Here is a 60,948-nt window from a genome sequence, read left to right on the forward strand (position 1 = left end):
TAATGGACAATACATTAAAATCCATGGTCGACTAAGGATTCAAATCATAATTTCCCCGAGTTCTAATTCCACATTCAAGCCACTATACAATTCTGGCTCATGTTTTGAGCATATGTGTCTGTATATCGCCTTCATCTTGCCTATTGATTCAGTGGTTCCCAACCTTTGGGCCTCCAGGTGTTTTGGACTTCAAATCCCCAGAAATCCCAGCCCATTTACCAGCTGTTAGGAACTGTGGGAGCTGAAGTCCAAAACATCTGGAGGCCCAAAGGTTGGGAACAACTGAATAGTGATCCCATGAATTTCATAGAGTTTTCTTAGGCAAGAATACTCAACCAGTAAGAAAAAAAAGGTAAAGGTTTCCCCTGACGTTAAGTCCAAAGTCCGAAGAGCCGGCGTTGTCCAAAGACACCTCCAAGTTCATGTGGTCAACATGACTGCATGGAGCGCTGTTCCCGTCCCGCCGGAGGAGTACCTATTGATCTACTCACATTTGCATGTTTTCGAACTGCTAGGTTGGCAGGAGCTGGAGCTAACAGCGGGCACTCAAGCTGCTCCCAGGATTTGAACCTGGGACCTTTTGGTCTGCAAGTAAGCCTAAATAAGTACCTATATTTAAATCAGATTTTGGGAATCTCCCTTTAAACTTACCAGAAAGCCCTAGAAAGCCTGATGTAGGGGCACTGTCTGAAATTTTAAATGGTGGCTCGGTGCCAATGCTATTCCCGTCACATGTATGATTGGTGAGGACAAGGGGGAAAACCATTTCTGTAGCTGTCCCCTGACCATAGTATTCCCTCCCCCAGAAGGCTAGGATGACCTTTTCTTCTCTGTCTTCTGACTACCAAAGACATTATGTAAAGTCTGTGGCTGTTAACTTGCCATTGCAGAAAATAACTTAATTTGGGATGCACTTTATTTTTATCATTGTTATGTTGCAATAGCCTTTTAATTGTTTTAAATCAACATTTAGTATGATTGTTTAATTGTTTTTTTAATTTTTGTATCTGCTTTTTATTATTATTAATTGCTTAGCTTTAATTTATGTTCTTATTCTCATGGGTTTCATACTTGCTAAATAAATAAAAAGACAGACAGACGAGTGTTATGCTTGGTGGCCACTGATGCAGTGGCCTTCTAAGTCATCTGAAAAGATGGCTGCGGGTGCCAGAGGAAGGTCCAGAAAAACTGTCCATCTATTCTGGAATTAATCACAGGATCTTCCTAAATGGAGTTACATATCTTAGGAAAGCCTGCTCTCTAAATTTGTGGTGGCTCATTTCCCAAGTTCACGAATAAGACACTGCTTTTCTCTGATGTATGGACTTCTATTTGAGTCCATGACAACACCCACAAGTTCTAGGCTATAAACTAGGCTCCATGGCTGGCTCATTCCAAGGAACTAATGCTAGATGGCTCTCTGTATGCCCTGAGTCCATTATAGAAAAGTTGAAAAGGTGAAAATCCACATAGCCACTGGTGTGCTTGCAAGCAATTTAAGTGTTTATTCCAGACTTCAGGGGACACAGTATATATATATTTCCCTATACAGTCATCCCTTCACATTTGCAAGTTAAGAATTAATGGATTTTATATTTATGGATTATTATATTTGCCACTGCTTCTGCGGCCACCCTCTGCAGGAATTCCTAGAACTTTCAGTGCTATTCTATGGTCAACTTCCATTATGCGGAAGGACCTAGAAATTTTATTTATTTATTATTTATTTCCATCATTTCTATCCTGCCCTTCTCACCCGAAGGGACTCAGGACGGCTTACAAAACTGGCAGAATTCGATGCCAATACACAACTATACAAAAGAATAAAACATAAGCAGTTAAATACAAATTTAAAACAATACAAAATATTTGAGCCATTCATCCACAAAACCTTGTACATAAACCTTAGTCCAGACCAAGTCGAAGCCAACAAAACTTATTCTTTAATGCCGGTGTGCTCCACAGTATATGTGTTCTCTCCAGTAAAAAAAAAATAATAGTGGGATTATATTAATGGTTTTTCTATTCAAAGGGGTCATACATTCCTAGCCCTCACAAAAGTTGAGGGAGAACTGTACAGTCAGTTTATCTCTGTGAAGAGATAACATTGGATTTCGCATTGGGGCTGAGACTATTTTTAGAAAGAAGAGCAAGAGACTATTCTTTTCATTCCAGGCTTCATCACTTGCTGCTAAATTACCAAATTTCAGCAGGGAAATGAATATGGCTAGAAAATGCTTCTTTCAAATGTTTTTTCTTAGTGTGCAATTGAACATTGGCAACCAAACAGATATAAATGCTTGCTTTAGATTGTTTAGTGGTTCGCCACCAGGTGCCATCTATGTAAGTTTTTTTTTCCGTGTCAGGAGCGACTTGAGAAACTGCAAGTCACTCCATGTGTGAGAGAATTGGCCATCTGCAAGGACGTTGCCCAGGGGACGCCTGGATGTTTTGATGTTTTTACCATCCTTCGGGAGGCTTCTCTCATGACCCCACATGGAGTTGGAGCTGATAGAGGGAGCTTATCTGCACTTTCTCCAGGTTGGATTCAAACTGGCAACCTTCAGGTCAGCAACCCAGCCTTCAAGTCAGCAGTCTTGCCAGCACAAGAGTTTAACCCACTGCGCCATCAGGGGCTCCTATCTATGTAAGTGACACTTATCAAACTGTCAGAGACATTTGCCACCAGAGTTTACTGGTATGGTTTTGGAGGGTCTTGGAGAGAGAGTCACAAAAATGGTGTGACCTATCCTTGGTTTAATTAATGTGATTGTAAACACTGAAATAGTAGGCAGTTAAAAGTTACAGCCAGCAACCCTGAACCCATAATGTATGTCAGTGTGCTATCAGGTCATCTGTTAATTCATTAATTGCATAGGGTATACTTAGACAAGTGACAGTCAGAGGCGGTTTACCAATGCCTTCCTATGAAATATTACATACAGCACTTGACCTGCAAGTAAATAACACTGAACTCAGTGGGACTTCCTACATATGTGGGATCGCAGTGTAACTGAAGTAAATGTTTATTAAATACATTTACCTGCATTTTATTGAGAGATAGCTAATGAAGACCCACTAAATTAACTGAATGCATAGAAACGTCGACTTGCCTTTCAGCAATTGATTCAATAGGTCTATTAGTTGCGACTATGAGAAAGATGGAGGTCTAGGCAATGTTACAGAAATGTTAAGGAAGGTGACATTAAGCCAACTGGATGAAAGAAAAACTATAACAGCCAGCACTCCCCAAACTGTGAACATACATGTATGGAAATGTCTTCACCTGTATGCACTTGCAGGTCAGTTTTTAAGGTTTTAAGCCTTCACACAGAATACACATAATCTAAGCAAAATTTGTTTTCTCAACTTCTTAATTGTATTCATATAAAGATGTCTGAATGAACAGGTCTGATTGACCAAAGGTTTGTATACAACTTAATATATTGCTTTAATCAGCAGGAGAGACACTATGAAACTGCCCAGCTGTCAGAGGCATAGCTTTGCTTGAAGCCTAAAGAGAAAGGTGAGCCACAGCTTTTGAAGCCAACTAACAGCCAACATATGGAACCCTACAAACTAGTTAAGGACTTGTAACAAGTCTGCAATAAAGATGTTCGACCAAGAAAATGACACTAGCTGTGGCAGAAAAGAACAGCCTGTCAGACTCCTGTGAGTGCTGTAGTGACATATAGACAATAAAAATGGGATGGCATAGGCCCTTCTCTGTGGGAGGGTTTTCTCCAGCTGTCTCCTGGGAGGCTCCGTGTGCTTCCTTTTGTAGGAAACCTTTCTGCTAAACGTGGCAGGAAGCCCCTTTGAGGTCTTATTAAAATTCTTCCTTCATGCTGTAATATATGTTGTACAAGGCAGATGACAGCACCCCAACAGTTAATTCTTTATAGTGTGGAAATGGAAGCAACCGAGGCAAAGCAACTCTGCAGCTGACATCTCCTGGTAAAACTGCACAGTTGGCATCTTGGAACAAGAAATTAATCAGGAGGGAGAATCAGCTCATAATCCCATGGCCAGCAGTCCTGGAGAGCTCATATGTATTATTTACGGTACACAGCTGTGAACTAGATTTACTGAGAATGGCTGTAAGTCCTGCACCTGGTTATGTGAGCTTAAGACAAGATGACTTTGATAGAACTTAACTGTGCTCACTTGAGTGAAGGTCTGTAGTTCTAAGGAAGACTGGGGAGAATATTTTTATGATTCAAATCCAAGCAATGCCAGCATTCACCACAGAAAGTTGTGATTTTGTCTCTTCTAATCCTGCACCACTTCAAATGTAGATTTTTGTTTAAAATCAGATCTTGCAAGATATTATGAAATCCAGTTCACTTCTTGGATTTTTCATCATTTCTCAAGATATTTGGTGAGCAAGATGGTAGTCTTCTTTCTCTGTTCAATATCCAGAAAAAAATGGTTCAGAGACGGCAAAGTCATGATGGGGGTTTATGAGTGAGCAAAAGTTTTACATCTGGGATGTGTAAAAATAAATATATTAACTGGTCAGATTGTGTTTGCATTAGTAAGCAGTGGCATCACAATGATAATGTGAGGTATATTTGTCAAAGACAAAGATGCACCCAGAGGAAAAGTGTTCTTACCATACATCAAAGGAACAACGGACTGCATAGGGAAGCTGATGAAGAAATACAACATACAAACAATCTACAGACCCATGAAGAAAATCCAACAAATGCTACGTTCAGCAAAGGACAAGAGGGATCCTCTCCTCTCTACCATATACCATGCAGCTGTGGACAAGTATACATAAGGACCACCAAACGCATTGCTCAAACCCGAATCAAGGAACATGAAAGGTACTGCAGACTAATTCAACCAAAGAAGTCAGCCATGGCAGAGCACTTGATGAACCAACCTGGACACAGCATATTATTTGAGAACACAGAAATGCTGGACCACTGCAACAACTCCCATGTCAGACTACACAGAGAAGACATTTAAATCCACAAGCATGTGGACAATTTCAACAGAAAGGAGGAAACCATGAAAATGAACAAAATCTGGCTACAAATATTTTTTAAAACTCTAAAATCAGAACAGTAAATAACGAGCAAGACTCAAAAAGCAGGGGAATTCCAGACAAGAATCAATCAGGGCCAGCTAACACCTCCCAACAAAGGATTCCCCCAGGCAGCTACTAGCCAGGCTTTGAAACTGCGGGCCATTAAAATGCTAAACAAGGTGGAGAATTGCAACATTCACATGTACCTCAAGAAGACAAGAGTTCTTTCCCTCACCCTGGACATTCCACAGATATATAAACCTCACTTACTTAGTTTCCAACAGACCCCTCAATCTCTGAGGATGCCTGCCATAGATGTGGGTGAAGGGTCAGGAGAGAATACTTCTGGAACATGGCTATACAGCCTGGAAAACTCACAACAACTCTGAGGTATTGTTTTTATCGTGTGCCTTTGAATCATTTCTGACTTTTGGTAACCCCAATGTACACATTCAGAGAATTTTCTTGAGATCAGAGGCAGTGTACTCCCACTTGATCAGGGAAACCCTTTGGCTCACCTTGAGCATTACAATCTCTTAGCCTAGAATTCATTGTATAAACTGGGACTAGAAAGACTACTAGGAAGTTTCTGGAATGGTCAACCAACATATGATGCTTTGTCACCATCAGATTCCTCAAACAAGTGTGGATCTTACAGGATCTCAAGCTGCAACCGGTCTAACTTGGTTTGTTTCAGTAATTTTTTTCTGCAAACATTGTCTCCCCCCCCCCTTCCTCTCATCACACATGCCCTGCTTGCTGATAGGTGTCACTTTCCAAAGACAGAAAAGAGAGATGACTTGGTTATTAAGGATCATTAAAACCCTTATGTCACCTCCTTGACCACCTGTCAAGTTTGTCAGGCAAAACCATAGGATAGGGCTGCCCATACTAATCAAAACAGCCCAAGTCATAGCAAGATTTCTCCTATCAAAATAATCTGGAATAACCTAGATAGTTTTCCTTATAGCTCTTCAGCTATTAACAGAGATACAGAGGCATGTGAAGTCTTGCTCTGAATAACAAATAGTGTCTTAGGAGTCGCTAGAGTGCACAGTTTGCCACTTCCTTGGATTTGTTTAAGGCTTTAAAAGTTTCTCTCTAAATGGTAAATACCCAATTCCCAGATTTCTGGAAATGTGAATTGCCATTTTGATGACAATATTTTTCAAAGTGAGGAAGGTGCCGGAAGGAAAACTGGGTTCAAACCTTGTTCATTCCCTTGGTAAGGGTTGAGTTCGTAGTTTCCCTCTATCTTTTACACCAGGACAGCTTCCCATGGTTGCCTGGTCTTCTAAAATCCTCAATATTACCAGGTGCCATCGAACTACAAGGCAACCAAAGTAGTTCATCTAAGCCAGGCAAAATGTCCCACATAGTCATGCCTCACTGCTTGTCCCACAAGTCAGAGTTTATAGAAGCTAAATTCAGCCAAATTATGTTGGTACATAAGACAGAAAACCTTGTAAGTACCCTTGTGCATAAAAATATAGTAATAAAAAAGGAAGCAGCAATATTCCGACCTTATATGATACTCAGAATCTAATGGGGAAGGCCAACCCTGTGTCTAAGATAAGTTCATTAACACTTGCTTTCTGTACCATCTAAAATAAATTTGCATTTCCCCCTTCTACTATCCCAATCCTTTCAGCTGTCTCTTCCCTTCAACATTATAATTAAGATGGCATTTTGTGATGCCACTGCTTCCTAATACAAACACAATCTGACCAGTTAAGATATTTATTTCTACACACCCCAAATGTCAACACTTTGTTGGGTCGTTATCCAAGGCAATTAGTTCTAGAATGACAGCAATAAGACACACATTTCCACATACTTTATTGGCACATATTAATCTTCTTCTCCCTCCCTCCTACAAAAAAAAAAGATGAGAATAAATTCCAGTGGCCAGTTTTGTAACGACCTTTAGAAGGCACTTTCACTATGCTTGGAAACAAGAATTTTAAATGTTGTTATACGCATTTTAATGTCAACAATTTTAGCAATCTTAGAAATTATTAACATTTTATCTTAATTAATGCCTTACATGCCGAGGGGGTAATTTTGTGCAGGGGGCATTTCTACTAATTTAAATTGATTTTTTTAAAAATTTAAAAGTAACATTACTAATGATTAATGTATCAAATTGATTTTATAATGTTAACTAAAATGATTAAGTTTTGCACATTAATTTTTGAATTAACATATTAGCTTTAACAATAATGCTTCCAGGCTCTGAGACTGCCTTCAACATGGTGGTCGTGTATTCATTGACAGTCATATCCACCATGACTTTGTCTAATATACTTGGAAAGCCACACAGCTTGGCAGCATGTACTGTACTTGGATGGGAGATCACTCACAAATATCAAATGCTTCAGAGGAAGGAACTGGCAAAACCACCTTTGAGTATTCTTAACCTAAGTACACTCTATGAAACTCATGGGGCTACTATTAGGAGACAGACAACTTGAAGGCACATATCGTGAATGTATGAAGCAAACGCCATAGTTTCCATATTGGCCTCATAAACAAATAGGTTTTTAACTGGAGTTTATGGCAGGAATCCTGTTAGTTAACCCCAACCAGAATATAGCAATCTAATCTATTGTTGAATGGTGACTCAATACATTGGTAAATCCCACTGATTCATTGTCTCGAGTTTAGTTAGGACTAACACTACAATTTAAACCTAGATAGTCAAAGATTCAATTGTGCTCTATCTTGGAATAGTTTAATTAACCGGACTGGTATCCAGTCCAATCTCTGAAGGGACTTGTAGTTCAGGATCTTTTCCAGTTTCTTGCACAAGTTTTACCCCGCCTCCAGTTGCTACTGTTTTTTCTATTACAGTCCAATTCCATGCTTTTTGTTGCTGTATATATGCATATAAGCACAGGTTGCTTTTAAAGTCAGCATCTACAGATAACCATATCTTATTCCATGCAACTGAGATTTTACCAGTTGTACATATACATATGGAATCCTAGGGAAACACAGAGACCATAACTAGAAATTCAGCAACTGTTGCAGTGACACAGAACATTACAAGGATCACTGAGATAGCAGTAAGGAAAAGAAGGATTCTAATCTTGATTGTGGTTCAGCTATTGAAGAACAGGGTTCAGTGCAGTCCATACCTTTTATCTCTGTATACATTCTCTCTCAAAAATTAAATCAGTCCTGTGTTCCCATAAACAGTAGTTCCATCACATTTGTGGGTCTTAGGGGTGCAGGGTTCCCACAAAAGTGGGAAAACCACCGATAAAAATTAAAAATTCAAATGCCTTTTTGAAAATCTGAGAGAAAATGTCTGTAGGCAATTCTAGGTCCTCCTGTGAGATTCTATGATTAATTTCCACCAGATGGTGATGATAGAATCACACTGGAGGACCTAGAAATGTCCAGAGAAGTGTTCTCTAGACATTTCTAAGTCATCTATGGTGAGATTCCACTTTAGGTTTATATAAAATCACACTGGAGGATCTAAAATGACTAGAGAGAATGTATTTTTTCAGTTGCGTGTAGGGGAGCAGAGAAGGAAGCAAATTCATCCACTAATAATCAAATCCACAAATACTTCATCAACAAAGGTTTTGTGTGTTTGTGTGTCAGGAGCAACTTGAGAAACTACAAGTAGCTTCTGGCGTGAGAGAATTGGCCGGCTGAATGGATGTTGCCCAGGGGACGCCTGGGTGTTTGATGTTTTACCATCCTTGTGGGAGACTTTCTCATGTCCCTGCACAGAGTTGGAACTGACAGAGGGAGCTCATCCACGCTCACCCCGGATTTGAACTGGCAACCCAACCTTCAAGTCAGCAGTCTTGCCTGCACAAGGGTTTAACCCATTGCACCACCAGGGGCTCCTATCCATAAAGGTGAAGCAATAAGTATATATCAACACACCCTGTGTATATCCATGGTTATATAAGTCCCTAGAGTTGGTCCTCCAGGGATGAAGGTCTCTTTGCTTCTCCAACATTTTCTTATAATAGAATGTTGATCCCCAAGACATCGTGCTCCCCCTAAATGTTGGCAGTGAGAACAAAGACAAAGCCCTGTAGTTTGCCTCTTCTTCTTATCTTTTGTCTCAAAAAGAGTTTCTTCTCACTTTATGATTGCAATTAATGTTTTCATTCAACTGCAAAAGCTGCCGCTCAATATAAATATTAGCAGAGTGAGCGAAACGGCCACCCTTGCCTTTCCCAGCAGGGCCACCTCGCTCCCCCTCCCCGCTCTATTTTCCCATTATCCCTTTAATGCAGAGCAAGACTGCTGATTACAAAAGAGGCAGTTTGACTCCAGCAATAGGTCTTCTTCACTAATCCTCACTGTCATAGAAATTCCAGCTGCTACATGAATAAGAAGCTCAATCCATATTTGCCAGCTCTAATATGAAATCTGTCAGAGCCCAAATTAATGAGTTCCAAATTCCTTACATCACGATAACAGGTTAAGACTGGTCAATTAATTACATAAATCCTTCCCGATTCATTGTGCATTTTCAGGCGAGATTGTGTCTTACATTACTCCATGACACAAGCCCTTTTGGCTCCGGTTGTTCCGTAGAAAAGGCCCCCATTTAAGCTCAGCCCGGCTGCCACAGCCTAGTGTTAAATGTCATGCATTGGATTTGCAATCTTCTGTAATTGCTTTTGTTAAAAAATTAAATTAAAAGCTTTAGAATCGCAGGGGGCTTGAGGAGGGAGAGGTTAGGTGGACTGGACCCTAGAAAGCTATTGCTCTTTTTACTAATCTGAGAGCAAAGCTAACTTTCTCTTTGCAAACAGAAGTAGCTGGGTTTGAAGGCTGGCTCAAGGTATCTAAACATGATTTGTATAGTTTTTCCCACCTATATCATTAAGTCAATGGCCAGTTTTGAAAAAAAATTGTAATCTGAAGAGTTTTTTAAACCCTAAATCATAGCACTAGATCTAGAAATTACTACATTTTCCAGTTGAGTAATAAGGTGACACTATGTCTTGTGAAAGTACTATGAGATTCTTCCCCTACCACTGTACAATTCCATTTTTGCTTTTAAAAACATTTATATACACCCCCTTGTGGTAAGAAGTTAAAATGTTACATTTTCTGAAACATTGGCTACAAAACGTAGCACTACAGCACCTTGTGAGAAAAATATATTGGAAAAACGTTGCCTTTGCAAAGATTAACATGGAAATTGAGCATAAACATATTTTGTGGAAGAATACTATCACCAAATGTGGGTTGTCATCCAGAATAATCACATATGGGTTTCAGGATTAACAGGAGTTTTCTTGTTTTACCTTCTGATTTTCACCTGCTCTCATTTCAATTCCCATATTGCCTCTTATTTAAAAATAGAAATAAAGATGGCCTAACAAGCAATTTAGGAACTAGTTAGTGGAAATGAGTGAAAAGGAAATTGATAGGACACTTTTGATGCCTGTACAAAGCTCTGGACCAGACTGTTAATTGCTGAGGAAAATACCACTGAGCATTTAAAAACAAACAAACAGAAATTTTACTTTAGAATAATCCCTTTCCACTAAAAATATACACTGTGTTGGAGGAAAGTGGTTGCCCAGATTTGGCACTATGAATATGTCTTGGCTGTATAAATATATACTTTCTCACCAGATCCAAAACACCTTTGTACAATACAATTTCTTTGTCAACCATAGCAGGCCTTTATATCATGGCTGGGATCACATAGAAACCTCCAGCTATTTTATCTTATCAGGGGTCTCAACAGATCACATGCAACAGCTATTGTGCAACTGGCCCTGGTGCCATTGCTTTAGAGCATGCAAAGGACGTAATTGAAGGGAGATGTTGACAAGCTGGAATGTGTCCAGAGAAGGGCAACTAAAATGATCAAGGGTCTGGAGAACAAGACCTATGAGGAGTCTTGACCTATGAGGAGTCAAGACCTATGAGGAGCTGGGTATGTTTAGCCTGCTGAAGAGAAGGCTGAGAGGAGACATGATAGCCATGTATAAAATATGTGAGGGGAAGTCATAGGGAGGAGGGAGCAAGCTTGTTTTCTGCTGCCCTGGCTTTAAACTACAGGAAAGAAGATTCCACCTGAACATCAGGAAGAACTTCCTGACTGTGAGAGCTGTTCAGCAGTGGAACTCTCTCCCCCGGACTGTGGTGGAGGCTCCTTCTTTGGAGGCTTTTAAGCAGAGGCTGGATGGCCATCTGTCGGGGGTACTTTGAATGAAATTTCCTGCTTCTTGGCAGTGGGTTGGATGGGATGGCCCATGAGGTCTCTTCCAACTCTATTATTCTATGATTCTATGAATCTATGCTCTCCTGCACTACTTTAATTATTAATACGATTTAGCCTAATGCATTTATTGGGTTGTTTGTTGTGTTTACACTTTGCCTTTCCTCCAGTGAACTCAAGACAATGTACGTGGTTCTTATCCTTACCATTGTTTCCTAACTGCAGTCTGTAGAGTAACTCAGGCTAAGATTGGCCCAAAATTATCAGTGAGTTTCACAGGTTACTGTAGGTTCGATCATGAAATTGGTAAGTCCTTTTACAAGATACTCACTCTGGCTGGATCTACGTTGCCCTATATTCCAGGATCTGATTCCAGATTATCTGCTTTGAACTGGATCATATGAGTCTACCTCCAGATAATCTAGGATCAGATCCCGAGATATAGGGCAGTGTAATAATAATAATAATAATAATAATAATAATAATAATAATAATAATAATAATAATAATAATAATAATTAAAAAAAAAACTTTATTCCCAACGGGGACTCTGAAGAAGTGTAGAAGGGGGCTCTGTGATTCTCAACCTTTGGTACTCCAGGTATTTTAGATCTCAGCTCTCAAAAGCTCAGGCCGGCTTGGCCAATGGTTAAGAATTGTGGGAGCTGAAGTCCTACATTTCTGGAAGATACCATTTCAGCACAATGGCTCTGAATCCACTATCAGCACTGCATTGGCATGCAGTAGTAAGGAACCCCTGGTGGCATGGCGGGTTAAACTGCTGAGCTGCTGAACTTGCTGACGAAAGGTTGGCAGTTCGAATCCGGGGAGCAGGGTGAGCCCCCACTGTTAGCCCCAGCTTCTGCCAACCTAGCAGTTGGAAAATATGCAAATGTGAGGAGATCAATAGGTACAGTTCCAACGGGGAGGTAACAGCACACCATGCAGTCATGCCGGCCACATGACATTGGAGGTGTCTACGGACAATGCCGGCTCTTCAGCTTAGAAATGGATATGAGCACCAGTCTCCAGAGTTGGATACGACTAGACTTAATGTCAGGGGAAAGCCTTTACCTTTACTATTGGCACACATTTCTTTCAATAGGGAATTAATTTTTTGTGTTTATAAAATTGTGGTGTTTCATAACTGGGAGTTGCAAAGAGGGATGTGTGGACTACAAGCTTTCACAATTGCATTGTATAACATAACATTACATATGGAGATTTCTTGGAGTTGTAGTCCTACTTAAGGACAACAGGCATATTTTTATATAAAGGATATAAGCAAAATGTGAGCTTTCATACTGAAACTATGGTACAGCTCCCACTGTAAAGCATGTTGATCCTTACATTTTTGACAATGTACAAAGCAATGTAACAGCACAACTTCTCATTCTTCTGCAATGTCTGTGTTCCACAAGCAGGCTGAAGACCTCTCTCTCTTGCTCTCTGTCACACACACACACACACACACAGAGCTCCTGTGTCAATTCAATAGGCAGGTCAGTCCTACCTCATGGCCTCATTTGGGCCAATGCTAGAGCTCAAAAGTAATGAGTTACTTTGCTAAGTGGTTATTTCTAAGCAATAGAAATCAGATAGAGAAGGATCATGTAGATAGCTCTTTGTGCAGCTTCTTTGCAAGATGTGAAGCAAAGAGTGAGAAGCAGAAAAGAGGAGCCAGGTACAGGGGGTGAGAGGAGGAAATACTCTGAAAACATGAGCTATGCAAGAGATTCACCTTAGTTGAAGGTGGGGAGGGGACTCGGTCTACGTTTTGTGTCCTGTTCCATTCTCATCAAATGAAAGAGACAGTTGCTGCTACTTCTAGAAAGAAAGGGGGGACTCAATGTGAGAGCATGTTGGAATGCCTCCTTCTGCAAACAGTAGTACTTGAACTCTGCTCACAGTGTAGCCAATGGTGAAGAATGGCAATGGCAGTGGTGATGACAATTATACTGTATTTACTCAATTTTAGTGCTCACCTTTTTAGACTAAATTACCATCCCAAAATTAGGGTGCACATTAGATTCATGTACGTTTTTGAGTTTCAGGGTCTGACCTCACAACCTCTGAGGATGCCTGCTATAGATATGAGCAAACTGTTAGGAGAGAATGCTTCTGGAACATGGCCATATAGCCCGGGAAACTCACAGCAACCCAGTGATTCCAACCATAAAAGCCTTCGTCAATGCAAAATTAGAGCACATTTTGCTATAATTTTTCAATAAAACTCTCAGAGAGTCTCAACCAATTCAACGTAGTTTGTGGCAGCCACAAAAACAAAGTTCTTGAAGTATAACAACTACTTTCAAGTAAGTACCACACAATTAAACAGGAAATAACACTTTCAAACCAGGAACAGAAACAAATCCTAATTTTGTTACATAGCCTAATTTGAGGTGTCATGGAAGAATAGTTCCAGTTAAAGGAGAGTCTACTGCGCAGACTGTTGGGATAGTCATTTATTAATGTAAAACCAGATGGCGTAGTGGTCTAAGTGACTTGAAGGTTGGGTTGCTGACCTGAAAGCTGCCAGGTTTGAATCCCACCCGGGGAGAGTGCAGATGAGCTCCCTCTATCAGCTCCAGCTCCATGCAGGGACATGAGAGAAGCCTCCCACAAGGATGGTAAAAATATCAAAACATCCGGGCGTCCCCTGGGCAACGTCCTTGCAGACGGCCAATTCTCTCACTGCAGAAGTGACTCAAGTTGCTCCTGACACGGAAAAAAAAATGTAAAAGCAAGCAAAAGTCAATAACTTTCTGCATATAAGGTGGATGAAAAAATGATAAAAGTGTAAAAAGGGATTCTTTAAAAAAAACCAATTTAAGTGTATATGTTTGCACATAAATAGTCACATCATTTCTTTTTAAAATGTGTGTTTCTGCATAGTAAAGGGGTGGACAGGATGGCCCTTGGGGGTCTCTATAAATTCATATATGGTCTTACAGTTTTGCTTCTCTACAGATTGTATAAATATAAATTCATAAATGGAAGCCAACATGGTGCCAATGAAGAATTGGCCCTCTTTACACTGACAATTTAATGCAATTCAAAGCTAGCTTCAAACTGAGGCAGCCAGATGACAAATTTCTATGAAAGCATGCAAAAAAAATTTCTTCCCTATCCGGACCTCAAACTCATTCCAGAATTTTTTGTGTGATCATGTGCATAATGAAATCACTTTCTTCAGTATTGGTTTGAAACTGCATTAAATGGTTAGTGCAGATGGGGCCTATGTCCCTCAGTTTGGGTTGGTTCTTGTCTCCCCCCTCCCCCACAAAGAAGGAAGAAAAGCTGAAAGTCTGGGAAAGGAGGGAAGGAGCTGGGAGATGTTTTGAAGCTTGGTGCATCTGCACTAGAGGATTAATACCCCTCGCTCTCCTTAGCTCCATTGACCCTTATTTGATTCCGAAAAAGTCAGCCAACATGCAGGGCTCCTCCACAGACAGCCGGCAGCCGGACCTTCTTTACATAACAAAACCCCAGCCATTGAGCCATTGCCTGGGAATGCCCTTTTCTTTCTCTGTTTAATTTCTGTCCTTCACTTACAAAGAGGGCAAAGGAAAGCCTGGGTGGATGAGGGAAGGAAGAACAGAAAAAAATACAGTAGACTCTCACGCCCCTTCCACACAACTGAATAAAATCCCACATTATCTGCTTTGAACTGGAATATATTGCAGTGTGGACTCAGGGCCCTTCCAGACAGGCCCTTTATCCCAGGATCTCATCCCAGGTTTTCTGTTTATCTCAGATTTTCTGGCAGTGCGGACTCATATGATTCAGTTTAAAGCAGAAAACCTAGGATCAGATCCTGGGATAAAGGGCCTGTCTGGAAGGGCCCTCAGATAACCCAGTTCAAAGAAGATATTATTGTGGGATTTTCTTCCTTGACGTTCTGGGTTATATGGCTGTGTGGAAGGGCCCTTTGTGTGAGTCCATGGGTTCTTTCTAGATCATACAAAATTAAAAATAATTCAGAAGTTTTTGAAAGGCGGGTTACTATAAATATGTAACCCAGAATATCAAGGCAGAAAATCCCACAATATCTGCTTTGAACTGGGTTATCTGAATCTACACTCCCATATATCTTACCGTAGTTCAAAGCAGATATTGTGGTATTTTCTGCCTTGATATTCTGGGATAAATGGCTGTGTGGAAAGGCCCTCAATTAACCGACACTCATGGGGAATGGTAGATGGTAGATACCGGATAAATGTAGTTTCTGGTTGCTTGAGAGTTACTGTTAACTAATACTTACAGAAGCAACCGGGACTCTCAAGCAACCAGCAGAAAATTAAAGAAATAATAGTTTAAATTAAAATAAAACCTATTTTAGCAGGACAGTGCTGCTTTGATAACACAGTAAAATTGTGGCCCCTTCCACACAGCTGAATAAAATTCACTGCCATATAACCCAGTTCAAAGCAGATAATGTGAGATTTTATTCAGCTGTGTGGAAGGGGCCTGTATTTTAATATGAATATCAAGTCAATACTGTTTGTTATGATGAGGTATATTATTAGTTCGGCCTACTTTGAAATAGTAACTCTCAAGCAGCCCAATACTCGGCCTCTAAGATAAAGGTAAAGGTTTCCCCTGGCATTAAGCCTAGTTGTGTCCGACTCTGGAGGTTGGTGCACATCCCCATTTCTAAGCCTAAGAGCCGGTGTTGTCCTTAGACACCTCCAAGGTCATGTGGCCAGCATGACTGCATGGAGCGCTGTTACCTTCCCACCGGAGCAGTACCTATTGATCTACTCACATATTTTTGAACTGCTAGGTTGGCAGAAGCTGGGGCTAACAACGGTCAGCAAGTTCAGCAGCTCAGCGGTTTAACTAATGTTTAGCTAGTGAGGAATATTATTAGTGAGGCCTATTTTGAAATAGCAACTCTGAGGCAGCCCAATACGTACAGTAGAGTCTCACTTATCCAACATAAACGGGCCAGCAGAATGTTGGATAAGTGAAAATGTTGGATAATAAGGAGGGATTAAAGAAAAGCCTATTAAACATCAAATTACATTATGATTTTACAAATGAAGCACCAAAACATCATGTTTTACAACAAAGCAACAGAAAAAGCAGGTCAATACACGCTAACCTTATGTAGTAATTACTGTATTTATGAACTTAGCACCAAAACATTGCAATGTACTGAAAACAGGTAAAGGTAAAGGTTTTCCCCTGACGTTAAGTCCAGTCGTAACTGACTGTGGGGGTTGGTGCTCATCTCCATTTCTAAGCCGAAGAGCCGGCGTTGTCTGTAGACACCTCCAAGGTCATGTGGCCGGCATGACTGCATGGAGCGTACCAATTGATCTACTCACATTTGCATGTTTTCGAACTGCTAGGTTGGCAGGAGCTGGGGCTAACAGCGAGCGCTCATTCCGCTCCCGGGATTTGAACCTGGCACCTTTTGGCCCGCAAGTTCAGCAGCTCAGCGCTTTAACACACTGCGCCACCACCAGAGACCATTGAAAACATTGACTACTAAAACATTGGCTACTAACAAATTGACTACAAATAAAGATAGAATTGCATAAAATGAACTTACAGTAACAACATTGTCGAAAATTAAATCCATAAAAAGTTCAGCTCTTGCTGCCTAGAGAAACAGCTGTGGATCCGGGCGGGAGGCAAACTGCGTTGGATAATCCAGAACGTTGGATAAGTGAGACTCTACTGAACATTTCTCTGGCCTCTACTAATCCCCAAATGTATGCTCAAGACAAATGGGATAATCTGCACCATTCATACATAATGTGTGTGACAGAGTGGGGAATTAGGCATTTTATTTATTTAAATTTATTATTTGTTTGTTTGTGCAGGAGAGAGTGAGAATTATACCTTTAGTTTATATCTAAGTTGGTTGGGAATAGTACGCCCCTTAGGGGTCGCTTTAGCTCCGTCTCCCCCCTTTTTGTAATCCTTTTAGTTTGGCCCGTTGCCATGGGCGACAGCATGAAGGTCGCCAGCCTTTTCTCCCTCCCTTTTTTTTCCCCGCCCTCCTCCTCCTCCTCCTACCCCCGCCCGCAAGGATGGACCATACCACTTGGGAGAGGGGGGCAGGAGTCAGGGCTCGACTACTGCTTTACACGCGCCTTGCAGCTTTGCAGGGAGGACCAAAACAAAAGCCCCCCAAAGGCCCTATAAAACAAAAAGGGGGCGGTGCTGGTGGATTGGGGTGGAAGGAAAGAGTGGATCAAAGCCCTGAGGTAAGGAACCAGCAACCTGCTCCTCCAGGTGGGGAGAGGGAAGGGCGGGAGAGGGGAGGCTGCCTGATGGGGTGAAGCCAGGTGGCTGTTAGCAGAAAGAGAGGTGTTTCTCAGTGTGGCTTTCTTCCCACGCTTTTAATTTGAAATCAAAAGGAAGACTGTGCACAAAGAGAGAGGACTAGAACTCTCCAAGACTTGGAGGGGAGATCTTTTGCTAAGTGAACTCTTTGCTTCCCCCCCTCCCCTCAATTCATAATGGTATCGTCTTGCAGAGAAGGAAAAGTTTGACAGAGTTTTTGAAGGAAGCAGTTGGCAGGATGCTGACTCAATGCCAATGAAACGGTGCATCTACACTGCAGAATTAATGCAGTTTGGCACCACTTTTAAGTGGCATGGCTCAATGCTATGAAACCCTGGGAGTTGTAGTTTGGTGAGGCCCCAGCACTCTTTGGCACAGAGAGCTAAACAGTTTGTAAAACTACAACTCCCGTGATTTCATAGCATTCAACTGCTGTCCATCTGGATCCTGGACGTTGTAGTTTGGTGTGGGACCAGTGCTCCTTGGCACAGAAGGCTAAGGACCTTGTAAAACTACAACTCCCGTGATTTCATAGCATTCAACTGCTGTCCATTTGGATCCTGGACGTTGTAGTTTGGTGTGGGACCAGTACTCCCTGGCGCAGAGGGCTAAAGACCTTGTAAAACTACAACTCCGGTGATTTCATAGCATTCAGATAGCAGTTCAACTGCTGTCCATCTGGATCCTGGACGTTGTAGTTTGGTGTGGGACTAGTGCTCTTTGCCACAGAGGGCTAAAGACCTTGTAAAACTACAACTCCCGCGATTTCATAGCATTCAACTGTTGTCTAACTGGATCCTGGGCGTTGTAGTTTGATGAGGGACCAGTACTCTTTGGCAGACAGAGCTAAAGACCTTGTAAAACTACAACTCCCAGTATTCCACAGTATTCAAATGGTGCCAAACTGGATTAATTTTACAGTCTAGATGCACCCAAAGTCAAGGGAAGCACAGGGTGGTTATTTTGGGAGGGGGAAAAAAGCTTGGCTTTTGAAGAATTAGAGGCATTTGAGGAATTAAAATTATAAAGCTTTTTGCTGCAATTTCCCCCCTTTTGCTGCTCGTGCTTGAAGATTGCAGTGGAGCTAGACTGTGCAATTCCAAGCAATTGTCTTTTTGACAAGAAATCCTGCTCTTCTCTCAAAAGGAAAAGGTCTGAAACATAATGCACTGTTGTCAAAGGTTGCATCTTCAAATCAAAACGGGAAACAGGCAGATTTTTGTGGGGGATCTACATAGCATAAGGAAGATGCAGTTAACACCCCTCTTCATCTCCTTGTCAGGCTGGAATTTTTAGGCCTTTGCATTAAAAAAAAGCAAAATAAAAATCAGGAAACTAATTATTAAGCTTGTTTGGATGTGCCATTGCTTTAAAAAGTTTACGTTTTAAAAGTGGTAACAACAGATTATGAAAGAAATTGTTGTTTGTTGCTTCTTGTTAGTGTTATTAAAAGCAAAGGACATTATATTATTTGTTCAGTGTCTGCTATATTTATACATAATTTTAGATAAAGTAACTGGGGATGGCAAATTAATTTGAATAATTAAAAATAAATATAACAGGGGAATTTTATTTGCTTTCAAAAGCTGTTCTAAATAGGCGATTGTTGCAGACAAGTTTATAGTGTGTGTGGTAGTTCTATGAATTATTCCTAAATACATAACATGGCTTGTATTTTTTATCCCATTACTATAAAATATTAACAATAAACATGATGTTTACGGGCGGTTAATAATTGGAAAATGCATGAAAACTGAATGAGGAAATATAAGCTCAAGGAACGTTCTCTTTTGTTATCATTGTTCAATATTCATTCCTTATGTTTTGTCTAAAGATGAACACTGAATGTATTTTTAAAAACAAAGAATGGGGTAAATGACAAAGAAATCAGAAATGAGGAATATGATGTGAAAGACTTGTGGTGTTTTACAAAACCAAAAAACCAGTCCTATCTGAAATATCTTATTGAATGTGTCCTGAACTAAATAGTCCCCAAATAATATTGGGGGGAAAATCCTATCAAAACACTACAAACATAAAATCATACAATCAGCAGCTGACATTTCAAGAATAGTAAAGACAACTTTACATACAGAATATTTTATTTTGAAATGTGATGAAGTACAAACATTTTCTAGACATATTAAATACAGTAAAACACTCAGAATAGCCAACATTTAGGCATTCAGAAATATTTTGATAGATATAAAACACATTCAAAAGAAAACATAGGTTAAAACCCTATAGGTACTTAGAAGTGAACCCTTGTAAACAAAAAGGACCTTACTTCTGAGTAGACATGCATAGAATTGCACCAACAGCGTGAAAGGCAGCTGTCCAATGTACAAAAAGAAGTGCCGTAACAATAAAAATGTAATTTGTGCAAAATGTGACACATTTCACATTGGAACAATTCGTAATTGGATTAGGCTGCCCTAAGATAAAACTTTGATTGGAAAAGTTGCTATAGTTTGTTGTCATCAAACTGAAATAGTGAAATTACTCCAGAACTGATGCCAAAGAAGTGGCATAATAGTGATTCAGGCTTTGTATAGCGAGAATTAATAATCTACAAAGTTTAAAGTGCACAGATTTCTTCAAATTAACAGTAATTAGCTTGGATACATATAAAATAAACAATATCGAACTCCAGTTTTTCTCAGTTGCTGTTTTAGACAGTTTTCTTCTAATTTCTTTTCCTCATTGTATGGTAACAATTAAAACATTGAATATACTAAACACTGTAATGATATCCTACATTCATATCTTGCTACTAGCTCCCATTCAGTGATCAGAGTAGGTATTTTTGAGTAATTCAACTCAGACATGAGTTGCAAAATATTTTATATACAAATATAAGATTGACATCATCATCCAAAACATTATTGGCTCAAAGTATCTCTTTCTCTAGTCCCCCTCCTCTGTACTCACTCCAGTTTAAAAACATATATTTTCTTGATTTGAAAAGAAAGCTTGTTCTAGTAAATGCATTTTTGAATGTAGTGCCAATTAAATTATCCTGGGACTGTCAAACATGCAGAAATAAATTTTCAGAGTTACTCAGCTGAATATTTTATTTTGAATACATTTTATTCTAAACATAGCTGCAAGAAATACTACTAAAATAACAGCTGGATGTCTGAAACGTTATGTCTGATTATGACTGGCTAAAATCTTCCCATCCTTATTATTCCCTATTGCTACATCACTGTTAAAAACAAACAGAAAAAATATACAATTTACATACACTGTAAATGGCAACCCTCATCACAACACAGTTTTTTTATCACAACAAAAGGCCAAATGTGTACAATGGCTTATGGCCATTGGTAAACATGCTAAAGCTGGTGAAATTGTGCCAGATATCATAACACTAAACTGCACTGGAAAGAGACTTGCAGTGGCTGCAACACTGTGCTCAAAGTGGGACAAAAGCTTGCTGCATTTTTCTTTAAACACACACATACAAATCTCATTTGGTCACTTAGTAATTTCTGGCTGCAGTCCTATATACACTTACTTCTAAATAAGCATATTAGGATTTATTCCTGAGGAGACATAAACAGGGTGCAAAGTGAACTGGTTACAACTTAAAAGCTGTTTGGTTTCAGCAGTATAATTATGTAACTAACACCATACTGGAAAGACAGCTGCCAAATGAAAATATGAACTTCAAGATGTTAGATTTTCAAATGTATTTTAAAATATTGAATTATAAGGATCCCCCCACCCCCAGCCTTACAGTGAGGTCCATAAAATCCTATCCCGAAATCTCATTTATATATGGTGTCTTGCTACAGGCAGTATTTGTATCGCTCGATATTACAATGCGCCCGTTGTAAAATGAATGAATGAACAAACTGTTTTGAAAGCTGAGAAAATACATGCCTTGGCAACTGGGCAGATGGTACGTCTGTCTCACAGGCAACCTTCAACCATAATAGAAGTTACATTGGTCATTACAGTGATGGCAATGTACAAATGATATTTCAGGGTTCTTCTGGAACTGTGCTTCCTTTACATCCGTGTGAATTGCTATCATCACTGCTGTGTCCAAGCCCGGAGGATGAACTGCAGAGAAAGGGGCGGAGGGAAGAGAGAGAGGAAATTGGTTTTCACAACACACTCAAAGCCTGAGTAACAGAGGAGAACTTTAATTATCCCCAGTCACAAAAGAGAGACAGGAAATTTGGACTTCTAATTAGCCATTTGGAGTGCAGTTGGATATTTTTTTAGCGAGATAATTTAAACGCGAATAATTCAAGTCTGACTAAATGAAATTCACATAATCAGAATGCAGATAATTGAATTTCTACTGCATTCATTAATTCAGTGTGGAGGTGTATGTGAAGACTTCTATGATGAGCTGTCACAGCTCAATAAAATCTCAGTCAATTAATTTTTTCATTATCTTTGTATTGCATCAACAACAACAAAAGTGAAGCGTGTTTATTATCATGTGTGGGTTTTTAGCAAAGTGTAAGGAAATAACCTTTCAGAATCTGAATCCGCAGAATTCTCTTCTTTTTTTATCTCTTCATGTTCTACAGGAAACTTTCGTTTCAAGCAGGCAAACTGGTGGATCGCTTCAGCAACAGAATATTTTGTATGTCCCGATACACAAGCCTCAATGTCTTCTGGAGTCAGCTGGGTTTGTACAAAGAGGTGAAGTCGACTGTCTGAAAGCAAGAGTGGATTCTGGAGGATCCTTTAAAAAAATTACAAAAATTTAGTTGCCTTCCAGTACCTTGTCTTACTCTTAAGATATTTTTACCTTATACTCAATGTGGTTTTGAATGCATTATAAATATTAAAGTGATTGAGCATGTGTTATCTTTATTAAATTATTTGGAATTTTAGGTGAGTAAAAACATGAAGCTAATAGTTATGAACATCTGGTATAAAAATAATTCCAAGGACATTTTTTCCATTTAACCATCTGCTGCTACCATGTGGATCAATTACTTTTTTGGCTAGGGTGAAAGGGGGGGAGAGGGAGAATAACATACTGTTAGGGAAACTGATTCATAATCAGTATCTCTATACATGTTTTTAAAATTTTGGCATCAAAGTAAGAAGCATTGTAGAATCTGTACCATGTAAAATATATATTTTGTAATGTGTATAAGTGTTCCTACAGATTTTTATAAACTGAATATATTACATATTTCAATTTTATGCATACTGACAAAATAATCTAAGAACTGGGTGAGATTGCATTTTCTTAGAATTTTAATTACAGTGTGTAATTTTGAAATAAAAACATTCAGTTAAGCATATAATTCTTAGTGCAATTAGATGTACACTTAGCATAAATTATATCAAACAATAGGATTTTCTTCTGCAAAAACAGCATAATACTGCTTAGTATTTTAACAATACTATTCAGTCTAGTCATATTGTTTATTTTTTCTAGTCTTTTTTTTCTCAAGCACTTTTTTTAAACTGTGAAAGTTTATTGTCCTAACAACAGCAAAATTAGGCCCTAAAATTCATCCTCATATACCCATTACTTAGATCCCTGACTGTTATAATTTCTATTTTATGACCTGAGTTAACTTTGAAAAAGCAAGTGTTGGTTAATTAATCTTTAAACGTCTTTTAATCACAATTCTGTAAACCTAACAGGGGTTTGGCAAAACAAAGAACTTCAGGAGTACAGCTTCTACTTGGCGAGATGTTATTGATAATTTTCTGCAAGATAAGTCATTAATTTAAGACAAACAGCTAAAGTTGTTTCCTGGTTTTACCTTCTGTTGTTCCCAAGGGGTAACTTAAACATGACTCCATTCAATATCTCAGAGTAAGTACATTTGGTTTTGGATACCATTCCATTTATTTTAACTTCTTAAAACAGTATAATATACTATTAGTCATCAAACCCCTATCGGATCAATGCATATGTTCTGACACGTCTCATATAGATCCTTTCTCCAACTGGGCACTTTCCAAATTTGATGGACTACAATTCCTATCATCCCAGCCAATATGGACAGGCTGGCTATAATGGTAGTTGTAACCAATATACTTGGAGAATAGTACCCATAGCGGGAGAAGACAGAAATTGGGTTAGTTTGATAGGAAATGGCATTTAAACCAGGCTCAATTGTTTCTGCCTGAAAATAAATGGAATGGAATCCAAAACCATTGAGTACTATCTGTGAATGATCTGAACTCACATTTTGAGTCTGAACTCAGGAAGATTCAGAAAATGTGTATCAAGTGTGGATGAAAATCAATGAAACTGAAATGAAGTGTAGAAAAGCCAACAGATTCTTTTCCCTCTCAAAATCCTATTTAGCCAATTCCATATCTTGTCTACATAATTCTGAGCTACTCTCTAAAACCAAGAGGGATGAGAAATATGTCTACATGTTTTTAAAAAATCCCCACACCTCAAATTCTGATTCTACTGCAAAAAAGATTTTCTGGGGACATTATATCTCTATGAACTCCAGTTGGCAGGTTTGAATCCTTCCACCATTAAATATGACATATATGTCAATGTATATTTCAAACTGCAGTGGAACAAACATTACTGGAATCTAGTTTGGTATTCTCTTTATCAAGAAACAACTGTTCAGGTCTTCCAACTTTCAAAACAACAACCTAAGACAGTCCAGTATGATAATTTCCTATAGAAGATAAATTGCTCATTCTTGAGTCTTTTTAAATGTAATTATATATGTAATTTGAAGGGTTACCTTTCATGACAATACTTGTAAAATAAAACTGTATGTAGGATACTGTTCATAAGCAAAAGCGTAGCTAAGCTAAAGGCAAACATGTTCAATAGGAGGCATCTACTCACTTGCTTAACTCTTCCATCAAGAGCAAACTACAGTAGAGTCTCACTTATCCAAGACTCGCTTATCCAGGGTTCTGGATTATCCAATGCATTTTTGTAGTCAATGTTTTCAATATATCATGATATTTTGGTGCTAAATTCGTAAATACAGTAATTACAACATAACATTGCTGCGTATTGAACTACTTTTTGTCAAATTTGTTGTATAACATGATGTTTTGGTGCTTAATTTGTTTAAAGCATAACCTAATTTGATGTTTAATAGGCTTTTCCTTAATCTCTCCTTATTATCCAAGATATTCGCTTATCCAAGGTTCTGCCGGCCCGTTTAGCTTGGATAAGTGAAACTTTACTGTATTTAAATCTGTATTTACTGTATTTAAATCTGACTAGAGGTTAGTCAGGTTAGTCAGTTAGTTCAGTTAATCTGAACTCAGAACCTGTTGTGGAAAACAGCAGTACGATCCATATCTTCAGACATAATTTAGACTGATTCCAAGTACATAAAAAACCCAAACAACATACAAATATTAAGTAAAACAGTCAAGAATATCAACAGTACCTATTTCTTTTAAGCTACAGTTTAACTGATAATTTTGTTGTGACAATAGTAAGAACACTTAAATTTGTATTGTATTAATAACCGTATTTTAATTCAGAATTTTTAAATTAAAATACCTCTCAAATATTGAATACAGTCCCATTCTCAGATTATGTTTTTAAGAAAGGATACTGTGCTTCTCATAGTTTCATTTTGCCATCCAAATAAAACCTAAGTAACAGTTCACAAGATTACACTAGAGTTACTGCATTGTTGCTGTTTGAATTGTATTTTATTTTCTTTATAAAATAATGGGTAATCTTTAAAATTGATTTTTGATGGTTTGAGGCATTGCACCACAAAAGTAATGAGCACTAATGTCAATGATATTGGACAGAAATTCATTTTAGCTTTATTTCATGTCCAGTGCAATTTTGCTAAGCCTTGAACTGCTGAAACAGTGTTATTAACTCACTGGTAACCTAACATATGGGAACAGCAAACAAAAGTGATAAGAGTACAGGTTGATCAGTACCTCAAGGCTACCATGCCCCCCTCCCCCTCCACACTATAATTCAGTTTCCAATCTTATTTTACATTGGCTTCATTATTTTACTGTTATTCTCTTTTCTGCTTAATAGTGCCATCTGGAGGCTAAACACACACAAAGAGACAGAACAGAAATAATAATTAGAAAGATGTTCCTCAAACAACAGGTTTGATAACCTGGAAACGCAAACATGCCCAACAAGAGCAGACGTGAACAAAAGTATGGATACGGTTCACACATGTGTCCTATAAAGTCTTTTCCCAAGAGATGAAATCTTAAACTGCCTCTCACATTAACATACTATTAATTCAAAAATACCATTGAAATACAGTTCTTTTAACACATATGTTCTCAATTAAAAGAAGCCTAGTTTGCGTTTCTGGAGTAAAGATACTGTGTTGATAAGCCATTATTTCCTCAGTCTTATTATGAGTTATAGAACTTCATGATTGTCTTTGCCTTGTTTAGTATCCTGGTTTGTAAGTAGAGTTTGAAGTAGTTTGAACATCATGAGAAACTGATTTATCAAAGCAGGACAGAAACACCAATGGGTCCACAGCCACTGTTCTTGGTCTGACAAAACATGATTTGCCAGCTTAAAGTCATTATATCTGAACTACAACTCTGTGTCCAGCTATGAAAAACATTCATTAACTAGTGGCAGGTTGCCAGGAAGACAATACAGTCCTTCAATGTCTGCAATAGCTAGCTATGTTGGTCTACTACAACCTAATTCTATAGGGAGAGCAAATTTACTGAAATCCATCCATTTGAATGTGCTTGGATGTGTCTACATGCAGATAAGCAAGTTAGTGAAGTACTTCATTTCACCTTCACTTACAATTGAGTACAGCTTGATAAAGTTCTTCTTTTTGGACCACAACTCTCAGAATCACTCAGAGAACATGATCACTGACTGTTGTTCAAACAGGAGATTCTGTGGGCTGTAATAAAAATTATTTTTTGCTTCCTGCTGTAAGATTGTGTGTGACTTGAATAGCTATTTCTTCATGCCTACTATAATGTACATTAATATACTTTTAGAGTTGCAATGCAGCCCTTGGCAACAACTGGTATGTTTGCTGTAAATGCTCTAAAATGTTTAGATACACTTAAATTGTTCAAGAAATGTCAGACACTCCACTGTAGAAAAACAACAAACAATTCATCCTTAACTAAGGATGGATGGAGGGAAGCACGTCACACAGCACCTGGAAACAAAAGAGCAGGTGGACGTTTTAACAGAACTGAAAAGATCTGCCAATTGGAACAAGTTCTGAGAGGTAAGAAAGTATAAAGGGCCCAAAACTCAGAGGCAATGTCACTGCAGAAAAGACACAGAGTAGGGAAACATGGTTGAGGAACGAGACACGCACAGAGGACCTATTGGCTTCCCTTAAAAGGACAGAGCAATCATGAAATGGATGGACCAGTGAAAACGGTGATACAGCAACAGGGCCTCCTAGAAGTACTCTGTCCTTCTCAGTGTCTTATGTAAATTCAAAGACAGCCATGTTAGTCTGGATGCAAAGGGATACTGTAGCACTTCAAGACTAACTTAGAAAGAAGTTAGTAACATAAGCTTTCTCAGCCTTGCATCTGATGAAGTAGACTTAGTCAATGAAAGCTTAAGCTGATAACTTGGTTATCTTGGTCTCAAAACTTTGCTCTGTTTGTATGCATGTGCTTGTTGAATTTGGGAACCATGGTTGACGGAGACGGTCAGATGAGTCTAATCCAACACCCAGAAATATCACTGTAGGTATAGGGAAGCTCAATAAATGACACTGACCCATGCAAACACACAAGAAACATGAAAATGGGCTCTGCATATATGTGAGAGAGACACTTTGGACAATCAGAATATCTTGTATACACACTGATGCACTACACAGATAATTTGGGCAATGGTGGGTAAGTCCTATTAGAATCACCTTTCCCAGTTTGGGGTCTTGGAGATGTTTTGGGTTGGGAGTTACAGAGCAAAACATCTTATGGGACTCAGGGTGGGGAAGGTAGTCTGAAATACATTTGGAATCACCCAACTTTTGGAAAGTTAATTAAAATCACATCCAGAGAGAGACTACGAGGAAGGGTGGGAGAAATAAGTAACTAAACAAATAAATTAAAAGTTTGAGAATAACTCATCTGAAGGAAACTATTGGTTTGTTAAAGGCACTTTTAAGGTTGTAAGGAAAATATTTGAGAGCTTGATTCATTCTCTACTAAGATACACACTTATTTAGATTACATTGCCTTTAATTAGGAAGTATGAGCATAGTATGATTAGGCCTGTACATTCCATTTAAACACCTGCCTTTCTGTAGAGATAAAAGGAAAAGCAAGTCAGCACATGCTCAAGGGAATTATATTGCTTCATATAGTTGTGGACAGAGATCTCAAGGCCTGTGCTAAGCCTACAGTTTTGGCATGCAGAAGGCTTTTCCAGATCCTAATCTCTGCTGGAGTGCAAGAGTATAAAGGCATATTTTAATTGATCAAAAGAACCAATTGAACATCAAGGCAGTCTGGCAAAATGGTTTGCTTTTAGACCATTCAAAGAGGCTCAGGCAGCTCAGAGGCTAAAGCAACATTTTTAATAAAAAGCAAAACCATGTGGTTTGTCTTGTTTGGACAAAGGCCAAAATCTGGTTCATTTCAACATGATTTTATTAGGTATATTACACACTGTTCTGTTGGAGGAGAGCATATGGCTAAGTAGCTCAACTTAATCCTAACTAAAGATTTCCTGTATCTTCTGTAACGTAATATAGTGACAGATGCATGCTTGCATGTGTGCAGAAGGTTAACACTCTGATTTTGTTTTCAACAAATTTACTCAGTCCATTTCCATCATATAATAGTCAGTGGGGGAGGGGGCAGAGCAGAAATCAAACATAAAGCAATAAGCAAACACAGCCTGTGTTTTGGTGCCCTCTATTGAATGTACACAGTGTGGATTCAATAGGAATCCTTGATAAATACAGGGCTACTGTCACAAAGATCAGTGACTTCCATTTTCTAAAAATAATAGCCAGATAGTTGTGACTCAGTCCCATAGACTTCAGTAGTTTCACTCTAAGCATGCCTAAGTTGAATCAATCCCTATTGTTAAAAATAATAGAATAATGTACTGAGCTTTTTAACAGAAATGTAGAATACAAACAGGAAAACTAGTAGAAATTAATTTAGCATGCTGCAAATATTTTCATAGCTAAGAAAAATGTTACAGTGAAGAATAATTATTAGAAGGTCCTATCTGGGGTAGAATTTGTGGCAGCACAACTTGCTTTCAGATCTTAAACTTTCTGCCAAAAAAGTCATCCCAGGAATTAAATAGTAATATTCAAAGAAGGGTTTGCTAGAAATTATTGCATTGAGAGCAAATGGCAGGATCGAGCTGGACCCTTTGACCCGCTCCATCTTTTCTGTATTGTGTTTAAGTCACAGTGAATGAATGACACTTTGAGATATAGCCAGATTCCTGGCTTCTCATTCCCACTCTTCCTTTGGACCAAGAAGAGAAAATTCTTCAGAAGGTTGCAATTATCTGAGTCCTCATCTACACTGAATGGAACTGCGGTGTAGGAGACACATTATCAGGAGGTGTCCAAACGATACACAATAATGTAGAATACTCCAGAATAAACCTGGAAATCCAGGTTTACCCTGGGTAAAAACAACACCTCCAAAGATTCTGACTTTTCAGTAAGGGCCAGTAGATGTGGAGACTGCCCATCTTTGTGGATATCTGTGGATGTGTAGATTCCCATCTCTAATCCCAAGAACAGTCCACACAACCATTCGACCTTTGTGGGCATAATCAGTTCACAAATAAAAGATAGCAGTGCCACCCTCCCCTCCCTCACCCCTTTTTTATTAAACGTGTAAAAATAGGCTTCTTACTGAGCCTGGAGGTGTCTCCTTGCTTGTGTCACCTGAAAATGGGAGCTTCTGAGAGGCGAGGGGGAATTCCTCCCCCCTCAATATGTCTGTTGCAGAACAAGAAGAAGCCTCCCAAGCTCTTTTTACACTTTTAAAGGGAAAAAAGGGGGTGAGGGAGGACAGAGGTCATGTTCTCCCCCCCATGCCGATTACAAGTTGAGGTTTTGGCCCTTGTGTGTGAACAAATATGCAGGAAACTAGAGGGTTAAACTTCAGTTCCCTGCACATTTTCTGCAATGTAGAAGAACTTTGGGTCTTACCAATATTACCTTACCAATACACATCATAAGAGGTTAACATTAGAAAATGTGTGTGAGACCTGTGTGTGCAACCACTATTGCTGCCGCCACCTTCTCTCTTTCACAGAGTAATGTCTGAACATGCATGAATGGTTAAAATACATACCTAAACTTGAAATTTTCCCCACAACCTTCAAGCAACAGTGCCATGGTGGAAGAGGATGATGCTGCAAATGAGAAACTTCTCTGTCCTTCCTCCATCTTAATTTGGGAGCCCCCAGTGGTGCAATGTGCTGGATGGACTGCTGACCAAAAGGTCAACTGTTTGAATCCGGAGAGCAGGGTGAGCTCCCATCTGTCAACTCTAACTCCCCATGCAGGGACATGAAAGAAACCTCCCACAGGGTGGTAAAACATCAAACATCTGGGCGTCCCCTGGGCAATGTCCTTGCAAACTGCCAATTCTTTTACACCAGTAGCGACTTGCAGTTTCGCAAGTTGCTCCTGAAATGAGAAAAAAACCCTTAATCTGGATGTCTACTTCATTTCAAGAGATGCCATTTCTCTTTTTCTTGATTTGTTCTAATGTACAAAAATGTTCTTGAAACAGGGACTAGGAGACTGGTTCCCTCCACAAGTTTTGGATAATAACTCCCAGGAGCCTTCACTTACAAGACCTAAGGAATAGTAATTGCAGAGTTGGAAGAGTTTCCAGCCTCCTGACAGTCCACCAATTCTTAGCTAAAGAATTTTCATTTTCATTAGCTCTATAATAAGGAGGTGTATTTTATCTGTACAATGCCTGGAGTATTTTTTTAACTGAAGTCATGATGACAATGCAATATTTGGTGACACATGTTTTACCATACAGCCTGGCAAGTTGTTTTCTTCCCCTCCCCAATAAAATTTGAAAATTAAGGATTTTTTTATAGTGTCAGAAGCGACTTGAGAACATACTGCAAGTCATTTCTGGTGTGAGAGAATTGGCTGTCTACAGAAACATTGCCCAGGGGAAGCCTGGAAGTGTTACTATCCTACTGGGAGGCTTCTCTCATGTCCCTGCAAGCTAGAGCTAACAGATGGGAGCTCACCTGTCTCTCGGATTCGAACCAGCAACCTTCAGGTCAGCAACACAACCTTCAGGTCAGCAGTCCAGCAGGCACAAGAGTTTAGTCCATTGTGCTACTGTGGCTCTTGTAGCATAAAAAGTAAGATCTTTCCCCCACTCCCACCAGAAGAAAGAGATTGCCAAAAGGCCTTCCAATACTAAATAACAAAACAAGTTTACAAAACTAAATGCACTGGGGATGAAGCACACCAAAAACACTGTGCTTAAAATAATTACATGGGAGTGTCAACTAATCCAGCCTCTAATTCACGTTAATAAAAGCAGACAAACAGTCCTTAGATTCAGTATTCATAGTAAAAGCACAAAGAAAGCAGTGTATTCAATGTAATGGGGCACATTCTTTCCCTGACTGGCCATGCTCAATACAGCAATCTAAATGTCTACTGGCTAAGAAAATTACTGGTTCTGAAATCCCTTTGCAGTTCTGAAATGTAGGAATATGTCTTATGCTGAGTCAGACCATTTCCCCACCTAGCTCAGGACTGTATACACTATTGGTGGGTAATGCTAGCCATTGTTTTGGTTCTTTGATTACTTCCACCAAAAAAATAGATCAGCAGTGATTCTCTTAATAACACCCATGCATTGTCGAAGGTTTTCATGGCCGGGATCACAGGGTTGTTGTATGTCTTTCGGTCTGTGTGGCCATGATCCAGAAGTATTCTCTCCTGACATTTCGCCCACATCTATGGCAGGCATCCTCAGAGGCTGTGAGGCATGCCTGCCATAGATGTGGGCGAAACGTCAGGAGAGAGTACTTCTGGAACATGGCCACACAGCCCGAAAGACATGCAACAACCCTGCAACACCCATGCATTTTCTCGTTGACTCTTGATCTTAGTATATCTGGGCTATAGGTGAACAAATAAATACAGCATTCATCTCTACCTCCCTTAAACGCACAATAACCCAAAGTTATGATTTTTTTATTTCTACCAAGAATGGAGTGCACAAATGGGGATTTCCCCTGCCTTTACGGTTTGCAGCATCTGAAAGTAGCAGGGAAACTCCCGTTTCCTTCCAGCAGTCAGCACTGTGAGGTTTATATGACCATGGTATAAAACTGCATGGTCGTATAAACACTGCAACAGAAGCTATAATTCAGGCAATTTCTCCCCAGATGTTATAGATCCTGCTTATGTATACAAGTCCTCTGTGCCAGTAAAAATGGGCAGCTGCAGGCTATGTAAGTGCAGCAGCACTCATTTCACTGGATCTTTCAAGGTAATCTGCCTGCAGCGAAGATAATTACAGAAAGCTGGAAGGGATGGATAGGAGCTCAAAGTTTCATATTTTCTTAAATATTCAGTTAACTCTATACAATAGCTGGGGTTGGGGGCATAGGACCCTTCTGAAAGTGAAAACACACAAATAAAACTGCTATATTTTTTACCTGAGATAACACTCCTCTAGAAATCTCTACATCCTTCAGTGTTCTTATAGTAAATGTCCACATGAAATTGTACATAGAATTGTGCTGGAAAACTTACCAATATCTAGAGAAGCATGCTGTCTAGGAAATTCTAGGTCCACTAGTGCAACTTTATGGTGATCATCCTCCAGTCATGCTCACTAATATAGTCATTTCTAGAGAGAACACCTTCCTAGGAATTCTTAGGTCCTTCAGTTAGATTTTATAGTCATCTTCCAATGGAAGTTGACTGTTAATTCAAACTAAAATAGCTAGAACTTTTGAGAGAGGTGCTCTCTCAGGTAAAAATAAATAAATAGCAATTTCCTTATTTGCATTTTTTTTACATTCATGGTGGTCCTGCACCCCATACCCAATGAATGTGGAGGGCTGGCTGTCTCAGTCTGTTTCCATAGCTAAGAATAGTCTTAGTCCCTATAGATCTGAACATACTGTTTGAAGAGTTGAATTGCCATTAATAACAGACCAGGTTTTACTGGATTAGCGAATGGTCTGGTGAATGGCTTTGCAGGCACTAAATGATTCTCACCTCATAAAACTAGCATTACAACAGCAGCAACTGTCACTGTTATATTTGAAGAACATACTTCCAATCTGTATTGTTGTGAAATCCTTATGTATGGTTCAAATGGCCTAACAGTGAAATGATGCCCTGTCCTGTGCTAACTACCCTTACCTCCATTTTTAAGCAATTTAATAATAAACAGCTATAAAAGAGGGATTTGTCTCTTGCTTTAAAAAATGTTCATTTTACACTCTATAAAGTGAAAAAAATAGTTTTACCACACTAGTATGTTTCCACAAAAATAAGGTACACTCTAATTCAGCATTTTATTCAAGAGAGAAAAGCTTATAAATCCCAGAGCAAATGAACATTTGTGGTAATAAAAACACAATAGTCTTTCAGACACTTCAGCTGAATTGCTCCTAAACACATTTGCAAGACAGTGTATGTAAATGCATAACTGTGGCCACAAGGTGGCTGTCGTGTACAAGAGAAAAGATACGCTGGAGTAATCAGAAATTAATTATCTTCATTAAAGCAATATTACCAAATGGGAGAAAAGCAACCTGCTTACTTTTGAAGGAACTCTTGTAAGCCTTGACGACGCTGATCCACGTGCTGAGGATTATTTGTGTTAAAAAAGGGAGTTTTGGGTGGAAGTTCTGGCAATTGTCTAATAAAAGAAAATAAACAGGAGCAGTTGGGACCCCTTGCCAAAGTCACTTTTTACGCTCTTAAGAAAGGTGCAATGAAGAAACAGCTGATCAGAGGGAAAAGTAGCAGAAATATATATAAAAGGCAAAGATTCTATAGTTGACAATATGAAAATGACTACTTTTCTTCAACGAAGTGTTTGCATGAGCAAAAGCTGATTTCATATGCCACTACTCTTTCTAGACTGTGAAACAAAGTTTGTGGCATGTGTAGTTCCTGGGAATGGATTCCTGTAACCAACATCTGTTTCTGTACAGTCATCTGCAGTAGACTGAAGCCACATCTACATTGACCATTTAATGCAGTTTCAAACAGTCATTGAAGAAAGTAAAATTCACTGTGCAGATGATTATATAGGACAACATTTCTCAACCTGGGGGTCTAGACCCCTGGGGGGTCACGAGGGGGTGTCTGAGGGGTCGCCAAAGGCCATAAAAAACATATTTCTGATGGTCTTAGGAACCACTTTACCAGAGAAGGCTGATGATCTCTCCGCCTGTCTTTCTCTCCCTTTTTGGAAACAGGTGGTGAATCCTCCCATGGTTGTTTGAATTCACAGTGCTCTCCAGATATAGGTGAACTACATCTCTCCTCAGTCACTGCCAGATCCTCCCAAATCCCTCTAGTATTTTCTGTTGGTCATGGGGGTTCCGTGTGGGAAGTTTGGACCAGTTCTATTGTTGGTGGAGTTTAAGGTGAACTATAAATTTCATCAACTACAACTCCCAAATGTTAAGGTCTATTTTCCCCAAACTCCACCTGTTTTCAAATTTGGTCATATTGAGTATTTGTGCAAAGTTTGGTCCAGAGCCATCAGTGTTTGAATCCACAGTGCTCTCTGGATGTAGGTGAACTACAACTCCAAAACTCAAGGTCAATGCCTACCAAACCCTTCCAGTGTTTTCTGTTGGTCATGGGAGATCTGTGTGCCAAGTTTGGTTCAATTCCATCGATGGTGGGGTTCAGAATGCTCTTTGATTGTAAGTGAACTATAAATCTCAGCAACTATAACTCCAAAATGACAAATTCATCCTCCCCCAGTATTCAAATTTGGGTGTATTGGGTATTTGTGCCAAATTTGATCAAGTGAGTGAAAATACATCAGATATTTACATTGTGATTCATAACAGTAGCAAAATCAGAGTTATGAAGTAGCAACAAAAATAATTTTAGGGTTGGGAGGTCAGCACAACATGAGGAACTGTATTAAGGGGTCACAGCATTAGGAAAATAGAGAACCACTGACATAGAAAATTCTGGAATCAGTTTGAGGCCCAATTACATGAACCACAAAACACTGATGTACATTAAGGGCTTTCCTTTGCATGCTTTCACGGGAGTTTGTGTCTGGCTGCATTAAATAGACAGTGTAGATAAGGCCCAAGACTGTATTTTGATGAATAGAGAAAGTTGGGATCTTGTGGTGGTCAGTCTGCAAGTAGCCCTTTGTACCCCTTCTTTACAACCCTTTGGATCTCCGCAAACTAGACTAAACACACAAAAACATTTTAAAACGCCTATAGGCTCACCAGTCCCACCCCCCACCCCACCCAAACAGCTAGAGATACCATGAAAACATTACGTAGTGACAAAACATCACTTGAAACAGCAGCTACAAATGTTTGATGTAACCACACAATGTAACCAACCAATTCTGACCAGCACAGTCAGAATTGGCTTTTGTAGCCTTGGAGTGAGTTAGTCTTGGGACAGAGGCTCAGAATGGACTCATCACTACTACTCTCCCCTATACAAGTCAACAAATGGTGTGCTGTTTTTTTCTCTCCTCCCTACCCAGTGCTATTCCTCCCTTATGCCATGTATAAACTGTAAGCATTCTGTCACTGACTCTATACTGTTATTGTCTGGAAATTACTTACATTAGCACTGCATTGCTCTGAAGTCTCTGCCGGAGCCACACAAATTCTCTAAACCGCCGCCGGACACAAGATGTTTTCCTTGTAAAACACATGCTATTTGTCTGTAAAGATATAGAACATACTTGATCTGTAAACAGACGTACCTTAACATGCTACATATCGGTTGCCTGCTACCATTACCCAAGATTTAAAAATGCCTGAATCACCACCCCTTCTACACTGTCATATAATCAGATAATCCACATTGTCTGCTTTGAACTGTATTATACAAGTCTACACTGCGATATAATCCAATTCAAAGCAGATAATTTGGATTTTATATGACAGTGTAGAAGGGGTCTCAGTTTCTGTAGACAGCTATCCACGATCTACATGGCTATACAATCCAGATTATCAAATAAAATAATCCACATTATATGGTTTGAACTGGATTATATGAGTCTACATTGCCATATAATCCAATTCAAAGCAGATACATCTGAATTTTATATGACAGTGTAGATGCGACATGAGAAAAGAACAGCAGTCCTGACATTTTCTGCAGTGTCTGCTCCAAGCATATTTTTCATGTATCTCATAAAAAAGCTTTAGCTTGCCATATTCTGTGATCTTGTGATATGGAGTGGGAGCCAAACATCTGAATTAATAAATAAAAAAATCAACAATTAATTCATATTTAGAAAGAACTACCACAAAAAAGCATTTTCACACTCTACCATGCATACTTACATGAATGAAGATTTCATAGTCTATATATGAATGCCAATAGTCTTCTCTTTGTAGCTGGGGATCTCGAACCAAGACTGTTACAAATTCCTGAAACAACATAATAATGATGTTGGCATGGAACTCTTCTTAAAAAGAGGGACCCAAGTAAGCTTGCCTGGCTACAGCTTACTTATGTTCTCATTATACAGATATGCATGCCTTAAAAAGAACATTGAGGTAAAGGGAGGAGGAATCAAAGAAAATACTAACCAACCAAAATGAAAACAATGACTAATATTGCCTGTAGCACGTGTCCAGGAAACCCTGTCAACTAGCCAAAGGGGAATTTCTAGATTAGATAATACTGTATATTTCAAATCAGGAAATACATGCTTATAAGAAAAGATCTCTGTTGTGCCAATTAGTAAAAGTTTCAATTAAGAAGGGTCTCGATTATTGTATTTTTGCCATCTCACACAAAAACGGCACAGAATAAATGGCTAATATTTTTAAAAAGCTTTATCACTGGGTTGTGATATCCTGGCCATGAAAGCCTTCGACAACACAGCTTTATCACTGTTGCTTATAATAACCTTCACAGGAAACAAGTGTTGTTAATGATCATGCAAAATTATATTTCGGCTTTACTTTCAGCTTTAGCTAAAAGAGACCCCACACTTGCTTAAATGGAAAAGAGACAGCCTTTTGACGGATCTCCTGTCCTTAGTACACACAAAGCATTGGATACTACTCTGAGTTAGGATGCACTGACACTATAGAATTATTGCAGTTTGACACCACTTTAACTGCACTGGCTCAAAGCTATGGCATAATGAAACGTATAGCTTAGTGAGACACTTGGCAAAGAAGGCTATAGAACTGTAGAACTGCAACTTTCATGATTCCACAGCATCTAGCCTTGCCAGTTAAAGTGGTGTCAAGCTGCATTCATTCTATAGTGTAGATGCACCCTCACTTTAAGCATGTAATTCTACTAAGATCTGGTTCTGTTTCATGTTAAAAAGCTGTAAGCCTTTTAACATGAAAAAGAACCAGATCTTAATAGAATTATGTTTTTTGGGCTATGCCTTCCACAATCTATCGGTCATATAGAAAAGCTCTGGGAAGGACCTGCAGAACAAGGAATGGATCCTACTTGCCCAGATGGCGCCCCCATGGTGCAGTGGGTTAAACCCTTGTGCAGGCAGGACTGCTGACTTGAAGGTAGAGTTGCTGACCTGAAGGTTGCCAATTCGAATCCGGGGAAAGAGCAGATGAGCTCTCTTTGTCAGCTCCAGCTTCCCATGCTGGGACACGAGAAAAGCCTCCCACAAGGATGGTAAAATCATCTAACCATCTGGGCGTCCCTTGGGCAATATCTTTGCAGACGGCCAATTCTCTCACACCAGAAGCAACTTGCAGTTTCACAAAAAAACTTGCCCAAATATTTATTTATGAATGCTGTAGAATGCACAGTAGCCTAAGATTTAGTCTAGATACAGATGAACAAAACAACCTCTATTAATTCACATACACATATACTAATCTTAAAGGTGGGAAACATCATGACAGCAAAGCAACAGTTTATTATGGACTTCTTTCTTTGAAAACTACAGTGGGATGCAGAAGTGCTTCAGTAAGGAACAGAGTGCATATTCCAAAGTCCAGTTTGTGTATTTGGAGGTCTTCTGCAAACAGGTCTTTAGTAGACTTGTGCACAAATCTGTTTTAGCCATTTTCCTTCAGCTTCTTCTGCTTGTTTGGCTTCTCCCGATGGCCATTATGGCAATGGCTCAGCCGTCATGTTTTTTTTCACCCAAAACAGCCCACATAACTGCAGAGCGTGGCTTCTTCCCTTCTATTCAGGAGCACACAGTGCATGCTTCCTTAGCTCCATTCCTCAAACCCAGGCTCCTTTGAAAGGAAGAAAGGAAAGGGTCCCAGGGACAGAAAGGGGAATCTCGTAAGTTCCCCACTGCTGCCAATGGGATGGATCTTCCTAGATTTTTTGGCTGCCTAGCTGAAAACAGATTTTTCCATTAGCCGATTTTCAGGAGACTCCCAAAAATAGATCTGGGTACCTAACAAAATTTGGATGCCAACAACGGATTGTCCTCCAGCTGAATTGGACCAGCCTAGTGTTATACATAATGTCTTGGCTAACAAGGAAAGAAAGAAGGCTTTAGCACGCTGAAACTTTAGACTACTTCTCTAAGTTCGCCACCATGCCATGGTGAGCACCACTGAGTGATAAACGGACCCCTTCAGCACATGAAAACATTATCCCACTTCTTAAATTGGAGTTTGAGTATATTATTTGTGCACAGTTCTCAAACCAACCTCCTGAGGCTGTCATTCACCCATAAATTACTTTGAGGTAGAAAGCAAAAGTAGTGAGAAAGACAGCAATCTGGCCTAGCCCTAGACATTCAGTTAATCGTTAGAGTCCCATAAGTGTAATTCGCATCATGCAGTTCCCTTTTATCTAAAAAGGAAGCACAATTGAGGTGAAGAAACCTCAGCTCATGGTTACTGAAAGTTTAACATGACTAAAACCATTTTAAAAAATCAGACCCTTAGCAGTATTTATTTATTTATTTCCATAATTTCTATCCAGCCCTTCTCACCCAAGGGGGCTCAGGGCAGCTTACAGATCTGGCAGAATTCGATGCCAATACACCATATGTACTCTTTCAACTTCACATTGAAACTCCATAATAAAACGTTTTAAAAATATTCAGTAAGCCTATCTATTACACAAGCGATCCATTTCAGGACCCTTCATATAGTAAAGCAGGAGCAAAGGATCATTTTTTTCCAGTAAGTCTCCACACCATGCTTAAGAGATGTACCACGGAACAGGAGAAACACAGCTAATCATTGCCTATACAGAATGAGACTTGTCTTCTGTGCGTTTTCCTCCAAAGGAAGTGTAGTATGGGCCAGTGGTGCCACAGGGCAAGATTCTGGAGAAGATCGGTTCCTATAACAAAGTAATCTAGCAGATTTGATAGCTGGGCTTAAGGAGATGTCAGTCAAGAGGAAGGCCTTTTCTTCAGGAAGAAGAATGAGGACAACAGAGTATCTCACTGGGTGCATACCAGCTGTTAGGAATTGTGGGAGTTGAAGCCCAAAACACCTGGAGGGCCAAAGTTTGCCCATGCCTGACCTATACCATAGAATTAATTTGATATCAATTTAACTGGAATAGCTCAATGCCATGGGATCGTGAGAGTTGAAGTTTTACAAGATCTTAAGCCTTCTTTACCAAAGAGTGCTGGCACCTACTACTTAAAATATTCCCCTCGGGACACCTTTCTGCCTGAGAAATTTTTATATGACCCCAGATATATGGGCATATAAAATAGGTATAAAATCAAACATTTGCTGATAAACCAACATTTGCAAGTCTTGCTAAACAAATTGATTTTCCTTTTTGTAGAGTATGACTGAAGCCTTTTCTGCAGAGTCTGCTGTCACCAGTGTACTGACCGTATGGACTTGTGAATTTGGGACTAAGCTCCCAAACGTTTTTTTCCAAATATTTAAATGTATGAACAGTGTATATATTTACTTGCCCAGCCAGGGTAATGTGTCAAAAGAGGGAAGGCAGCCCTCTTTTGACCACAACAGCCTTTGGATACAATCAGTTTCCCTAAAGAAGTTTCTTTATCTTGCCACACTAAGAACTGAAGAGAAATTCAACTCACAGTTGCTTCAATCTGACTAGAAATCTGAAAATACTGATTAAGCAACATTTCCAACTTAGCAGAAGAGCTTTACTCATGTTCAGCATTTACTGCTTCAGATCTCCCTGCTCAAAATAGGAAGATCAAGAACTGAGTCAACAGGGTTTGGTACACACAGAGACACTGGGGGCAGGACAGTGTATAACCCATCTCTCTCTCTGCCCTTTTAGCTCTTGCATCTTGGTGAATAGGTCTTCTGTCATACATAAATGAAGTTGTTGTTGCTACTATTCTTGTGTGCCTTCAGGTCATTTCTGACTTGTGACAATCCTAATTTGAATTTATCACAAGGTTCTCTTGGTAGAATTTGTTGAGTGGGGCTGTTCCAAGGTCACAAGTAGATTTCAATTCCCTGCAGGGATTCAAACCCCGGACTCCCAGTATCCTAGTCCAACACTAGGAGGAGAAAACTGCTTACTGCAGCCTGAAAACAGGTCTTACCACATATGACCTGTGTTTCATAGCTCTTTCTTGTGATCCCAAGGTCAGAATTATATTGCACCATAGGGTTCATCAAATGAAAATGGAGGTTATAACTTTCTTGCATGCTTCACCTATGAAGTGAAGCATGAAAGTGTTTTGTCTTAATATTTGGATTTATAATGATAAAGGGCACTCCTAGCTCAGGCTGAAAGATTAAAAATAGAGATAGTACTACAGCAGCTTTTGGATCTGTGCTGTGTGCCTTCAAGTCACTTATTATTTATGTAAACCCTAAAGATTTCCTTTCAAGACTAATCAGAGAGAGTATGCCATTGCCAACCTCTGAGCCTGGGAGAGTGCAAGTCGCCCAAGGTCACCCAGTAGGTTTCAAATCCTAACATCCAGAGTCATAGTCTCAAACCACTACACCATACTGGGTCTTTGTTGGGTCTAGTGCCGTGATTCTCAACCTGTTGAACCCCAGATGATTTCGCCTTCAACTCTCAGAAATCCTAACAGCTGGTAAACTGACTGGGATTTCTGGGAGTTGTAGGCCAAAACACCTGGGGACCCACAGGTTGAGAACCACTGGTCTAGTAGGTTAATTACAAATGCTAGGGATATTATACTCATAAGTCATAGGGAAGTAGTATACATGACAGCCCTATGTGACAAAATGTGGAAGAGGGAACCATATCTGCTTATGCTGGCAGGGACGGAATAAATCCAAAATACATCAGAGTTTAGAAAAATTCATAGAATGACATAATACAATTTTTAAATATAGCTTTCCAGCTTCTGCAATTACCTATATGCACTGCTGTTTTGATTCCCTGTCAAATGTGAAAGGCACTTCACTCCAGTATGATATGACAATATTAGAAACACAATGTTGTCCTCATTTTTGTTCATTGCAGATGGGAAGCTATCATGTCATAGAACACAACATGTGGAAAATCCAGGGAGTTTGTTTCCCCTCTGGAATTTCCCCATTTTATTCTAAAGACTACTCACTGGGTATTTCCATTCCGAACCTGGCTGCATATTTACTAAGTTGAGCAACTCTTTCTTTCAGTTATTTACTCTCTTTCTTTCATTTTCTCTTTCTGCTTGTTCTTTTGTTCTCGTGAGCTTGTCCCTAAGTCGCTTACAGCCCATGATCCAACTTTATGTCCCACATTTGTCATTGTAGTTTACCTTCTCTCCCAATATAAAATTGCATTATAGTCCCAAGCCTGTATAAACCAGGGGCTTATTATCTAAGAACTGTGTTTAGAATAGCAACCCAAGGCTCCAATCTTATGCCTATTTGTGTGGAAATAAAGCCCAGTGAACTCAACTGAACCTGCTTCTAAGTGAACATGCAAAGAATTAGTCTGCAAGTTGAAACAGTGGAAAACATTCTTCTCCAGTGTTTATGAAATGTTATTTCTGGATGCCACCAAAGCTCTGGATGTGTTCACAGCTTTTGCAATAAATAGTAATAACTGATAAGAATAAGCTATATGTTTAAAATGAAATACAGTACAATCCCCAAATCCACGGGACTGATATCCATAGTTTCATTTATCCACATCCAACAAAAAAAAAACCTCTCTAGACGTTTTCCAGGTTCTCCAGCATGACTCTATGATATTCCTAGGTCAAATGTACTTCATTTCAGTAGGATTTGCTATTACCTGTAGCTTCACATACCCCTGTGAAGTCCAAGAATGTATCTCCTGAAGCTATGGGGATCATACTGTAGTATGTTCTGAGTAAGATCCAGATATTAGAGTTGACCCACTGAAAATAAGGTAGCTTGATTAAGGGTATGAACTGGGTACCCCTCCAAATGTTGTCTGGCTGCAATTTCCAGCTGCCCAAGGTAAGCTTAGTCAATGGTGAGGTATGTGGAGAGTTGCAGTCAGGGCCGGCCCAACACGGAGGCCACGTGAGGCGGCCGCCTTGGGCGCAGGGCCCCGGGGGCGCTGTCAGGCTTCCCCCCCCAGCGGGGAACATGAGCTCGCTCGCCGGAGAACAGGAAGGCCTGTTTGGCGACGAGCGAGCTCTCATGGCCGGCTGGGATGGCCCTGGATGGCCGGCCTGTGCGCCCTGGCCCCGCCTCTCACGTTGCGTGAGAGGCGGGGTCGGGGTGAGCTGCGTGGGAGGCGGGGCCAGGGTTGGCCCTGCCTCCCACGTAGCTCAGCCTCGCGCGTCTGGCCTTTTCCAGGCGGTCAGACTGCACCGGAGGTCCCTGCAGGCCGCGATCGCGGCTTGCAGGGACCTCCGGTGCAGTCTGCCCACCTGGAAAAGCCCAGGGCGCGCGGGGCGGGAGGAAAGGCCCCGTCTGGGCAGAGCCCTGCCTCCTGGCCTGTGCGCCCTGGCCCCGCCTGTCACGTTGCGTGAGAGGCGGGGTCGGGGTGAGCTGCGTGGAAGGCGGGGCCAGGGTTGGCCCTGCCTCCCACGCAGTTCAGCCTCGCCTGTCTGGCCTTTTTCAGGCGATCGCGGCCTGAAGGGACCTCCGGTGCAGTCTGCCCGCCTGGAAAAGCCCAGGGCGCGTGGGGCGGGAGGTAAGGTCCCGTCTGGACGGAGCCCTGCCTCCCGGCCTGCGCTGGGTGAGAGGTGGTGTCGGGGTGAGCTGCGCGGGAGGCGGGGCCAGCCCTGGCCCCGCCTCCCACGCTGCTCGCTGTGACCCCGCCTCCCACGCTGCGTGAGAGGCGGGGCCAGGGAGCAGGAGGCGGGGCCCGCCGGCACCGCGGGAGGCGTGGCCATGTGCCTCCCGCGGCACATGGCCACGCCTCCCGCGGCGCCGGGGGGGCGCAATTCCCCCCCCCCCCCCGCTTTATATATACATTTATCTCCGGCCAGCCCTGGTTGCAGTTCAATAATATCTGATGGACAGTTCAGTGCCCACACCTAATCATGACTACAGAGCTGCTAGTCTACTGTAAATATGACTTAGTCTGGATCTAAACCACTGGAAATATTACTGAAAAAGAAACTGGGAAAATAATAAAAGGAAGAATATTGGTTTTCTGATGATTAAGCATTAAAATGCCAGAACAAGTGAAACAACAGACTAATGTTCATGAGCTTCAAACAAAATCTCCCAAAGGAAGGTGAAAAAAACCTAACAACAACAGAGGAAGAGCAAGGATCCTGGCACCAGAAACCCTGGAAAACATGGTTTTCTTAATGCATCTGAACCTTTGAAATAAGTGTAAGAAACACAGAGAACCACTGCAGTGTAGAGGGATGGGTATGTAATTTTTGTGATGTGTGCTGGGAAAAGCATTTAATTTCATTATACAGTGTACAATGACAATAAAGTTATTCTATTCTATTCTATTTAGTTTCAGGATCCAGCCACCCTCCAGGGATGCCAAAACCCAAGCAAGTGCAAGTCCTAATATTTACAACAGCATTGTGAAATGCTGTCCCCTTTATAAAATGGCAAAATGACTTTTTTTGGGCTTTTAAAAAATACGTTCAAGCCATTAATGGTTGAATACATTGATATGGAAAGCTAACTGTAATTCCCAGGATCTCTAAGATGTGATGGAATACTGTCATAATAAGGCCTTTTATACCAGACCAGGGGACAGTACATGATAGTTGGTCAGAATCAGTATGGGCTTGGAGGAAATTGAGATCATATTTATTTTGCTTTTGGGGAAGCTTCATTTTCCTTTCCAAATTCTAAATCAAGTTAAAGCATGTTGCTCATTGTTAAGCTGCACAGCAGGTATGTGCAGAAACTGTAGCCTACTGGGTTATGGGACAAGGGGAGGCTCTAGGGCAGGGCTAAAAAATGGAAGAAGTCTAGGTAGCAGGTCACTCAAATATGATCATCAAGTTGCAGTGGAAATAATTGTCCTTTTTTTAGCCATGGAAAGTTTTGAAATGTAGTACTACCTATGAATTTAACATTTGTCTTCCGCAAAATACAATAACAGCAAAGGGTAATCTTCCCAACACTAATTCTAAGATAGTTATTTCTTGCAACCTTAACAACTGAAATATTCTGGAAGAAAAGAAGATCTGTCTTAAGAGTAGCTCTGGATTTAACTGCAGTTCTAATGATCCCACTTAAATTTAGAACTCTTCTGATTCTTCCCCATCCTTATTTTTTTGTACCACCCAACAACTAAAAATCTTAAAATTTTAAACTTGTCTATTGATTAGTCCTACTAAAATATAAAAGGTGTGATTTACTCACAGCTCTACTTCGTATGTATCTTCCTAATGTTAGTCCCACAAGATGCTCCAAAGCTTCAAGGTGTCTTTCCATATATAGTTACCATCATATTAATTGCCATTTATAGCATGCCATTTAAATTATGTTTTAAATTATGATTTGACTTTTGCTCATTCTAAGATAGGACTATAGATATTTTATATGTAAGTTAGCCATTTTGCAATTCATTTTAATGCCAACATGACTTGCTTCCAATGCTTTTTTACTGGCAAGACCCATCAACTGTACTTTGAACAGCAGTAGGCTCTTAAAACACATACCCAAACACTGAATTTTTAACAAGAACTCCATGTAACTTTACTTTCATAATAAATTCATGTTAAACAAGAAAAACTGCAACCTACATCTGGAAATAAAGAAGAAGGGCCAGAGCTTTGTAGCAGTGCAAAATTCAGTCCCTGGCATCTCTACTAAAGGTGATATCAAACAACCAAGCTAGGAAAAATCGCTGCCCAAGAGCCAAAGAGCTGTTTCCAATCAGAATAAACAATGTTGGATCAGAATTATTATTGGGCTGACAGAAGAAGCAGCCTTTGTTTTAAAGAAGCACAGAATATGTGCCCAATCTGACTTCCAAAGATTCTCATTCAAAATTAACACAAAACACTCAAATTAGCAATCCAACACTGAAGCTGGATGAGTACGTCAGGATATGACATGAACTTTTGCTTAGGCCAGAAATTCTTATTTTGTCATTACCTTCCTCTGAAATGTACAGCTTTCATCATGAATGTCGATCCAAATAAGAACCAAGCCTGATCCTGTTTAGCTTCTGAGATCTGACAGGGTCTATTGCTCTTGGGACCTCATCGCACTAGAGCTTGGATCCTACTTAAATCCACTTTAGGGAGGGGGTTTTAAACAGCTCAGCCGGACAGGCCCTGGGCCTCACCAAACTACAAATCCCAGAATTCTGCAGGAGGCAGAAACCAGATTTAAAATGGTTTCATGCTTTAATCTAGTGTGATGAGGCAGTTGGGCTATTTAAGCAAGTAGTCATGCACAAATACATGCAACCAGATGCACTAGCCTGTGGATGAGAATGTAGGCCAAAATTAAGTTATTACTTCCAAACAGAGATGACCCATTTCATAAATGGGAACTTGATAAGTTAACAACTGTTTCATTGGGCCTGCTTGGAATCAATCACCCATTATCTTCTGTACCTCCCACTGAAAATATTCTCTCTTGGGTAAAGAATATTTGAATTCAGATTGTTTTTCAGGCACAATGCAGAAAATGTCCTTTTTTTAGCTGGCAGTACAAAGTTGTAGACAAAGGGTGGAGATGTGAAACCCCAATAACTTTTGTAGCCTCCTCCTAAAATACAAATGAAAAAGATTGGAAAAAGTCCCCCCAACTGTCCCTCCTGAACAGCAAATTTATTGGACCCTCCCTGAAAAGATTATTTTGCCAACAGCCTGGAAGTCGCAATCAAAATTTACTTGGGATTGCAATCCTCCATTCCACTTTTAGGGAGAGAAAGAAAAGCAATAGGGACTCTGAAGTGAAAATATGCCCTTCAAATATTGAAAGAGTTTTTGTTTTAAACAAAGTATATTTCATCTGGTAGAAACATGAGCATGACTAGTATATATTGAAATGTCTTCCCAACTTCATATTTTTACAGTTGGAAAAAAAATGTTAAAAGAGGATTATTCACTAATAATATTTAGGATTTACGGTTCAACTGTTCAAAAAATCCTTGTGCATTTGAGCACTCATGTCAAATTGTCTAGTGTTATCTTCATAAAGCAGGGCTGAAAAGGCAGAAATAGAGTTGGCAACATGCATACTATATTTATGCCGGTTGTTGTTTTTTTTCCTTTTTATCAGTCCTTTTAGAGAACAAGTTTGTTTTTTTTCCACCTTATTTTATTTTTTAGTTAGAGTACATAATTTTCCTCAGGAATGAAACAAAGCTTAGAATATTTTTTAGACATGAATGCGGTTCATTCACTCTACAAATACTGTGGATTATTTCTCTGAATTACAAAAGTTTAATAAGGAACAATATGTTCCTATGATGAGAAGACTGATCCAGTACAACTGTGCAGAGGTAAATGAGTTTGTTATGATTGTGTGCCTTCAAGCCATTTCTGACCTACAGCAACCCAAAAGTTAACCTAACACGGGGTTTTCTTAGCAAGATTTGTTCAGAAGATGTTTGTTGTACAAAGATCAGATAGTGAATCAAAGGTAGTCCTGTTGTAAGGCCGCCTTGAGTCCCCTCCGGGGTTGAGGAAGGAGGGATATAAGTATGGTAAATAAAGAAATAAAGAAATAATAGTGCATTCTCAATCAGAAATATCTGGAATATCTCTAAACAATATGGAGAACCAAATAATCCCGAAAGTGTGGTCTACAAAGTTCATATCTTCCATGGAGGAGTCAATGGTCTCCAACCTAATCCTTTCAATTTTCAGTTTCTAATACCCCTGCTGCTCTCCAGTCCTCTTCTTCCTCTTGAGATCGCCCTCTGCAATGAATAATGAAGCAAAAAAGCTAGACCAGTTGTCGCAATTTAAGACACAAGTGAAGACCTATTTCTTCCGGCAGGCCTACCCCAGACAGTTTTAATGATGAATTTCAAACTTCCAAGTTACGTCTAATTTATGTTTATGTATTTTAATGTATATTTTGTGGAAATATGTTTTAATATTATCTGTGTGTTCTACGGAGTATTTTTAAATGATTATGTGTTTTAGCAATTTTGTAACCTGCCTAGAGCTGTAAGGAGACAAAGGAAAAAATATAATAATAATAATAATAATAATAATAATAATAATAATAATTAAATGGGGTTGTCAAAGATGTCAAGCATCACATTGAGAGGTATTTATCACTCAAAGCAGATCATGAAAAAGTTACTCTGAAGGATTAGAAACTTTAGGATTTCACAATTAATATGGCAGCATAAAAAAGGGTGGTTGAAGGAAAAGAATCATAGGACCAACAGAGCCAACAAGCACTCGCTGTCTCTCTCAGAATGGCACTTTCATGCTCAATATTTAAGCTGAAAACTTAACATAATGCTACTGCTCTTCTCAACATCCAGAACTGTAGTGTGTCTACCAGCACAATGCTAAGATTACTGTTGATACCCAAAATGTAAATCACCCTTGCACTCCAAATTGTACTATACGTCAGGTCTAGAAGCCACCTTAATTTCCTGTAAAGCCTGATGCTATTCCAAGGGCACTACAGGAAATTAAAATGGTCAGGCCAAGCTATCAGGTACTACCACATTTCAGTGGCAGCTGGTAGCTTCCATGTAACTGAAGTGGAAGGTTTTTAATCCAGGTTTTAAAAGAGATTTCCAGTGTGTTGGACCCTATTCTTCCATTCCTTCACTTGTGATTGCTCCTTTAAAGCTAAGTAAAGCATGGAATGGATTCACTAAACCACCGACACAACAGCCAAAGATCGTCATAGCTTTGTTCTTTGCCATCAAAGCTCACAAAGGAAAAAAAAAAAGGTGACCACCATAATGTATTTTGGCCCTGTCTACACAGCCATATAATGCAGTATGGAGCTGCATTCTATGGTCAGTACAGACTCATATAATGCAGTTTAACTGAATTGAATGGCATTATATGAGGCTACATGAGTTCCAAACTGCATTATATGGCAGTGTAGATGGGGCCTTTGCCTAGAAAGCTTGAGTTAACCCTATATGGAACCATGCAAACAATTTTAGAAGAAGACTTCATTTTAAGAATATGCTTGTTTTCAACTACTAAAGCAGAAACGGCCTTTCATATGTTGCTGAACTGCAATTTTCAACTACCCCAGCTAACGTAGGTAATGTTAAGAGTTATAGTCCACCAGGATCTAGACTGGAAGACTGCACTTTGCCCATTTTGCACTGAAATGAATAGAACATGTCAGTGGAATTTCCGTGCGTGATGACCCCAATTGCAAAAGCTGCCTAGCTCTTCATTTTCCACCTTTTACACACAGAGACACATATCATTACAACATAACTGTTGGAGGAAATCTATATTTGTCATCTCATCTTTGCAACAGTTACACAATCCCTTTTTAAGTTCTAAAATACTGCCAAGTGTATCCACACAAATCCCTTAAACTACATAGTTCACTCAGCCAGTTGGTGATATATAGTTCTATGCAATATGATTGACAGAATACCTGACTCAGTACAGAAGTATGTTCATTTTAATAATTTCTCCTTTCAATAATGTGAAACCAGCTTCCTGGTTGGTTACACAAACAGAAGTTTCACACATTTTTAAGAGTCATTTTATAATCTTACCTGTTCTTCATACTTTGGTGCCATCTTTCAAGCTGCATGTGGAGCCAATCTAAAAACACAAACGTAATGAAAACCAAATAAATAAAATTGAAAGGACATCAATTTTAGCTAAAGGTGAGACAGAGTTCCAGTTCAACAACAACATAATCTCAACCCCTATTAGATGAGTAACTTTGTGTGAGTCCATGGGCTCTTTCGAGATCATACAAAATTAAAAATAATTCAGAAGTTTTTGAAAGGTGGTTACTATAAATACGCATATGAAAACTGATATGCATATGATCTTTAGAAATAAGATTATTAAAAGTGTTGAGAAAGGAATTTCTAACAGTTAAAAAACATAGTACACATTAATATGCATTGCAAAAGAACAAAGTGTGGGAATTTCCCATAAACGCTTGAATAGTCTTGGATTGAGGGAAATCAAGTGGAACCTAGATATAGACAAAGACAATTCTCCAAACCTATTGTGTGTCTATTTGTTTCTCTGGCATACAGTTCTGAAATGAGTCATTCCATGAAAATGAGTTGTTCCTGAACTACACATAGCATGAACTATTCACTGTGGAACTCACATGTAACATTAAGCAAGACGGACATATTTATTGGAGCAGTAGCTGGGCAGGAGGAAGACCTGTACCATGCCATATTGTCTTTGCAAAGGACATCACATAATAACAGGTATCTGTCAAACAACATGAAAATAACAGCAAAATACTGTTTTTTAATTATTATTTTATGACTAAAACCCAGACTAGTTTTCATTATGTTAATGTGCTGTTAAGGAACCTCTTTGCTGCTTCTACGCCATATGTTGAAATGTGAGGTAGAACCATTTCCTAACCATTTCTTGAATTCTGTAATAAAAAAACTGAATTTACCCCACAAATGCCAAAAGAATCTCAACTCAGACTATCATTCCGTTACCTTGCCTGTTCAGGCTTATTCTGACCCCTTCCAAATATCTGTTTTTGCTTATTCTAAGAAATAAGAAAGTAAAGACCTAACTTTAAATATATATATAATCAAAATAGTAAGTATTGCTGAACTTCAGAGCTATCAGTCCCTTTTTTTAAAGAAGGGCTAACACTCCCTTTTAAAGTACCTGTCCAAGCTTTGAGCATAAATAATCAGATAATCAGTGGTCTACAAAGCTCATTCCCAAAGGGACACCTGGAACTGATGAGGGCAATTTCTTACAACTTATATGGTATATTATCTATGAGTGAACACTAGAAAGAACTTTGCCCTCTTCTCTCAGGCAAGTAAGAGTAGGGGGGTGGACCACGTGGGGCTGGAATTATAGAATTACATTGGAGAACTTAGAGTTTAAGGGAGAGTATATATCCGGCATTGGTAGATCCTCCAGCATGGGTCTATGGTGAACATCCAGTAAATGTTGACTATAGAATCACACTGGAGGACATCGAGATTCCTAGAAAAGGTGTTCATTCAGGTATAATAAAAATAAGGTGTTTTTTTATTTGTGGCTTTTCCATTTTTTGTGGGGTCTTGCACCCCTAATGCCAGCAAATGTGGAAGGTTGCCTGTAATTTGCCAGCTCACCATGTAGAAAATGCCTTCTTCCCTAAAGAAATATAAAGAACGGACTAGAAATATAAAGGAAAGCTAGAAAATTGTACCCCAAGCCATTGCCACATTGACTAATACCTAAAAACGCTGCATTTCCAAAAAAAAAAAAAAAAAGATAATATCTGAATGTGTTTCACTTTTGCATTTCAGCTCTGTGAAAGACAGTATGGCACAACTCTGGAAGGCCAGGATTCAAATGCCTGCTCAGCCATGAAAACTCACTGAATGTCCTTGGGTAAGTCACACTATCTCAGGCCCCATCTACACTGCCATACAATCCAGTTTCTGAATCTAGATTATCTGCTTTGGACTAAGTTATATGGCATTGTAGATTCATATAATCCAATTCAAAGCAGATAATCTGGATTCAGAAAATGGATTATATGGCAGTGCAGATCCAGATCCAGACTTAGTCCCAGAGGAAGGGAGAGGCAAATGTCAAATACATCTTGCCAAGTCACAATAAATCTGAGATGGTTCTAGAAACAGAAAGTTGGTCTCTAGAGTGATCACAATTAATCACAGATACCACAAAACAAAATTACTACTTCCACAGTTCACATAGATTCATTTCAATGCCAACACATGACCTACATTGTACAACGTACATCCATTACAGAAACTGAAAGAACAATACTTGTAAGACTTCAGATCAAAATCAAGTAAATTGATTTCTAGAGGGACAGTCAATCCATTGAGGTTCTCGTGTTTATTCCAGATTACACTCCCATTTTTTGAAAAACCAGGATATTCCACATCTAACACTAAACCTTTAGATATTTCTCTAGCCCCTGGTTATGCAGCAGGTTAAACCGCTGAACTGCTGAACTTGTTGACCAAAACGTCGGTGGTTTGAATCCAGGGAGTGGGGTGAGCTCCCACTGTTAGCCCCAGCTTCTGCCAATCTAGCAGTTCAAAAGCATGCAAATGTTGAGTAGATCAATAGGTACCACTCTGATGTGAAGGTAACGGCACTCCATGTAGCCATTCCGGCCACATGACCTTGGAGGTGTCTACGGACAATGCCGGCTCTTCGGCTTAGAAATGGAGATCACCAACCCCCAGAGTTGGACACTACTAGACCAAATGTCAGGGGGGAACCTTTATCTTACCTACTAAATCTACTTCAAACATTTAACAAGTTCCATATTTCCAAATCCAATAAGATAAAAGCATTCCCTTCCAGAGCCTGAAAAGTTACTTGTGAGAAGAAATCAAATTGACTTACATTTTTTAGAGTTTGAAAAGCAAACTTTCTCATTACAATATTGTCTCATTACTCTTCTTTTAATTTTCCCATTACATTTGAAGTAAGCTAAGGGATTCATGTGGCCTAAACACACTAAAGGTACCAGATCCCATCTGTTCTTGGAAGCTATGCAGGGTCATCTGTGGTTAATACTTTGATAGGAGACCACCAATTAATATAAGTTGCTATAACTATATTTCAGAGGAAGGAACAGGCAAAACCACTTCATTCTTTACCTTTAAAAACACTATGAAATTAATGGGGTAGTCCTAAATTAACAAGAAATTTGAAGGCAGGCAGACACAGATTTGTAACTTAATGGCATAAAACCGGAAATATTCCCACGAAGATGACTCTGAAACTCCTTAAAAAACTTTACTTGACACACCAAAAATACCTTCTATACCACTCATGGCATTAGTTTTGAAATTTCAATTCATTATGCCCTGGTCATCCTACAAAACAACTTGTTGGTTCTCAACTCTGCCTCTTCAGATCACATGCCAAGTTGGGATCATTACTGGCACATGCAACTTGGGGATGGAGCTAGTCCTACACATTGCTGAAGAATCTTCATGTGGTGAGAAGTAAATGCCAGTAAATGGCCACATGAATTTCACTCTGAACAGAACAAATTGTGAAGGACCTCTAGGAAGAACATACAGATATATAGTTGTTTGGCCACATAGCTCTCATTTTCAAGAAAACATGGAAGATTGTGTATATTTCTTCCTTTAGGACTCATTTTGACCCAAGTTTAAAATCAGGAAGTGTAAATGTTAAAATGTTGCCCTGGCAAAGTCTGACAACATTTTCAAAGGATGTAACTTTGAACAGTGTTGCAATTGTCTTATTGATGAGCACATAAGTAACCAGGGAGTTCCTTTCCATGAGAAATTTGCTTTGTTCTGAACGTGCAGTTTAAACACTGAAGTGCTGTTTCTAAAGTTACACAGCAATCTGAGCATACAATGCTATCTTACCATTACATCAGAGAAGCAGCCCATTTAGCTCAACATTATTGACACAGACCACAGGCCATTTCTCCAGATAGGAGTCTTTCCCTGGAAATGCTGACATTTTAGAAAAACCGAGTTACAATCATTGGTAAAAAGCACAAGCTCTTGGCTAAAGACTTCTGACGTGTTCCTTGCTGTAGCAGGCTTAATTTATTTACTCGGTAACTAGCTTCTAGGGGATTAAGCACATCGAGCAGCTCAGAAATTGAAGTAAGTAATGTAAGCAGAATGGTTAGGCTTTTCAGGGCCATCCATATTTAATATTTCATGTTTTGGACCATTTAGTTATGAATTTTGGGGGATGTGTCTATCAATGCCTTCAAGTTGGCTGAATAATAATAATAATAATAATAATAATAATAATAATAATAATAATAATAATAATAATAATACCTGTCTCTCCTTATGGCAGGGCACATGATGCCCCATTAATTTTACAGAGGTTTCTTAGGCAAGGAACACTCAGGTGGTTTTGCCAGGTCCTTTCTCTGAAATACAGTCAATCTTCACCATTAGCTGGACCTAGCTGCACAGGAACCCAGAAAAGTAGGAAAACTGCAAATAAAAAATTATGCTTTTATCTGAGAGAACATCTCTCTAAGAATTTCTATGTCCTCCAGAATCTCTATGTATTGTAAACCTCAGAGATTTACCATACAATCACACTGGACGACCTACAAATGCCTAGAGAAGAGCTCGCTCCAAGAATCTCTAGGTCCTCCAGCATGACTTTATAATGGAAGTTGAACATAAAGTCATGCTGGATGACCTAGAGAGTCCTACAAAGAATATATTACATAATCAAATCCACAAATAATCAAATCTACTAAAATGAAATCCACAGGTTTGGAAGCTTGACTGTATAGCATTACAGCACCAAATATTCATTGGCAGCCTGCCATCCAGGGCTGACCTTGCTTAGTCTTCCAGGATAAGACAGGTTCTGGACCTTTTACATATGCTTCTTGTTGTTCTGTCTTGCCAAGCTTTCAATGACAGAATATCTGCATATATTAATGATATACTAATATCCAAAATAACTAATAGCTAATACCTCAACAAAAAAAATCTCAGGGAAGATAGCTTTTCAACATGTTTTGATAATGTTTTAGAACCTCCGTCATAATAAAATCATGGTTGATGAATTATCCATTTCTCAATATATGACACTCATCTCATGGCAGAAGAACAAAAGGATGACCTAATTCAATATCATAAATTCATGTGACAAAGTACAATTAGCATTTATACATTCCTACAGTAATTACCCATGCAAAACATAATCGTTGTCACTGGGCATACACAAAATAATTGGCTTAAGGAGTGAGAACCCTGAGGTGAAAGGAATTAGAAAAGGGAGACAGGATATCACCACACAGAAGACAGTCATGTTACTGGGGTTTTTTTTAAAAAGTTACTTAGCCTTCTAGTAAATGGGATGGTTACTTAATGTAGTTTCTTGTTTTTCTGCTTCTTAATGTGAAAATATAGAAGAAAGAAAATGTATTTCATGAGCATGAAATAGTAGGGAAAATACAATTAACTTTTGTGGTTTTGATTATACATAGATTTGATTAAAATATTATCTCTGGCAATCTCTAGGTAGACTTTGGCCATAGAGTCAACTCTCTAAGGAGAATACCTCTCTAAAAATTTCTAGGTCTTCCAGTGAGATGATATGGTCCATTTCTGGTGGAAGTTGACTATAAATATGTGCTAGAGGAAAGATTCCCAAGAAGATGTTCTCTCAGGTTAAAAAAGGGGGAGGGGGTTAATTCACCTTTTCCCCTTTTCATAGGGTCCTGCACACCTAACCTCAGCAAATGTAAAGGGCCAACTGTATTTCCTTTGATTTTCAAAAGATCCATTAATTGTGCATTCCTGTACAGGAGCGGGTTGGACTAGATGGCCCTTACAGTATTTTCTAACTATATGATGCCATAAGGAAAATCATGGTGTTGGGTACCAAGGTGCACAGACACACACATACACACATTTTCATTTTAACACCAGAACACAGCAGATGACAACACCTAGGAACACATCACCCTCAGCCAGCAAGGTTATTTATTTTGGTGTCTTGTTTTTCTGGGCTATGATTTGTCTTGATCCATGTTAGTCACAAAAACAGTTGGGCCAATGAAGATCAAAAACTTGATTTGCTATTGAATGGAAATTAGATTCCTACTGATTTCTGAATACTTTCCTGGCTGTAAAAGAGCTAAAGAAATTTCACATAAAGTGTATTGCTATCTTGTGATTCCCATGTTTCACTGCACACACAAGTGTAATGCTTCAATGAGCAATGCCTTTTGTAGCACAGATCAGCCCAACTGGACTGTCAGAAATGCCTTACTTCAAGTAAAGCAGTCACAGTACAGTCCTGACTATCTCATATCGTGAGACATGCTGTTTGGAGAAGATGGAATCAGTAGCCCAGGACATTTGGGGGGCCTGGGTTAACAAGGGTTGATTTTAAAGGAGAAACATTCCCAAAGCAATGATTACACACCCACCTTAAACAACAGATATTGGCAATCTGTAATTCCCAGTTGCACAAATTGGAAGTAGAATTGAAGACAGCCTTACAATTGGGAATGTATAACCCATTTTACAACTTCCATATACCTTCACTACTGGTTGTACTGGCTAGGAATGATGGAAGCTGAGGTTCAACAATATCCCCTGCCCCTGGTAAATAATGATAATTACCGTATATACTCGAGAATAAGCCAACCCGAATATAAGCCGAGGCACCTAATTTTACCACAAAAAAACTAGGAAAACATTGACTCCAGTATAAGCCGAGGGTGGTAAATTTCAGAAATAAAAATAGATACCAATAAAATTACATTAATTGAGGCATCAGTAGGTTAAACGTTTTTGAATATTTACATAAAGCTCAAATTTAAGATAAGACTGCCCAACTCTGATCAAATCATTATTCTCATCTTCTTCAATGTAAATGTGCTTATGTATCCTTTTAATAATAATAGAGTAAAATAATACATGTAATAATAATAATAATAATAATAATAAGTACAGGAAAATAATACAAGTAATAATAAATAGAGTAAAATAATACATGTATTATTATTAATAATAGAGTAAAATAAATGTAATAGTAGCAACAGTAATAGAGAAAAATAATAAATGTAATAATACCAATATAAGCCAACCAGGACCCTCACCCGAGTATAAGCCGAGGGGGGCTTTTTCAGTCTTAAAAAAGGGGCTGAAAAACTAGGCTTATACTTGAGTATATACAGTATATGAGATGCACCAAGGCTTCAGCTGACATACTTGGAACTTTGAATTGTTTCCTGTGGTCAGTGAGTAAATAATTTGTCTTGTTGACTGTGTTTCTTTGATGTGCCCCGCCCGTCACACAGAGCCTTGTATAATCCAAGAAGTCCAGCATGGCCTCTGAACCGTGAATACCATGGCTCTATTCATTAATGTATTGTTATGCACTTTCAAATTCACTCCAACATATCATTGGATTGTCTTGACAAGATCTATTCAGAGAATATCTGCATTGCCTTCCACTTCAGGTGAGAGAGTGTGACATGCCCAAGTTATCCCAATGGACTTACATAGCTGAGCCATAAACCCCGTGTCCTACTCCAGCACTGAAACCACTACACTACACTGGCTCTTCTACTCAAGTATATTGTTCTACAAAAAGAAATGCAAGTTTTAATATTAAACAAAAAGCTCTCAGGAAATCTGAGAGTAGGAGATTGACTGAATTCTGTACTATGCAGCCTAAAAGGCATAATTTATATTCAGCAATAATTAAGGAATTCATCTGGAGTAATCATTTTCTAAGCAAAAAACACACCCAATAATACAGCATGTTAATACTGTGCTGAAAGCAAGAGTTTATTCTAAGCTTTTTTTTCCCCCTCCCTGCTGTCCAAGAAAACAAAGGTCTAGTACTGAGAAGATGTTTAACCTTAATCTACCAAACACCATGAGTTATTTTTCTGTGGTGGATCTCATGTGGTCTTAGAAAGTAAGCAGGCTCAACTCTAGTTATTACTTAGAGGGGGGTTAGTTAATCAATACCAGGTGATATAGACTATATTTCAGAAGAAGGATCTGGTAAAACTACCTCTGAGTATTCACTTTTTATGAAATTCATGGTGTTGCCATAAGTCAACAAGCAACTTGAAGGCACACACACACACACACACACACACACATTATTCTAATGGGCCATGCTAACTGTGATCATGCTGAAACATCACCACAATAACATACCTTTCAGATAATCTAATAATAATAATAATAATAATAATAATAATAATAATAATAATAATAATAATAATATCAATTTCTTTCCTTTTTCTCATCTACTTGTTTTCAAATATACCCTTATTTCCTATTAAGGTCCCTACTGTCAACTGTCAAAAATCTTGTTTTCTACTGCATCTAGTGCGTACTGCTGCACATTAGAATAATGCCTGCAAGAACCAAAGATCATAAGCTAGCAGGATCAATAGGACTACAACTCCACGATGGCTTGGAATGATAGGAAATGTGTTCTTACTTATCTGGAGGGCATCAGGCTTGAAAAAGCTGGTATGAACTTTAAAAGAAAGAGAACACTAAGCTATTTTAAAGCACTAAAGAGCCATGGGAACAAGACATCTCTCTACCACTAATAACTGTTCCACTATGCTCAGAGATCTTCAGATTTTTCATGTATCTTATTAATTCTAACCAATTATTCAGATAGGAATTGGCCTGGCAGAAGCAGTATGGGGGGAAAGTTATATGACTCTGTGATACGGGCCGCAAAAAAGGAAGCATGACTTGCTGGAACAACAGGCAAGCTAAATTAGAATATTTAAGAGAAAAAAATGTACAACATAACAAACAATGGAAAATTAAGTTCTACTTTTCGGAGACCGTATAGTCATGAAGAAAGAGAAGAATGGGGAAGCAGCATACAATTTACAAACTAGTCAATGTCTTAAAACTCAGGCACACTTCATTCCCATGATGCATTTGTATTTGTTTTTTTAAAAATATTGCCAATCAATATAGATATGACATTTTGAGATTTAGGAATGTAACATTGAATCAGACAGCCCTATTTTGCCCAACCAATGCATTACAGCATACTTCTCTTTACGGATAAGATCTTTCCTTTTGGGGAAAGGTTATCAGGCAAATTTGTTGTGTGTTGCAGCAACCTTTGAATTTTTCTGACTCATATATGCTCTCAAACTATTTGCACACACACTAGACATTAAGCTCTTAGTCAACAGAAATAAGTTCTCCATGCCCTTTCAGAAACTGAAAAAGGCATGTGGCAGCATTGGAAGGACAAGTATCCATCCACCTTCTGTTAAAACCAGTGAATATAAAGAACCTTTGAACTCTTTCAGCATTAGAACATAAGGCATATAAAGCCAACTTTGCTTGGATGCATTTTTAAATTTGCGTAGATGGGTTTGTAATGCATATTTCATTATTTTTTGGCTTATTTTAATGAATTCATTTTACACTTTCTATTTTTTTCTTTCTCCTTTTCTTTTTTCAATATGATTTTTGCACGATAAAATAAACATGTTCAAAACAAGCTTGTACACTCAGACACAACTACCCTGTTGCACAAGACATTAACACTGCTTTGCTTAATGCTTTACCTTTGGACAATCCCTTACATCCGCACACAGAACTTTAGCATCACTTATTGCTAGTTTCTAAACTCTGTCCAACCAGTAGTACAATTCAGACTGTCTACAATGAATATGTGTATAAATGCATCTCTGCTCTAAAATTAATGCAGTTTGATACCACTGTGATAGCTCAATGCTATAGAATCATGGTAGTTGTGATTTGAGGCACCAGAGCTCTTTGCCAGAGAAGGCTAAAGACCTTGTAAAACTACAACTGCCAGATCCCATAACATTGAGCCATGGCAGTTAAAGTGGAGTCAAATTCCATTAATTCAAAAGTAGAGATGCACCCTAGGACAGAGAAAGAGAATGTGTGGCCCTCCATATGTTTTCTACCTGAAAGAGGAGATACAAGTACTATCTTTAAGATATCTAAAGGATGTAATGTTGAGGATAGAGGAAGCTTGCTTTCGACTGCGCCAAAGACTAGGCCTGAACCAATGGATTCAATTTACAGGAACAGAAAATTTGCCAAACTTTAGGTGAACTTCCTGATAAGAGTGAATCAGCAGTGGAATGGACAAGTTTGGGGGTAATTTTTTTATTGTGTCAGAAGCGAATTGAGAGAAGTCGTTTCTGGTGTGAGAGAATCGGCCGTCTTCAAAGATGCTGCCCGTGGGACGCCTCGGATATATTACCATCCTGCGGAGGGCTTCTCTCATGTCCCCGCATGGGAAGCTAGGGGTGACAGACAGGAGCTTATCCCGTCTCGCGGATTTGAACTGCCAACCTTCAAGTCAGCAGTTCAGCTGGCACAAGGGTTTAACCTATTGCACCACTGCGGCTCCTTTGGGTAGCGATGGATGTCCTCCATTAAAAATCACTAACCAGAGATTGAATTGTCATCTTTATGAACATTATTTGCATTGGGGGGGGGGGGGGGCTGGAATAGAATACCCTCAGAATCCTTTCTATCTTCATGATTCTACAACTCTGATCATTCCTTCCTACCAGCTTATACTAAAATGGAATTCTTACTTATTGATTTTAATGCTTGGATGTGCTATCGCTATTGCTGTAGTGTTACAAACTCTTTAGCTTTCTCTGCGCAAAAGTGCTGGTGCTTCACCAAACTACAAGACCCATGATTCCATCACACGGAGTCATGACAGTTAAAGTGGTGTCAATGCATTACTTGTATATACTTCTATCTCTTCCCAGGCATATTTGGCTGAAAGAAAAAATACAGTTGTTCCTCATTGACTGCTCCCAGGCTGTGGAAATCTCTCACTACAAAGGCAAGGATGGCTAATGCCTTGCTGTCATTCTCCAGGCAAGTGGAGATTTTCCTAGTCCATCAGGTTTTTAGGAATGGAGCCCCTGGTGGTGCAGCAGATTGAACTTGCTGACCAAAAAGGTGGGCTGTTTGTATCAAGGGAGCAAGGTGAGCTCCCACTGTTAGCCCCAGCTTCTACCAACCTAGCAGTTCAAAAGCATGCAAATGTGAGTAGATCAATAGGTACTGCTCCAGCAGGAATGTAATGGCGCTCCATGTAGTCATGCTGGCCACATGATGCATGGCTATGTTCCAGAAGCATTCTCTCCTGACGTTTCACCCACATCTATGCCAGCCATCCTCAGAGGTTGTGAGGTATATACCTCACAACCTCTGAGGATGCCTGCCATAGATGTGGGCGAAACGTCAGGAGATAATGCTTCTCGAACCCTTCTCTGCCAAAGTGTGCCGTTTCCTCACCGAACTACAACACCCAGGATTTCATCACTTTGGGCCATGGCAGTGAAAGAGATATCAAACCATTCATTCCGAGATGTAGATACACTGCATGACACACCAGCCAAGTGCCTTGTTTTGTTCTGCTTTTAAAGAGCCTCAATCTCCTTCCCTGAAGAGGAGTGATAATAGTCTCATATTCTCTTGTAGTACCCTTTCCAACTGTTTTAGGCAAACGGTTGTAAACAAGATCCTTTCCAAAGCAATGACAGCATCTACGTCAGGCATGGGCGAACTTGGGGCCTTCCCTTCAGGTGTTTTGGACTTCAACTCCCAGCATTCCTCACAGCCTCAGGCCCCTTCCTTTTCCCCCTCAGCCGCGGCTGAGGGGGAAAAGGAAGGGGCCTGAGGCTGTGAGGAATGCTGGGAGTTGAAGTCCAAAACACCTGAAGAGAAAGAAGGCCCCAAGTTTGCCCATGCCTCATCTACACTGTAAAGACTACCGGTAGTGCTTACCTTCTTGTTGATGTTGCTGCCACTCTTCTCCCGCGATCTGGGCTCCGATGCCGCGGGAAATGAAGCCAAGCCGGCTGAGCGGCGGCGGGCATATGGACCAAGGCTCCGCAGCCTCGTGACTCCCGGCGAGGCGGAGGAAAAAGGGGAGGAGCCTCCGCCGCCGAGGAAGCGCCGTCATTCGGCACGTTGGCGGCTGAAAGGAGGCGCTGGAAGATTAAAGAAGGTGCAGAGAGGAGCCGGTGGCTTCTCCAAAGGGCAAGGAAAGTGTGTGTGTATATTTATTCCAATGCAAGGTAAAATATCCATACACACACATATTTATACATACATACACCTATATCTATATCTATGTGGCTATTGGAAATAACTAATGAATCAACCCAGTTGGGGGATATACTGGAAGTAACAGTTTGTGCTCCTATTTGCGTGGGTTATTATGCCTCCAGTCTTTAGCCCAAACCTTAAGGGAGCTGGGTTGCTGTGAATTTTCCCAGCGATGTGGTTGTTATAATCCA

The 60,948-nt window shown here is 39.5% G+C and overlaps 1 protein-coding gene and 1 long non-coding RNA gene across 2 annotated transcripts; both read right to left on the bottom strand.

The window, feature by feature from the left end:
* Positions 1-13,702: 13,702 nt before the first annotated feature.
* Positions 13,703-17,248, bottom strand: LOC134292444 (uncharacterized). Its single transcript, XR_009999694.1, has 2 exons — positions 16,813-17,248; positions 13,703-13,970 (listed from the first exon to the last, which is right to left on the bottom strand). It is a non-coding gene; the product is annotated as an uncharacterized LOC134292444 (long non-coding RNA).
* A 2,388-nt stretch (positions 17,249-19,636) lies between these two features.
* On the bottom strand, positions 19,637-60,586 carry snx10 (sorting nexin 10). The gene is made up of 7 exons (XM_003222154.3): positions 60,434-60,586; positions 48,692-48,740; positions 36,025-36,111; positions 35,296-35,396; positions 33,276-33,374; positions 22,045-22,260; positions 19,637-21,623 (listed from the first exon to the last, which is right to left on the bottom strand). Exons 2-7 carry the CDS (start codon positions 48,713-48,715, stop codon positions 21,542-21,544), a joined length of 609 nt encoding a protein of 202 aa, XP_003222202.1. The 5' UTR covers positions 48,716-48,740; positions 60,434-60,586; the 3' UTR covers positions 19,637-21,541.
* Between the last annotated feature and the right edge of the window lie 362 nt (positions 60,587-60,948).

The sequence above is a fragment of the Anolis carolinensis genome, chromosome 6 (genome assembly GCF_035594765.1).
Source record: "Anolis carolinensis isolate JA03-04 chromosome 6, rAnoCar3.1.pri, whole genome shotgun sequence".
Lineage (NCBI taxonomy): Eukaryota > Metazoa > Chordata > Lepidosauria > Squamata > Dactyloidae > Anolis > Anolis carolinensis.

Coding starts and splice junctions, on each gene's coding strand:
- snx10 (XM_003222154.3), bottom strand. CDS start 48,715: ATGGCACCAAAGTATGAAGAACAG. Junction 35,397..36,024: donor ACTATGAAATCTTCATTCAT/GTAAGTATGCAT, acceptor ATATCTTTACAG/ACAAATAGCATGTGTTTTAC. Junction 21,624..22,044: donor GCGGATTCAGATTCTGAAAG/GTTATTTCCTTA, acceptor CTTTCTCTGCAG/TTCATCCTCCGGGCTTGGAC.